Source organism: Eufriesea mexicana, unplaced genomic scaffold (assembly GCF_001483705.2).
Source record: "Eufriesea mexicana isolate 0111107269 unplaced genomic scaffold, ASM148370v2 scaffold1674, whole genome shotgun sequence".
NCBI classification, from domain to species: domain Eukaryota; kingdom Metazoa; phylum Arthropoda; class Insecta; order Hymenoptera; family Apidae; genus Eufriesea; species Eufriesea mexicana.
In genome coordinates, this window is record NW_016909769.1 from 128,709 (window position 1) to 197,389 (window position 68,681).

The following is a 68,681-nucleotide window of genomic DNA, read 5'->3' on the forward strand; positions in this document are numbered from 1 at the left end:
CAACGCCGTTCTAGCGGATTAAGTTTATAAAGGTAAAGCAAAGTTTAGGAATTTTACAAGTACCAGACGCGACAGATGGGACCCACGTGTGACAGACCCAACAAGCGACGGACGGACAGCACTTATAAATCACGTCATTGACCATCAAAAATCGGCTCCTTGACAGTTTCCTACTCCTTAGCCAAAGGTCCTTCCGTCACACTCTCTGTCCAATTAAAACTCCTTACTTTTCCACCACCAACGTTTATTTTGCCCAATCAGAACTAAACTGGAGAAAACACCGGACAGGACACGACGAGACACGACATAGATCAAATTCGAGAAATCAGTTCGTCTTTGACACCGATCCTTGAAACATCTTACTTGCACGTATAAACGCGTGTTCGAAACGGTACTCCGTTCAACGTCTCCGTTATAACTATTCTATACTTTTCTATAAATGAACACTCTCTTTTGACCACACACTCTGGATCCTTATTATTACAACTAGTCACGCAATATTAATTTGGCGCGTGATAAGCGTTCTAGGACATCGAAGGGATTCGATACGATAGGACGCTACAGTTCGTTAAGAGTTTCTGTAAAAGTCTTTTAAGAGCGAGTTTAGTAAGAGTTGTGCGTTATTAGTAGCAGTCTTTAAAAATTAGTTAGAGTTGGGATTAAGTTAGATCCAGTCCCTAGTCTGAGGAAATTTAGAGCCGAAGTAGTAGAGACTATGTGACTCTACATATACTATTAATCTAAGTCAATTTGGCACAATATAACGATAAACTAAATATATAATTAGGATAAAATTCACATTTATACCGAGATTCAAAAAATGGTCCCTTGATGTGTTAAAATAAAGTTCTTTTTAATTAGAAGTATGAAATTTCCAATTAAATACTCTGTATATATTTTTATTATACCGTGAAATTCACCAGTAATATTTTGTACAATTATCAATTAATTTTGATAAAATATTTGACCCACATTTTTCTTATCAATAATCAATCATATTGAATGAGTGAAAATAACTAACCAAATTAAAAATAAAATATTAACCTGCCCCACATTTTTGAAACAAATTTGTATTTAAAAAAATCATTTATTTAGATAAATTTATATAAATATATGTATAATTCTTATACGTTCCATATAATATTATACATGAATTTATTTATATTGAATATTATATATAATATTGTATATATGAATTTATCTATATTGAATATTATATATATAAATTACTTACTAATACTGTATATAATATTATATACATATATAAATATCATATAGAATCATATAATATTTCCTGGAAAAATAGAATATCGAAGTATCAAGATAATAAAGAAACATGTTTCATCCCCAATTTTTTCAGATTTTTTTCACCCTCTAAATACGTATGATCACCAATGAAAGAAAATATGGGACTGATATTTTTTTTGAAAATTATAATTATCGTAAATTTTATCAAAATCAGATATTTACACTGAAGAAATATCTCTTGTTGAAAAGGAAATGCGATTTCCCCATTTGCTTCGCAAGTTTACTTTAGATATCGACTTGTAAGGGTATACTACACATGCATCTATATGCAGTGTAAGAAAATCGATTTAGCTGAACGTAAATATATTGTACAACAGTTTGTAGTATGGTTTTGAAAATATATTTATGCTAGATTTTTCCATTATTAGAAATTATCACGAATTGAATGGTATATAAAATCCTATCTAAAATAAAAAAACGATGTTCAAAAATAAATTTTTATTTCATTTTATATTTACTCAATTTACTCGATATAACGTAATATATTTACTCAATTTTGCAAAAGTTTATGTAATATTGTATCTGCAATATTTATTTGATATCAGAAAATTTTAATAGTTAGTTAATATTTATCTCATATTTATTCAATATATTCATTTAATTTTGAATGTTGTGCACAATAATTACAAACCTATGTAATAGTAAAAATAACTCTATGTAAGTATGTCTGTTATAAAACTATGTTTATGCTTTTATAATGTGACAATATTTCATAGTAATTAAAATATTATATAAAATAATATAATTATATGTAACTTTGTAATGATAAAAAGCCTAATTATATATAATCACACATTATATACAAAATGAAAGAATTTTTGGGAAAGCAGAGAATAAGATAACTTACGAAATTATCTCATATTTATTATAAACCATAAATCCAAAAATTTTGCAGAAACAACGTAATCGATTTACTTTTAAAAATTTATCAACTTCGTTTGTAAAATTGTTGCAATAAAACTGCTCAGAGTACAAGTATTTCTACCTAAAACAAAATACACGTCTCTATCACTTTAGCTCTATATTCATTATTCAATTAATAAAGTTTCCCTGTTCGACCATGGCAGTACACCCCATGGACTCTGCTGCTATATCATATTATGTTAATTCGCGGAAAGTGTTTGAAAATTATTTAAATTTAACCGATAAATTCTCGAACGTTGCAAAATGTTATTTACGTAAGACTTTAACGACAAAGAAATTTTTGAGTTGACGACAAAATTTTCGAGAATTTCATACTACCCTTGGCAACAAATTTTCGATCAAACGCTATAATACGAAATTATCTGAAATTACTATAACTTCTTAAATATAAAATGCTACGATATAGGCATGAAACGGTGTTGAATCGATTTGTTATGCCATAAAAATGAATAACAGGAATAATTCATGCCTTTATTCATTATTGAGAGCAAAATAACGAGAGAATAAGTATCATTGAGTTTGATCAAAAGCTTTTTGCCAGAGTTAATAGTCCTTCGCGAAAACTAACACAATGTGACACACATTTGTCAAGTCCATAACTACGGTTCCAACTAATCAATTTCCATGAAAGTTCCACACGAGTATTAAACTGACTATATCAAAGCTTCCGTCAAACAACGTAACAATTACCCATCAGAAAAGACAAATTGTCGTGAATCAGGTCTACACGGTTCGATTGAACATTTTAAATTTGACGAGTGTGCAATGCACACGTGAGTACACTCATATGTGCATTGAATATTTGCTTGACCAGGTAACACGGTTTGTCACGATTTTATCCACCTTCAACGCTATAACGTGACTATAATAAAAGGGAATAGGACAGTTTGACGCGTTTAAAAAGTAACGATATTTTAAAAGACCAAAAAAGAAAAAGTAGATACTTGCTTTTGCGATTTATTTAAGCATATTATAAATTATTAAAAACAGTGTTATGTTTTTTAAAAAAGTCTTTGATGCAGCTTTGCGACGTCATAGTTCCGCATTACCGCTTTTTAAAATGGCCTAACGGTGTGCAGGACTCCAGCCAAATGAGGTTAGTCGCAAAGAAAAATCAAAAAGGACTTGAAATTACAGCATATTCTCTAAGTAATGACGTTTAAACATTATAATTTTTGTGAGGATTATCAAAATCGTAACTATTTATAGTTGACCTATCGAATTTTCACAAAAAGTTCCTACCTTTTCTGTTAATATTTTCCTTTACAAATCTGATATATTACAGAGACACACAATAATGAAATATACCAAAACATCATTACGAATCATTTCGTTCGCGTCTTCTAGAAATGGGATATCAGAAACAACTATCTCTATACGTCTTGGCTATCAACTTAGATCTTGACTTATATGGGGTCCATTTATTTACTTTTCCTACTTTCCTTATTTTAATTAAACGATGGATAATTATTGAATTATTTAATCTTCCAGCTTTATTTGAAAAGTAACAGCAGCTAAATAAAAATTTATAGTTCATATTGTAAGCGTTGGAGTAAAATACAAAACAATCGTAGAGCTGAAAGAAAATTTCCGGGAATATCCGATACAGGGTAGGCTACAATCAGCCAGCATTGGTAAAAGAAGCTTATGGGAGTAGGACAGATTGAAGCGTTTAAAGAGTGGCGACATTTTAAAGGACCAAGAAAGAAAAAGTAAACGCTTGATTGATATAAGCTTTTGTGATTTGCTTAAGCATATTATAAACTGTAGAAAACAGTGTTAAGTTTTTTAAAAAAGTCCTTGACGACGTCATCGTTCCGAATTGCCCTTTTTTAAAATGGCCTATCGATGTGCAGGATTCGAGCCAAACGAGGTTCCATCGCAGAGAAAAATCAAAAAGGTCTTGAAACTATAGTATATTCTCTAGACATTGCTGTTCAAACATTTCAATTTTTGTGAAAATTATCAAAATGGTAGCTGTAAGTCCTTAATTTTTCGCTAATCAGTCGTCCCTGCCTCGTACATATGACCATCTGCTTCGACTTTAGTCTATTGCTCGGTTGATAGACTGGATTCACGGGCCATTCGAATTTGTGTAGAGTTTTCAAACGATCGGCTATTTGCTGTTTCGTACCTTTCTTTGTCGAGTGTGACACATACTGCAGCAGCTATTGGTCCCATGATTATATCCATAGGGTTCATAATTAATAGGACACTAGTAAAGCCTTTACTAAAAATATTAACAGCAATATAAAAAAAAAATTCGAATTTTTCAAAATTTGTCTGTCTTAAACAAGTATTGTACTATTATATCACGAATAAAAGTATTGTACTATTATATCACGAATAAAAGAAATATCGCACTAATTTTACTGCTCGTTTTCTTCTTCCAATAATGGCATTTTTGTGATATATCTGTCTCCTTTTTTCTCATTTCATCGATTCTCTCTCTTTGTCAGTTGCATTGAACTTGGCTGAGCTCGAGACAATTTAACCGAGCAGATTGCACTAAATTTAACCTAGCATTACAGTATCATGTTCATAATATTTAGTACACAACAGCAATCGTGATGTATGCTTGTATTTTATGTATTTCTTACATTATATATAATATTTGTACCATATTTATATTCATTTTATTAAATAAAATAGTATCACTGTATGATTACTTTTTTAACATTGAAAGTTAGGTATAAGTAGAGCATAATAAAATTGGTTTATCGATAAAGCAGTTTTTGACGTCATTAGGCTACAGTGAAACACGATTCAATCTCCTTAATTTTAATAAGCACCAGTATTGCGATTAAATACCACAGGTAAGTCTTCCGAGGAAAGTTATAACGAAAGAAGTCAATTAATTCCTCATAAACTCATGTTTATTACCAAGATGAGTTTCTCCTTCGTTTTTCCTTGCTTTGTTATCATTATATACGTACTCGCTTTTAAATTCAGTTTTATGCCGTTTAACTTAGAACTATGAATCAATTGTTTGGAAAAGTGCATTTACTTTCGTAGGAATTAATTTGAAATTTGAAATACATCCGTTTAATCGCATACGATATTTATAGTACTTATAGCAGTATCGATTATAGCAGTAGATTGATCTCGTTAGTGACTGTCTTACATAGTCATCATTATGTGCAGATTATGAATATCGTCACTGCCAGATTACAATTTTTATAATCATCAATAATAATAATATGTAATTTATTTCTTATATAACTTCATTCATAACCCGTTAATTTAATGATTTATTAAATGATTTATTTATTTAATGATTTAATGATTTCTTGAAATCATCCATTGTTTGCATTTTGTTTTCATTTTTTCTATTTTTCTTTTGCATATTTCCTATGTTTTAATTAACATTTGATATTTTAATTAATTTTTTCCCCTATTTTTAGTTCTGTATTTACAATACTTATATATTAATGTATTGTTTAATTATTGACAATTTATTATCAATTGATTATTAATAATTAATTAATGTTAATATTATTAATTTATATTAATTTAGATATCTTAACATATTATTAAAAAATTAATTTGCCTCGAAAATTTTATTTCCAAGTACATTATATTATTTACTTTAATATCAATTTTAATTTCTTTATTTATTTTAATTCACATCCATTGCGATTCTTAAAGTTATATAAATCTATTACTTCAGGGAAATAATATTGAAATAACTTCCAATATTTCAGGTACTATGTAATATTGGACATTTTTCACATTTTAAGAGCAACATTTTAATCTTGTCGTTAAAATAAATGAAAAATTAGTTTTGGAAGGAACCCTGCACTGTAATTAATCTGTCTACAACAGGAAACCGTTGTACCAAATTGATTGATTAAAATATTTCTGATGATAAATTTCCATTGCTTTAACAGTTACAGAATAAAATACTTCGAATCGTGTATATATAAAAATTGCATTCTTCGTTAAATCCAAACACTGATAGTAAAACATTAAAATGAAATAAAATTGCCTGTGAGCTTCACAGGATGTTGTATCAGACTTGTACACGTGTATGTGTAAGATTAATTTGTATATAAAAAATATACCAAATGAGGAAGATTTTTCGCGACCAGAACACGAAAACTCAATTTAATCAATTAATCCATTCAAGCGATCCATTTATTTTTTCCCCAAACCTCAACCACAAAATGGTTGTGGTTTACAAACAAGTATAGAAAGGATCAATTCTGGCAGAGAACGTATTAAAATTTCATGAAAAATTTACTAGATTCGCTGAAATTTATATAATACGAAATAACAATGACATTTAAAAGAATAAAGTTAAAGAATAAAATTCGTATTGAAAAGTAAAATGGAAATTTATAAAATATATTTTATACAAAGATATTTATATTCAATAAAATACATAATATATTTGTATGAAATATACTTCAAAAATAAAAATAAATAAATTTATATATCTCGAAATTGGAATTAAATATATTTTATGTTAAGAATATATGTAAAATCTATTGTATATTATTATAATATATTTAAAATATATCTTATATCATATTTAAGTTATAATATATAATATAACATATTTTACATTTTAAATTTCAATTCTTAAATTCCCTTTGAAATATTTAATAACTGGTAAATCGTGCATTAAAAAGATAAATCTTATATTGCAGATAGGACAAAGGACAATTTTCCCTGACAAATTGCACGTGCAGTGCGTCATGAAGTTAGTTCATAGCTACTCTACGCCATGGAAACTAGTACTCGTGTCTCTTCGTAATATAAAATAGTTCCAACTTTAATCGCTTTTCTGACATATTTGCAGTTCATCTTAGTTACAGTTGTATCACGGGACACATATTACATATTGACAAGGTAAAAATATGTTAAATCGTAACAAAGTTAAATCCCTTCTATAAATTACATATATATACGTCGTTGTAATTTACTGTGATCTAATATTTATCTTTCTTTTCACCATAAAGGAGGCAAATTTCTTTTTCTAAAATTTCCAAAATAATGCTTAAATCTGCGACAATTTAGAACAATAAAAATAATAAAAAAAATATTACATTTATACTAAATATTATTTGATATATCTAACTATTTACAATTATTATTACATATCTTCCTTTTCTCCTTTTCTTTAATGTAGGTTAGGTTAGATTAGGTTAGGTCCTAATAATAAAAAAAAAATATTTTATTTGTACTAGATATTATTTGATATATCCAATTGTTTAGAATTATTGCTATATGTATATTTTGTATATCCCCTTCTTTTTAATGTAGGGTAATAATAATGAGGAAGTAGAATATAAATGCTATACTACCCGAAAATTCTCTTATCAGAACAGTCATGCCACTCTGTTAATCCTGATGCTGATAAGATTTCACCAAGTATACATGATCATTGGAGGGTGAATATCTTTAACGAATGAATATATAGAACGATGATCCCAGATATCTCTCATTTCAATAAATAATATAAGCTTGTATTGATTATATTACTAATAATAAAGAATCAAGAATAATAGATAGTTAATTGTATTAATTATAATAATAATAATAATAATATATAATAATTGTACGAATAATAATGATGCATAATAATTATATTAATAAAAATAATAAATAGTAATTGTGTGAATAATAATAATGAATAAGAATTGTATTAATAATAATAACCATAAAAAATAACTGTATTATTAATATAAATTATGTTCAATATATCAATAATATAAATATTAATCGTTTTCCTTCTCAAAGGGTAGAACTGAAATACGCATACTTTTCAAAAGAAACACAGGATACATACAGATATATCTATGTATATACTATAAAACTCGTGCAAAGCATCTGTGATAATAAGTAATAGTTATTAGACTGCGTAACACGCCCCATGCCTTTGATCCATTAAGAGTATTGCAATGTTTCATTGGGACTATCCTTGCGGATTTATAAGGGTAATTTGAAATACGATGTCACGGAAACATTAATACTATCATACCTTTATACGCAAGTAAATGAGACAAACGAAATTATTATTGTACGAATTAATTAATAAAAATTTTTTTTAAATGCTATTAGATTTGTAGAAAAATTCATTTTTCTTTACAATAACTATTTTTACTTTTATTATAATACTATTATATAAAACTGTTCATAATTATATTACATATTATTATATCACTATACTTTCATTCACAATTATCTTTAAATTCTCCAATATTCCCCATATTTGTTTTATACAATTTACTCAAAAATTATAACTTCTACGACATTATCATAGTTTTATGATCACAAATAATCATTAAGGAGACACATAGCCTCAAACTTTGAATTAAAAACAGAAAATGTCTTTTTAATCGCAATTATAAGAAAGTTTTTCAAATATTCATTACAACAAAGATGTTTTCCATGAGTATATTAAAAAATTTTAAATAACATCGTATGTTTAATAATTTCAAGAAATATTTGAAATGCTACTATTTTATAAATTAATAAAGAATTAATTGCAATCCTGTTTCCAATACTTGTTTTCCATATAATATTCCTACACACAAAAAATTCAATCGTATATAGATTATAGAAATCGATGAGATATTTTGGTCTAATGGGGGACTGCAAATAAAGATACTCTGTTTTGCGTCCAAATTGCGTAAACAATGTGTGACGCATGTGTCGTTCACGAGGGACAATATAATATCGTAGATAAGGGTAGCTCAAATGACTTTTCAAAAATATACTAACTAAAGGGAATATTCGCATTAACATTACTAGAATAAAAATTACTTTGACAAATAATCCATTATTTAATTACAAATATTTCACTATCAATTACATCCTTAGCTTCGATTTTTATTTATTTACTTATTATGATCATCTTTACTACTATTACAAAAGAAAAGAAAAATACTTGCAATATACAATAACTATTTCATGTTTGCAAAATTACAGTATACATATATGTTCGCATGTACTGTGAACAGTAAATATATATATATATGAGCCGTTCACTGCACAAATTGATTAACTCCATAAAACAAAAAGTGGAAAATGCAATGAAATAATGTATATTGTTTTTTAAAATTTCCTTTATAATTTAAATCGAAATAAATATTGTAGAATGCATAAATACAAATGTAACTTTCATCTAACGGTATATAAAATTTATAAGAAAAAATAGCCAAAAGGTAATCGTTAGTAATGTTACCATTTTTATGTTACTGGAAGAGTTAATCGATTTGGCAAGCGAAAAAAGTAATAAATTTAAATTTTACTAAATTTTACTTAAATTCTGATAAGACGGCACTAAAAAATTCACCGTTATCATTTCATGGCTTGCCAGTGCATTTGAGTTGCATTATTGCAACGATTTACATTAGAGTACGGAGTTAATCAAAGTGACCTCTGAAATAAATTATTTATTATTCAGTGGCCAAAAAATTTAATGGTGTTAATCTTAATTATCAGGGAAAGTTATTATAAATATAAAAAGTTATGACGATACCAAGTGCTTTGACACTTAAATTTAAGATTTTTCAAAAAGTGGAGTTAATCGATTTGTGCAGTGAACGGCATATATGTTCAGTAGATACCAACTATTTTCACGTTATTTCGTTTCTTAATTATTTCGGATGTATATTATGCAATAAATACGTATAGTATGACAAACATTTATCGACTTAATCGAATATCGATACGATCTGAACAAAATGCTGACGAACGGAATAAATTATCCTTCATTTAAAATACTTTGTCGGCATGTGTTATTCAAATTACGATCTTCGCCCTCTCTCCAGTTATTTCAGAAGCCTATGTGTTATATTAAAACTAACCAATGAATTTTTGCTAAACAATTTCTTACCCTATTTCTGCGTATTTTATTTTCAAAATTTTCCTATTCTTTTACAATTAATAAAATTGTGTGTATATGTATATTATAAGAATATCATTAGTTACCTTTAAATACAAATATGGTATGTATTGATATTTTTATATTTTAAATAAGTGAAAATAAAATTTAATAAGATTTAATTTAAAGAATAATAAGGTTATGACGATAGAACCTATAATTCAGATTGTCAAGTAATGAAATTAGGATTAACGTGAGATAAGATAATTGCTAATATATGTAATTAAAATCAACTTTTTAATTCAGAGTTTTCCAAACTGTTTTACTATATGATCGTGTACATTACGTGTTATCACATTTTATCATGGCACATGCGCACACCCATATGGCGACTAGATTATAAATAGGAAAAGTCGCACCCTTTTGCCACGAATTTCTTTTACAATACTAAATTACTTCATGCATATTTCAGAAATTTAATGACCATCTATACTAATAATATTCATAGTTGTTCTATAACTAAGTGTGTACATAATGAAATATTAATATAGTAAATAATTGTCATACTAATAATTAATAAAAAAATAAGAATTTCAATGTAAAATATTTATTTCTATACTAATAATATTAATAGTTATTCTACTACTAATAGTTTATATGAAAATATATTACTATAGCAAATAGATATAATACTATTAATTAATAAAAAAATAATTATCCAATATAAAATAACAAATATAAAACATCTATTTTTATTTAAACTTTTAGCAAGTTATGAAACTCGTATTAATAACTATTTGTTAACAAAAAATATATTAAAATGATGTTGATGCAAAAATTTCGTGCTTTTTACATAAATATGGAATATAATAATAAAGTGATGTAACAGATACACAATATAATAATAAGCATAACAGAACAGTAACATAAATTACGATAACAAAGCAGTAGTATAAACAATGAAAATTTCTTTCACTTTAACAGTAAAATAATTAGAAATTTAGTTTCAGAAATACTTAACAAAAGTATGGCAAATGATCGTGCAACGAGTACACATCTAATATTAACTACAAATATAAGTACTCTTTGTTTTTCACACCCTTTGCCTAAACCACGGTTAACTTTGATCAAAAATGTGAAAAATTCATATAGGCTTAAGGGTTAATTCTTTCCTACAGCAAGAAGATCGATTCATTATGAACGTCATCCACTGCTGAGCAACCTTTGCCATTTAAAAATACTTAAAATTCTTGGTCTTAATCTTACCTCCACTAAACTAATCTCGCATTAACACTTTTTATGACGACAATTTTCGAGGTAGTCACAATCTTTGAAAATCCTCTAAGTACTTCAGAATCGATACCCTCACACCAGTAAAAGTGATTTTATTATTTATATCCACACAAATATTACTGAATAGAATTTTAATCGATAAATATAAATTATTTGTGAACTATCTGCTGTATAAAATAATTATTCGGAATAAAAATTGATATTTTTAAGGGGTTCAAAAGCTGGTTTAATTAATATTTCTGTGGATGAACGAGTAAGGGTCATATGAGGGTCAGTTTTCTGTTTTTAAATGGGATTTTTATGGAATCTTTCAACCCCCTGTACTAATTTAATTATGAAAGACTGTGTAATGAAGAATCACTTAATTAGCCACGATATAATTATTTCGTTTGCAATAAACTTACAAAAGCTTTTAGGCTTTATACAAACTTTGTATTCATATGTTAATCCTAAGCTTGAATTCCTTTTTCACTATACAAGAGTAGCAATCCTATACTTTTTTACTATTAAATCAATGGCATTTTTAATAATAATATAGAAAAAAATATATAGGAATTAATAAATATATATATAGTCACATTATTTTTAATTCCATATCGATTATAAATCTTTAAAATGTTGCTGAATGGCACCGAAGCGTCGCTTCTCAAGTGCAAGGGATTAAAACATGTTATTTGAGTATAATCTTGGGTCATATGACGAATGTAGAACACTTCTACAAAGTTTGACATGAACAACTCAAGAGGTAGAACTGCCATTGCAGTGTAAGAGCTTAATGCATTAACCAATGCAACTCTACATCCTCTATAAAAGAGGATTAATTCATATTATTCGAAAAATTGCATTATTAAATATGCCAATGATTATTAAAGTGGTCTGAGTCTTATACAATATGTTTTGTTTCAAAATACTAAGAATTTTGCGTTTAGACTAATTTAAAAGTTATTTTAATTCAACTATGGACTCAATCTGAAGCTTCTATTTTCTAGTATTTTAAAAAAATAGCTTCATACTGTTGTGAAATAAATGAAAAATTCATTTCTCTCTAATTCTTAATTCAAACCACTTTTATAGGTTAGAAAATATTCTAATTTTAATTTTGCTATCTAACATTTCTTCATTAATTCTGTTCCTGTAGATAAAAATGATAAAAGAATTAATTACACCGTCTTATACCAACCTCAAAATAAAAAATTTTGAAGAATATTCAAAATTATTCTAGGAAAGAAACTACTCACTTCCAATCTGAACCATTTTCTCATACAACAAATAGCTTATACGTAATCTGTATCTGTTGATTACATTTAGATATCCTGTATATAAACTTTCAATAACTAAAAAAAATTTGTATGATTTTTTTCATAATTATTTCTATTTTGTATAATTATCTAAAAATAAAAAATTCGGTTATGCGTCTACATAAACCTAACCTTAACCTAAAAAGTTAACCTAAAAAGTTAAAAGAAAAGAAATAATATAAAAATGAGCGAAGATAATATAATATTACTTTTTTTTTATTTTTTTCTATTTTTAAACTTACCGCTGACGAATAGAAATCAATGGAGACACTTCCGCTAGTGGGATGCTTCCTGCGAAGATCGAATCGGGGATAACGGTCCAGAAGAACGAGAACCGATGTAGACGTACAGTATCGATCTCGTATCGAATCGTTCTTCAAGATAACTCTATTCACAAGAAACTATTCCGTGTAACCGTATTTCATTACTTCAGTCGCTAGCGTCTAACACCGAGGCTGACAAATTTGAGCCATCGAAGTTTCCAAGTTCCAACGAGTGCTAGAAACAAGCGAAATTTTGATAAATATCACTTAAACCACGTGACATCGGTGAGAAAAAATTCAATTATAAAATTAAAAATATCACGACGTCAAAAATCACGATAAAATTAAAATACGAATTAAATGTAAAAAGAAAAAAAGAAATAGGAAATTTAAAAAAAAGTTTTAATATTTTTCGTGTACCCAATAGACGAAGCGAACGAAAAGACAAATTGCGACTACAGCGCGATATAGCACGAGAAAAAGGAACTCGAAACGTTCAGCTGAGAGAAACTGAAGTGGGATGGTTGTTCTCTCTTTTGCATCGAATAGAGTACGTATCTGTTTTCTCGGCGTTGAAAAAACGCAAATCTGCTTTGTGGTGTACCTCGAATTCTTTGCACTTCAATTCGAATTCACGTTCAGTTGCGTTTAATTAAAATCAATCGTTCGCGAAAACTTTCTCAATTCGAAATGTTGAAAAATTTTTACGTAAACGATAAAGAAAAACTTCGAAAAATTTCAACGACGATGGTAAAGAAGAACTTCAAACTTGATGCACGATACGGTTAGCTCGAAAGTTGTTGAAAAACTGCACAGTCTACTGCGCAACGGTTACGGAATTTTTTTCTAACGAACATCGTCCCCCTTTGCGATTCGTGAAACTCGACGCGCTTAAAAAACACATACCATCACTCCGATCAACGTCTATTCTTAAACGAAGCATGGCAAACGAAATAATCGTACTAACGAGGACAAAAGATATGGAGAAACAATGGGATAGACAAGGATCGAAGCGCGTTCTTTTCTTCGATCGAATGCATCGAATATTTTGACGAAACGTGACAACATTGTAGATCTCACACATCGACGAAATTTAACCGCGAAGTGAGAGAAAAGGACAAAGATAGATTCTCACGAGTAACAAACATCAGTTGGACACTCATGCAGGTAACTGTCACTATGATATAAATGCCAAAAAACACACTTGTTTAATACGTCTTCGAACGTCAAATTCGTTACAGCTCGTATCTCAAATAAACATTACACGAGACCGTAGACAAAATGATGTATAGTGTGTTGAACTTACGTCGCAAACATCTCTTTCCCGAATACGGAACTTTACAAGCAAACTGTTGTTTCGCGAATAGACACAACGCGGACAAGCGTGGATCAAATAGAACACACGAAATCGCGAAGAGACGAACATTCGATTCGCGGAACAAGCTATACCGAGACCGTGGAAAGAGAACGAATATCAGTTGCAGTCGTAGCGACGAGAGAGACAGATGTAGAGACAGGGTTCTCGATGGTTCGAGATAAAAGACGCTACCGATTCGATGACACTTTCCGAAAGATAGAAAAGTATACACGAAGAACCTCGGACGGAATGTGAAGGTACGCGCGCGTAACGCCTGCTACGGAGGAAGCGGTACCACTGAACGCTAGGGGGTTGCCGCTTCATAGGCGCCCTCGACTCGCTAGGGACTGGTAATCGTGAGGCCAGCCAGGGTTGTCGGTGGTGGTGGTAGTGCTGCCGGTGGTGGTGGAATCGAGTATCGAGGAATCACACTGCACGGAGCCACCTGTCGAGGTATAATATTTAGCGAAGTTTCGCTTTTCGAAACGTTATCTGTTTACGGAAATTTCGTGATAGGAAATTGTTTAAAACAGTCTGTTGTTTTAAAAATATTCTTTATTAAATAGGTTATAGAAAAATTATTTAATATTTTTATTAAATAATAGGCATGTTCTAATACTGTGAGAAAATAGGTTAATGTTTGAAAACTTCTTGTCAACTGATCAAACTGAAATAAATTGTAGGATTATATCACGATGTTTTAAGAACAGTGGATAGTACAATGGATATATTTGATTGAATTAATGATATTGAAGTTAAAAAATTAGTAAATACAGAAAGATTTATTTTGAAAATATAAAAGAAGATTGTATACATAGTGTTCAATCTATGCAACGAAAATTTTGTAAAATATGAAAATTTATTTATGTTATATAGACATCTTAAAGCATTAGAATAGATTGCAATATATTTTTTAACTACAAGTACACACTTGTTTAAATTAAAAATAATTTACTAGTCTAAAATACTTATTGTAAATATATATTTATTATAAATATTTGAAATATTACAGCTGTCATTTTTTAAATATATAAATATTTATGCAAATATTATTAAATAAAATAATAAATAAAATATTGAGTATTTTTAATAAATACTAAGACAAATACTTGTATCATCATGCATAATTTCTGTTTTCAATAATATTAACTTTACACAACTACAGATTATTAGAAATTAAAATTATGAACATGGTCACTAAATATTTTTTGAAAACAACATTTATATTATAAAAGTTCATAAATTGCACAGTTCTATTTACAATTTCACAAGTAGACAATTTGAAATCCAGAAATTTTTACAAGTTATGTAAATTGTTTAGGACACTACAGATAACAGGTGGCATCCTCAACTTTGGTTAATCGAGGGAAATTAACCCTGGCTTATAAGCACTTTAGTCAACGCGCTCAATTGAACATCACACCCTCCAAATCTGAATCATAACTGAACCAAAATGATTCAAGAAATCTTCATGATCGATATTTTATTAAGGTGGGGACAATCCTCCAAAAATAATATCTAAGATTTTTATATACAAAAGAGAGAACTAAATACTGCATTTCTCAAAAACAGCTTCTTAGTCCTTTAACTCTTTATGCTATAATTTAATTAGGGAAATTGTGCATTACAAAAGTTTTTAATCTTAATTTTCTAATTTTATCGACATTGAATTTGTTAACTTACTTAATTTTAGTTGGACATTACATATCAATTTTGTTTATAATAAAATTATAAAAGTTTCTAGAACTTAAAGTAATATTATTTATATTGTACCTACGTTAACAAGTACAATTTTTCTTGTGCGATGGAGGTAGCTAATTTTTGTACCATTTAGTATGAAAAACTCATAATAAACTATATTCGCCATTATAGTACAAGTTATTAATTAATAACTTTTGTATTACAAATTTATATATGTACTTTAACTTTATATACAATATATTTATTATATATACAGTATATCCTATTTTAATATTTTTTTCAGTATTCAGTGCCCTACTTTTTTGTCTTTTTACTCTCAAATTTGTTAACTACCTTAATTGTCATCAAAAAATTGAATATTAATACAAACAAGTACGGTAATAACTTTATTATAAATTTAAATTAATACATACATAAATATAATAATTGGTGAATTTGTTTTAATATATTATCAAAAAAGAAAATCATATAATTCTCTGCAATATTATTTCACAAATTAAAAAAGTCATACATTCGAATATAACACTCTCAGGAATATAATAGTCCAATTACATATAAAATCGATACAATTTTAAAATAAGGAAGAAAATTATTTAAGTACAGGAAACATCGGTTCAGAGTGAGATAATGTTGATTACTTTCAAATTTTTAGCAATAATAAAATTTCTAAATTAATAGGATTAATTTAAAAAATTTGAGAAATTAGGAGTTCGAGAATCAAAAAATCAAACTGAAGTCAAGTCACGAAGTTTTGGAAACACTACAGAATGCTGCAATTGTGTAATTCGAGAATTCTGATAGAAGAACGACAAAGCAAAGTGCGCAATAAAATGGAGTACACGTTTCGAGTTTCAATACCTTTGTCGAAGAATACACTAAATATTGAAAGAAATGAAAAAAATAAAAGAAATAATAGATAGCAAAAAAAATAAAATGTGTTCACTTTGTATACGATGCTGTACGGAATTTTATAAAATTTTACAATTTTCAAAATTTCAAAAAATATGATATTTAATCTTCACATTTCAGGATTAGTGTAACAATTTTTTGTACTTTCCGAAATTTGTATTCCTTTGTATAACATCATATGGATCTACCACGTTTCAAAAATTGTAAAAATTCACCACACGTGATGAAATTTTTTAATCGCTTTTAGGAGCACTGACATTGAATATTTTTTATTCGAACAAGCGTGTCAGTTGTTACGGATTTAATATGAAATTTCGAAACGTCGAAATTTTAAATCCATTTATAGTTCGTGTAATATTAATCCCTTGCACTTGAAAGCTTCTCGATTATAAATTTTTTAATATTCAAATTTTTAAATTCAAAATTAACATAAGTAAAAATAATATGAATTGCAGAACAGATTTATTTTATTTAAATATTTCATATATTATTACATCACACACAAAAATTTAATTTGAATTAAAAAAAAGAAGATTGTATACATAGTGTTCAATCTATGCAACGAAAATTTTGTAAAATATGAAAATTTATTTATGTTATATAGACATCTTAAAGCATTAGAATAGATTGCAATATATTTTTTAACTACAAGTACACACTTGTTTAAATTAAAAATAATTTACTAGTCTAAAATACTTATTGTAAATATATATTTATTATAAATATTTGAAATATTACAGCTGTCATTTTTTAAATATATAAATATTTATGCAAATATTATTAAATAAAATAATAAATAAAATATTGAGTATTTTTAATAAATACTAAGACAAATACTTGTATCATCATGCATAATTTCTGTTTTCAATAATATTAACTTTACACAACTACAGATTATTAGAAATTAAAATTATGAACATGGTCACTAAATATTTTTTGAAAACAACATTTATATTATAAAAGTTCATAAATTGCACAGTTCTATTTACAATTTCACAAGTAGACAATTTGAAATCCAGAAATTTTTACAAGTTATGTAAATTGTTTAGGACACTACAGATAACAGGTGGCATCCTCAACTTTGGTTAATCGAGGGAAATTAACCCTGGCTTATAAGCACTTTAGTCAACGCGCTCAATTGAACATCACACCCTCCAAATCTGAATCATAACTGAACCAAAATGATTCAAGGAATCTTCATGATCGATATTTTATTAAGGTGGGAACAATCCTCCAAGGTGGGGACAATCCTCCAAAAATAATATCTAAGATTTTTATATACAAAAGAGAGAACTAAATACTGCATTTCTCAAAAACAGCTTCTTAGTCCTTTAACTCTTTATGCTATAATTTAATTAGGGAAATTGTGCATTACAAAAGTTTTTAATCTTAATTTTCTAATTTTATCGACATTGAATTTGTTAACTTACTTAATTTTAGTTGGACATTACATATCAATTTTGTTTATAATAAAATTATAAAAGTTTCTAGAACTTAAAGTAATATTATTTATATTGTACCTACGTTAACAAGTACAATTTTTCTTGTGCGATGGAGGTAGCTAATTTTTGTACCATTTAGTATGAAAAACTCATAATAAACTATATTCGCCATTATAGTACAAGTTATTAATTAATAACTTTTGTATTACAAATTTATATATGTACTTTAACTTTATATACAATATATTTATTATATATACAGTATATCCTATTTTAATATTTTTTTCAGTATTCAGTGCCCTACTTTTTTGTCTTTTTACTCTCAAATTTGTTAACTACCTTAATTGTCATCAAAAAATTGAATATTAATACAAACAAGTACGGTAATAACTTTATTATAAATTTAAATTAATACATACATAAATATAATAATTGGTGAATTTGTTTTAATATATTATCAAAAAAGAAAATCATATAATTCTCTGCAATATTATTTCACAAATTAAAAAAGTCATACATTCGAATATAACACTCTCAGGAATATAATAGTCCAATTACATATAAAATCGATACAATTTTAAAATAAGGAAGAAAATTATTTAAGTACAGGAAACATCGGTTCAGAGTGAGATAATGTTGATTACTTTCAAATTTTTAGCAATAATAAAATTTCTAAATTAATAGGATTAATTTAAAAAATTTGAGAAATTAGGAGTTCGAGAATCAAAAAATCAAACTGAAGTCAAGTCACGAAGTTTTGGAAACACTACAGAATGCTGCAATTGTGTAATTCGAGAATTCTGATAGAAGAACGACAAAGCAAAGTGCGCAATAAAATGGAGTACACGTTTCGAGTTTCAATACCTTTGTCGAAGAATACACTAAATATTGAAAGAAATGAAAAAAATAAAAGAAATAATAGATAGCAAAAAAAATAAAATGTGTTCACTTTGTATACGATGCTGTACGGAATTTTATAAAATTTTACAATTTTCAAAATTTCAAAAAATATGATATTTAATCTTCACATTTCAGGATTAGTGTAACAATTTTTTGTACTTTCCGAAATTTGTATTCCTTTGTATAACATCATATGGATCTACCACGTTTCAAAAATTGTAAAAATTCACCACACGTGATGAAATTTTTTAATCGCTTTTAGGAGCACTGACATTGAATATTTTTTATTCGAACAAGCGTGTCAGTTGTTACGGATTTAATATGAAATTTCGAAACGTCGAAATTTTAAATCCATTTATAGTTCGTGTAATATTAATCCCTTGCACTTGAAAGCTTCTCGATTATAAATTTTTTAATATTCAAATTTTTAAATTCAAAATTAACATAAGTAAAAATAATATGAATTGCAGAACAGATTTATTTTATTTAAATATTTCATATATTATTACATCACACACAAAAATTTAATTTGAATTAAAAAATATGAAATTGTACGTCGAAGTTTATAATAGTAATTATATTATATAATATAATTATAATAATAATCATATAATAAAAATATTATATAATTTTGTCTCGTGATATTCTACGAAACATTATATGATAAAAATATTATATTAGATTAATATAATAGTTTTCATTAATTATTAATTATTTTAATGAACATGTTACTATTAGTTATGAAAGAAAAGTAATATATTATTGTTAATTTTTCGAACTTTATTTTCTATATTATTATATACAATAATTCCATTTTTCATATAACACAGCCTATATTTCGATATTTAAGTATGTTATAGAAAAACACATTCAATATGAAATGAAGAATTGAGTTCGTCTAACATTATTCGAAAAATCATGATCGAAAAACTGATCGACTATATCTGTATGATCGATTAAATTCTGAGTACATACAAGTCTTTTTAGCAAGATTCTTCCATTAAATAATTTAATATAAATACTTATTCTACTTTGCTCTATAAAATTTTGTAATATTCTTTATTAATCGATTTTCGTACAATTAATTATATTTTCATGAATATACACATTTCCAAGCGAAAGCTTAATTGATATGATTTATCAATGATGGTTATCGGAATACGTATCTCGCTTTTTTAAAAGAAAATACACATATGACATCGTTAATGCTTCCACTTTGATGAAAGCAGTTGAACAGGAATAAATTGATTATTCGTTAACACGAACATATTAAACGAATTAAATCATAGAGTGAATACGATTTTCCAGTTTTAAGATACGGATATTTGCACAGTCCAAAAATTGAAACTCATAAATCATTATAAATCGATTATTTGACAATATAAATTTATCAAACAGATTATAAACCACGATTTTCATATTCTAAAGTATTGTACTAAAATGTATAATAGAAGTATTCATCATAGATCTTGATTAATATGTTTAAATAAAATATGTAATTGATATTTATTAAATTAAATAAACTATTTAAATAATTAAAATTAATTTCATATATTATACATTAAATTTAAATATAATATAATACACAATATATAGTACATAATATATATATGAAAGTTACTATATTTACTTATTATTGTATTATTATATATTAATAGTATATAATTATACATGGCATCAAGTAGTCTATTTATAACAATTATAGGTTGCTAATGTTGAATGTAATAACTTTTTTCTCAAAAATAAACAAATTTACAGTTAATATACTTTGTTTATTACCATAAATCTTGATTAATAAAATAATGTTTAAATAAAATATGGAATTGATATTTATTAAATTAAATAAACTATTTAAATAATTAAACCTTTTGCACTCGAGAGGCGCCTTTCAGTCGCCATTTAATAAAATTTCGAAACTCGATATTAATATATCAAATTTCAAATAACATAACGGTGTGCGAGATACCGAAATCAAATAATTCTATGTGTTAATTTATCATACGACCTCTTATTCACTGCTAAGAAAAATATCGTCAGCTTTGTAACAGAAAATCTTTGGATTCCTATTCTTCTTTAGCCAAAAATCGTCGAGTGCAAAGGCTTAATAAATACTAAAAGAGTTAGTAGTTATACAGTGTTCTATTTGGTTAACGTCATATGCAAAATTTCAAAGACCTGCCTTTACACACAATTCTAGGGTATCTCGTGTTACCCTTGCTCATCTTGTCAGTTATCTATCCACAAATACAAACGTACCATGCTTCGATGTGTCGACCATCGATAATTAAAATCCGTTACTCCAGATGTTCATTGTTGTCCACTTGTATATATACACGTTCAGTACTTCATTCTAAGAATAGGATTACAAAACGTCTATTGCTATTGAGCCAGAAAATACGGACACTTGAACATTTAATTAAATTAATTAAATCAAATTTTTACTTTTATACAAACAGTAAATGTGAATAACACGTTCAAATACTCTGAATATTCAAATTCTACAAATTCTATAAAATAATCTATCATAAACTTTAGATAATCAATTATCCTAAAAGAATATTCATTTTACGATAAAACATTTTCAGAAATTGTACGCGAGTAGTAAAATTATTTCTGCAAATTTAATAGAAAATTATAAAAATTCGTATTACTTTTTGAAAATAATTTTAAACGCGTTTTCAAACGGAAGATGGATTTTTTTTTATAATTAATTAAAGAATATTAAAATTAAATATCCATTCATAGAAGTATTTAACGTATAAAAATATATTGCAAACGCAGATATAACGAAGAGCTAATCGATTGGATTGACATTATCAAGATTGGATTAACGTTATCACTAATCAGATTAAAATTTTATATCGATAAATACATTTGTGGATTAATTATAATCAATTATTGAACTATTTCCTCACCCAATCCTGTTTCATTTTTAACTTCCTGTTTTTCCTATGCTCCCATCTTCTCTCTGATTATTTAAATTAATATTCCCATATCTTACCAAATCAACTAAAATTATTACTATTTTTATAATATTTCTGTCATGCATTTAATTTATTCGACGAATTTAATACATATCAACATAACCTCGAATCATTTCCTTTATTCCATTTTTCTTATCTGTCCTCTGTCTGCACTGTGATATGAAATTGCACTCGTAAAAAGCAAGGACAAAATATATATGTAAGCAATTACAATATTGAGAAATAACTGCAAATTCCCTTGTAATGTCATTTTGCAGTATTATATATTTCGGCATACATGTATAATCATATTTTCACAATTCAATGCGTATGTATAGAAACGTATTCTATGTATGACACTTTGTCTAAAATGTTAACAGACATCAGGTCCCTTTGGCGCAGAGGATAGCGCGTTGGACTTCTAATCCAAAGGTCGCGGGTTCGATCCCCGCAAGGGATGAAAATGAGTTTTTTAAATTCAGTAACATGAGAAAGCACATGTACTTCTCGGTTACGGATTAAAAATATATTTTTATAGTATAGCAAATATAATACCTTGAACAAAAATAAGAGGATATCTCGTCATTTTGTGTCGTTAATAAAACTTACAGGTATCTTAAAAATACTAGGTATTAATTAATAAATAAATAACTATTTACATACCTGTCAAAAAATTTGCAAAATAAATTAGACTATAATTACATTAGAATACTTGGAATATTAAATACTATCGAAATATCAAATTTAATCATTTAATTACCTTCGGCAAATTATAATAAACGAATAAGGAATAAACAATAATAAAATTACGAGTCTTTTGAAATTGAAATAATATTAATCCTGTTGATATAATTAAGAGGATATTTATATTCGGTCTTTTTGTGGAAATATAATAATTATTTTTAAATTCATTTAGTTCCATAAGCTCAACATCTTATCATTGAACTAACACGAGCAATGAACAAATTTCGACTTGGTTTTCAAACGGTGGCTATTATCGAGAGGAATTTGTGTTTCATCCCGAGAGGTTAATTTAAAAAGAGATTCAGAGCTCGATTTCCTATCCTTCGTGTTCTTCATACGACGCCAGCCAGTGGAATCGAAAGGGAAAATGTGTGGGTGAAAGAACTGGAGTAGAGGTTTTCAGGTCAGGTTAAGAAGTACTCGTTATTGGACCGAAATACATAAACGTATAAGAAAGGAATCGCATTTTATTTTTTCCAATAGCTGGATGAACCGCTGTTAAATGAGGACCCAAGCACGCATTCAATATGTATAGATGTCAAAACAACAACACTCGATATCGCTTCCTTAAATCCAAATATGATTTATACCCTTTTATTAACAGAAGAAAACAACTTTATTAAAGTATGACCGATGTGATAGAATAAAAATAAATAGATTTATAAAAGTAATTGAAGTAACTCCTAATTAAAGATTTCAGAAGCTACTAATTAAAGATTATTTTATTCCTTTTAGCTAAGGATGCTTAATCAAATTAACTTTTAATAAAGTTGTTATAATGTTAAGAATAACACAGAGTTAAAAGGTATTTTATATTTGATGACATATATGTTAAATCATCTTTTCCATAATTTCAGGTAAATTTATTTACTCCCTTTATTATGGAAATTATTATTTTATTTAAATCTAAATTATTAAATTTTTATTAATTTTTATTACCTCTTTCATAATTTTAAGTGAATTGATTTTTTTAATTGGGATTTGATTAAAAGTTAAATATATACTGTACCATATTTAAATACTGCTATACTAAATATACTATATTTTTATATAATATACTGTACAGTATATTAAAGTAAACTGTATGTACCTTAAATTTATTCGTTTAATATGTGTAATATTAAATAACTGTTTGTTAATGATATTTTATTAATAAAATAAATTTGTATTTTTTCCATATTTCATTGCTCTAATTTTTTTGTTTCTTGTAGGTTAATCTAAACCTAATTTTAAGTAGATGTAAATTTCAATGTAAATTTCAATGAGAGTTACAGAAAGTTAAAGAAACCTGACTTTTATAGAACATTTACTTCTTGTCAATTTATCCTGAACTTGAAAAATATATGAGAAAATTTCAAGGCTAGAGATGTCATTTTTAATAATAATTTAATATTGACTGTATTATTAAATATTATTTGATAATCATTTATTGTGATAATTGTAACAATTAAATGAGACTATGAAGTATTTCATAAATATTGAAATATAGTTAAAAATTAAAAATTCGAAACAAATTGTATTATATGGAAAAAATTTCTTCATTTTATGATCTCATTCGCTACTACCAAAGGATTTTAAGAACTGAAGAACTTTATTTAAGAATTGCTTAAGAAGAATGAGAGAAGAGTGTATAAATATTGCGAAACTTATGAAAGAGAAACGTAAAGCAAATAAATGTTCAAAAGGAGGATAAAAATGTAAGAAGTATAATATCAAATATTTGAGGAATCTTAATTTAAATTGTTAGAATATGAATGCTTTGCACGATATTAAATAAGTATTATGTATTTAGTGAGAAATAATTAAATGTTATATAATATTGTAAAAATTTTTTGTGAGGTTATCTTATACGTATCAAATGATGAAATCAATATTATAAATGCATGAATTCTGTTTCGACATTTGAACTTTGAAAAATGAAAATATTTCTTCTTTGGTATTCTTATTTTTATACATTATTGTCATCACGTTGTTTTCATTATTCTTAAAATTTAAATTTATTATTATTTAAAATTTAACTTCAAAAATTTGCATTTTTCTATGGTAATTACGTTGGCGTTGTTACCGATATTTTTATCAGACATGTCTATCAGTTCACTGATATCAACAGATATTAATATAACCTATGGAAAACCATTATATATATGTAATATCCTTCCTCTTTAAATCTTTATTCTATTTTTGAAACAAGAAGAAAAATTTTAATTCGAATGTTCATAATAATATATTAAATTATAATAAGAATAATAACATTTTTATTAAAATAGTAATTTCATAAAGCAACATGGGTAGCCATATTGTAGATAAATTTCATAATTATGGAATAATACAAAATAAATTATTTTTTAAATTCCAGTAAAATTTTTAAATTTTAAATTTTTCTTTATTAACGAATATTACCATGTACTCAACTATTTTTGATAAGGCGTCTTAGAAATCAGTGAATCAAAAAGTAGGTTGTAATTATCATAGTAATTATGCATATAGTAATTATCAATCTTCGAAACAAAACAATTAATCTGCTTGTAACAAATTAGAATTTCGTCAATATATTAGCAACCTGACATATTATCAAGCAGTGAAAAATTTTAAATTGTTATATAAAACATAATAAAATTTAATACGATATAATATAATATAGAATATAAAATTATAAAAATAATAAATACTTAAAATATATACAATAATAATGTAAAACTCACAATATATGGAATAATAATATTGAAAATGGATTATACAGAATAATAATACAAAACATAGAATATATACAATAATAGCATAGAATGTACAGTGTGTAGGATAAATAATATAAAATGATATCAAATAAATATTATTTAACATTAAACATTATTTTGTAAAATAATAATATAAATAATATAAAAATATTGCATATCATATATTATAATATAACACTCATAGCTATACATTAATCGTTTATCAAAATTAGAATTTTCTCGAATTGTAAGACAATCGATATGTGAAATCAATGTGCATACAGGCCAATTATCTGCTATAATAAAACCATGCATCAGCTGGCCGGATAAGAAAGTTGTACTTTTACAAAAGATTCGCAATAGCGGTTACATTCATTTCCATGCTTCAAAGAATTCTCACAACACCTGTTCGTTTACAGAATCTCTAAGTTTAACAAAGAAAGCATATTCCAGGTGCACCGAAGGTTACTGAAATCTATTGGGACATTTCAGTCCGGTAATACTAATACATGATAGTAGGGAGGAAATCAGCAGATGAAAAATGACAATCCGACCCCATGTATATTTCCTCGATGTAAATCTTTTCCGTAACAATGTGCAGAGGATTACATGGAAAATCGACAAATCTAATTTAACATCTTGCATAAGCTTACTACAAATTGCGTGTAATGAATAATTTTTTAGTATAAAGTATATTTTTTATGAGAGCTATAGATTTATTTATACCTATTCGTCTCTTATTTACAAGTAAATGCCCTTACTTACAAAGAAAATATTTAAATTAAAAGATAATAATTGAATTATATGAAATACACTTAAAAAATAACATTTTGTAATAATTACAAAAATAAACATGTAGCTTACATCAATTTTTGGAAAATCTGGTACATATTTATTTTACATTTCCTTTTTTTGGAAAATTAAATGGTCATTTTACAATCTGTAGTGTAATAAAATTTTTTTAATGACAATTAACTACAAAATAACTCGTGTGAAGTTTACTTAATAAAACAGTGTCTGTTTCAGTCATACTTATTAATTTTCTAAATCAGTATATGCATATAGATATAGATATAAAGAACGATATATAAAGATATAGATATAGTTATCAATATAAAAGATACGGAAATAAATATAGAGGAAATGTTTAACTACGTTTGCAGTTAATTGTTAAATAAAGAAAATAAATATTTTCCTATGTGTTTAGAATTATGGAAAATGAAAAACAACAAGATTTATAATTAATATGATTCAAAATAAATTTTTAAATTCATTTGTCTAAGATAAGCATACTTATGTGTATATTATTTGTATAATCTCAAATCTGAATTTACATATCTTAATCAAATATTTAAAAAGACACTCGAAATGTTTATAATTGCACAGATTAAAGTTTAGAAACATTGTGAAACATATATTTTTTAATTTCTTTTAAACTTGTAAAATAACCTTAAGTTCGTAAAATAATATTTTTTAACAAGTAAATAATAAATTCTTTTGTAAAGTTAATTAAGATGGTTTTCGACTAACAAGGGAAAAGCACAAGAATTCAATAACTTGTATTAATTGTTAAAAAAGTTGCAGTCCAAGCATTAGAAATTAAATTAAATACGAATATATATTTTTTAGACAGAACGTTTGAATCGCAATATTATTTTGCTAATACTAAAAACTAATAGGAAAAAATAGAACAAATATAAGTTTTTACGTATACAAGACTTGTAATTCACAGAAAATAGATGACTTGCCATGTAATCTCGAACAAAAAAGGTTTAGAAATGCTGTTAGATCTCATCAATTATGTTTCTTGAGAAATATAAATTGTAGTTACTTTTTGCATTGATAGTAACTTATTATTACGGCCGTAAGAAACTAGATTATCATTAGTTTTTAGAAAAACTGAAAAATAATCAATCATATTCTAATACACTCTCACTATGTGAAAGATTTAAACCACGATAATTTTACAAAAATTGAAAAATTTTATAAAAATTATAAAAATAAAAAAATAAATATTTTCTTCAATTTTCAATATCAAATAAAAATATCGATAACATAAAAATTTGTTACACAGGAATCGCTCAGAAGCTAATGCAGTTAAGTTGATTTTTTGATATTTTCTGATTTTTCTAAATTTTAATGGAATAAATAATATTCTTCTTAATTATTTAATTTAGAATTATGGAAAATGAAAAACAACAAGATTTATAATTAATATGATTCAAAATAAATTTTTAAATTCATTTGTCTAAGATAAGCATACTTATGTGTATATTATTTGTATAATCTCAAATCTGAATTTACATATCTTAATCAAATATTTAAAAAGACACTCGAAATGTTTATAATTGCACAGATTAAAGTTTAGAAACATTGTGAAACATATATTTTTTAATTTCTTTTAAACTTGTAAAATAACCTTAAGTTCGTAAAATAATATTTTTTAACAAGTAAATAATAAATTCTTTTGTAAAGTTAATTAAGATGGTTTTCGACTAACAAGGGAAAAGCACAAGAATTCAATAACTTGTATTAATTGTTAAAAAAGTTGCAGTCCAAGCATTAGAAATTAAATTAAATACGAATATATATTTTTTAGACAGAACGTTTGAATCGCAATATTATTTTGTTAATACTAAAAACTAATAGGAAAAAATAGAACAAATATAAGTTTTTACGTATACAAGACTTGTAATTCACAGAAAATAGATGACTTGCCATGTAATCTCGAACAAAAAAGGTTTAGAAATGCTGTTAGATCTCATCAATTATGTTTCTTGAGAAATATAAATTGTAGTTACTTTTTGCATTGATAGTAACTTATTATTACGGCCGTAAGAAACTAGATTATCATTAGTTTTTAGAAAAACTGAAAAATAATCAATCATATTCTAATACACTCTCACTATGTGAAAGATTTAAACCACGATAATTTTACAAAAATTGAAAAATTTTATAAAAATTATAAAAATAAAAAAATAAATATTTTCTTCAATTTTCAATATCAAATAAAAATATCGATAACATAAAAATTTGTTACACAGGAATCGCTCAGAAGCTAATGCAGTTAAGTTGATTTTTTGATATTTTCTGATTTTTCTAAATTTTAATGGAATAAATAATATTCTTCTTAATTATTTATTCGTTATCTCCTTTTTCCTAGGTCAAATAATTATTCTTTAAAGAAGAAGGCGTTTATATTAAAGCGTTTTACGTATTAAAAAACATTAATTTTCTCAATTTCTGTTTTCTGGACTTAACCACATTGGCTTCTGAGCGACTCATAAATATATAATTAATATAAAATTAAGAAACTAAAATTGAATTCTAATTTCCAATTTCAAAATCGATAAGAATAAGATAAAGATTCGTATATTTCATTACAATTACGATTTATAACAAATACCTTCCCTCTTTTAATGATTTTTCTAAATGAATCTTCTCTTATTTATAGACCGAAACAATTTTCCTTCTTGTTTCCACGTTTCTTTCTCACACTTTTGTATCGTTCATACTTTATGTGCTGCAGCCAATCAATTACTATACATAAACATGTTAGGTAATTGCGTAATGTCATTTTGCTCGCATACCATTTGTAACATGAACTTACCCTGCATGTGGTTGCAGAAACTACTTGCGAGGACGTGTAATCCAGATATCCAAGGATGGCTCGTGATTCGAAGTCGTGTAGCTATCAGATATCAGAAGATGGATCTGAAGATGCGTGAGAGAATTTTGAAATGCCAGGGCACCCGACGTTCCCCTATTCTAAAAAATAGGAAAATTATTATTAGCCAATCGAATATTATTATACTACATTATTATTAACCGAGCGAAGAAAACAAAAATATCTTCTGGTCAGAGGATTGAGAAGAATAACTTGATATAAAATCTCAAATCCATACGTGTATAATAATAGGTCTACCGGAAAATTCTGTCCGTTAATGTCACCTGAAGTTTTGTCGAATTTACTATACCTCCCAGACTTAATACCTAATTCGATTACCATCCGTTTCTTTTCCTCCAAAATTTTTTCAAGGGAAAAAGTTTGGAAAATGAAGCAGGTGTCAAGCAAACATTGCTCGAATTCTTCGCCTCTGAAAATGAGGCCTTTCAAGAAAATGGAATTCACAAACTTCCATCATCCTGGGAAGTGGTCATAAGTAACGATGAAAATGATATTGTTAGATAAATGTAAATAAATTTGTTGAAAATGTATTATTTTCTTTTACTTCAAAAACGGACAGAACTTTTCGATAGACCTAATATAATCTAGATTTTTATAATTACTGATTATATTTACTGATTATTTTATAATTACTGATTATATTTACTGATTATTTTATAATTACTGAATCTATTTAGATTAACCGTTTGCATCCGCGAGGCAACTCTCAGTCTACTCTCAGTCGCCATTTTGTTTAAATACCGTAACTTAAACGATGAATAAGACGCAATAACTATATTACAAATAACCATACATGAAATATTGAAATAAAATAATTCCATTCGTTCATCTCTGAAGCAGACCTTATGAAAATACAAGGAAAGCTTCGTATTGCTATTTCTTTACAGAGGAAAAATCTTAGAGCGCAAAGATTAAATTATAGTTATAGCAGAATTCTTGGTACCTGCAGTGTTTATCTATTTAGTTTTACCCATTCCCAGCTGTGTAGTTGCACGACGAACAAAACAAAGATATTGTAGGTCACGACATTACTCATTAGAAATGAATGAAATCCCGCGAAACACAGTGTATTTGAATTAGCACACACCGTGTCGTGGTTTTTCCGACACGATTGCAAGTTTAAAGCAATCTCCAACTAAGAAAACATGGAAAATATGAAAATATCTATTTCTTCAAGATTTTAAAAACTCGAAGCCATCAAACATTCGAAATAAAATCATCTTTATTAGTTTATTAGTTACGAAACATATATATATATATATATATATATATGAAATTTATGAATCGTAAAATATAAAATTTTTTAATTTACATAGTAAAATTACTCTTATCGCTTAGTAATTTATGAAGCATGTAATTCAAATTTATTATTTGTGAAAGTATAGTGTTATACAAAAGTACATTATGTAATAAATATATGCGTTATAATTTAAAAGTATGGTATAAAAATTTGTGCTGTAAAAATATGGTCAAAAATTTTAAAATTAATTTAAAAAGATCCTTCTTTCATAAGTAAGCAAATTTGGTATTTTTTGAATTAATAAAAATTGTTAATTTCGTGCGTCAGTATTTTTCATCAATTTTTTAATCTAAAAGAACGGCGACTAAAATCCCTTTTCACTCGAGAAAAAGGAATATATACTTTAACACCATAAAAATCCCTGACATCGGGTTACAAAAATGGCCGAGTCGGTGTGAAACGACCAATAACTTTTCTTTTTACTTCCTAGTTATTATCAAGTATTAAACTGGTTTCCTCGCGTCAACAGCTTCTCATAATACATTTCCAAATAACAAAATTGATATACGATAGCCATATACATCGAATTACAGAGCGTATAAAAAAAATTTTCAAAATACCACTTAAAAAATAATGAAGAAATAATTTTCATCGAGCGATATATCCCGAACGAAGTGCGAGAAATCGTATACCCGTAGTGAAAGTGAGGTACAAAATGTGAAGATTTTAACCGTTTGCTTCGAGAAGCGACGTGGGAGAGGAAGAGAGAGACAGAGCACGGTGGAACGGTTCGCAACGGTTCGCAAAACGGTCCGAAAATGACTATACAGTTCGATCGACGAAAGATGAAAAAATGCGCAACGTTGTCGGTACGAGGCAGGAAATTTCATGTGGAACGGCGAGAAGTAACGCAATCGCAAGCATACGCGCCTCCAGGTTCGAAGGCAGGGTCGTAGGAACTTACCTGGTGGGTTCCGCACGAGCCTATCAGAGGGATGGGTTTAAAGAGGCCGCGCAGCATAGCTTCGGCTAGCGTGTGCCTTGACGCGGAAAGCCGGTTAGTCGGTCTCAATCCTGTGTGTCGGTCGCATTTACCGAAACGTTCCACTCCGCTTCGAAGTGTAACCGTGCCTTTTTCCGAACTTTCGCCGAATATCCTTTCGATTGGCTCGTGAAAAATCGTCGTGCGTGATACGAGAATTCTTTTCGGTCGAGAAAAAACCTAACCTATATCTCGTTCTTCGTCAAACGTTTGTCACGAAGAAATTCGATTGTGTGAACTTCCCTGCGAGCCCAGTGCACGTGGACAGGATTTATAGCTATTACGCGTCTTCGAGCCTGCGCGTCAGAGGGTATGTTGCTTTTGTTTTCACGCTAATTCTAGACAGCGCACGCGCGTGATCGACAGTGTAATAGACGTTACGGTTTCGTCTCGTGAACGCTCGTCACGTGTGAATAGCACGGACGCTGCGTGCGTAGTAGCGTTGTTTCCCTCGTTCGTTCGGCGTTTTGCTTTCGAATCTTCGTTTCCAATATCGGAGAGGTTTCTTGTCTGTTGAATTTGTAACTGTACGAAGCAGCTCGCGACTCATACGTGATTCTAAACGTCGCTTTTCGTAACTCTATGGAAATTCGTACGTTCGTTGTGTATTCGTCAAATTAACCAAGTTCGCGAGTAGGGTCAGCCATAATGTAAGTTGATTTTCGAGGCGTAGAACGATGAATAATCTTCGCTCGAGTGAAATATTAAATATAAGTGTACGAAATAAATTCTGCGCAAGTGTAATGTAACACTGGATTGTATTATCCACCACGGTATCAGGAACGTCATATACACATGATACTGGCTTGTACGTACGCACAATGCACGTATCGTTTTTGTTATTTATGAATTTAAAGAATGGTTCATTAAAGACGTGCGTTATTAAATTGATAGTGCTAGTGGGGAAGTGATATCGAAGCTGCAATAAATGTAGCAAGTTTATTGGAATATTTTATTTAGCGTTTATTGCGTTACGCGTAACATAGTTATATTTTCGGTACTCCATGTTGGAATATGAAACCGCAAACTTCGAGGCCACAGTATCGCGGACTTTGATTGCAGCTCGCTGAATTTCTTTAATAGTAAGACAAATATTACTTTCTGATGGCATGAACGAATGTATTATGTTCTAAATAAGAGATAGCAGTTATGACCTCTTGACTGGCCGAGCGTCTGTTTTGAATAGAAGTGACTCAGAGTGATGTACAAATATTTTGAGAGGATATTAAATTCAATTTTGGAGACGGGATTTTTTTAAATCTGACTGATTCTGATTTATTCGCGAGTTTTTAACGTTTACTTCTATGTAGGTAAAGTTTCATATATATTCGTGCAAGATCATATAAAGTTATGTAAAGATATATAATAAATGCTACTATATAAAAATTAAAAATAATATAAAATACTATATGAAAATTACTAAAAAATAATATAAACTACAAAATTTTATTCTAATACTGTAACACAAAAATTGTATTTAAAAATAAGGTAAAACTTTATCCAAAAATTATATAAAAATTATATTAAAGAATAATATAAAATGTATAACTATATTCTAATAGAGTAACACGAAAATTATATTTAAAAATGACTTAAAATTTTATATGAAAGTTACATTAATCCAGAATGTAAATTATAAATAAAAATTATATAAACCATATAAATATGTTATAATATATAGTAATACAAACTATATTTAAAAATAAGGTAAAGCTTTATCCAAAAATTACATTAAAATATAATAATTATTATATAAAAATTATATTAAAGAATAATATAAAATGTATAACTATATTCTAATAGAGTAACACGAAAATTATATTTAAAAATGACTTAAAATTTTATATGAAAGTTACATTAATCCAGAATGTAAATTATAAATAAAAATTATATAAACCATATAAATATGTTATAATATATAGTAATACAAACTATATTTAAAAATAAGGTAAAGCTTTATCCAAAAATTACATTAAAATATAATAATTATTATATAAAAATTATATTAAAGAATAATATAAAATGTATAACTATATTCTAATAGAGTAACACGAAAATTATATTTAAAAATGACTTAAAATTTTATATGAAAGTTACATTATTCCAGAATGTAAATTATAAATAAAAATTATATAAACCATATAAATATATTATAATATAATACAGGCTATATTTAAAATATAGTAAATAAGATAGTAAATAAAAATTATATTGAAACTATATTGAAATAGTTATTATTTAGTATATTAAACTATATTGAAATAATTTATAATATAAATTATTGTATTACAATTAATATTAAAAAGATGCATTTAATTTTATTATAGCCACAAGATATCATTAATAACTTTTCACAGTATTACTCCCAATAGTTTGATTTTAGTATCATTACGTTTAGCAAAATGTAAGTTCAGCCTTCTATTTGAGATAGTTTAACAATAGGCGTCTCGCACGATTACACGGATAAGTTACATCTCATGGCGTCTGAAAGAGCAGCTGTTTTCTGGGAACAAGCAAATCGTAATTGTGAAACGTATACATCAAAGTCAAAGCACGTACTGCGTGAGTTAGATCTCACACCTTCTCACAATACGTGTACAATAGCCAGTTTATGTATACGTAATTATTTCACCGAACTCAAAATCTTCTCGTTGATATTATCGGGCCTGAACTATCTATTTACAATTGATCTCTAAATGATTAGCTTACAATGCTAATGACTCTCATTACAGTTGTACATGTTATACATTAAGTAATATAATTAAAATTTATCACAGCATCTTTCAAGTGAAGAATGTTTTCTGATTATTAGTACCACATCCAGCCATACCGTGTTAAATCGTACAGAATTTGATACTGTTCTTGCCGATTTTAATTAGTCATTGAACTCGCCGAGATTTCTGAGTTTTCCTTGCAATCAATTTTAGGATATTATTAAATAATAATATTAAATAAAATTAAATCCTAACCAAATTCTATTAATTATCTATTATCTATTATTCCAAATAATTATATGAAAGAAATTAATAGATAATAAGAAAATTATATTATTAATAAAATATCAAAATATTATTAAAATATAAATATATTATTAAATAATAATATTAAATAAAATTAAATCCTAACCAAATTCTATTAATTATCTATTATCTATTATTCCAAATAATTATATGAAAGAAATTAATAGATAATAAGAAAATTATATTATTAATAAAATATCAAAATATTATTAAAATATAAATTATATTTTTGAAATATACGTTGCTGGTATTGGTATTTATGTTTGTATCTAAATTACAACAATTATAGGCAACAACAATCAATTGTTATTAAAATTTTCATTAAAATTGGAATATTTGAAATAGTTTTAAAGGTGACGGCTTATTTATTTAAATTTTGTTTCGTAAAACAAATATTTGCAGAAGCTAGGAATTTTAATGATATTATAGAATAATAAAAAATGAAATCAACCGATCGTGGGAGCTATATTAATTAGCCATCCGATACGTATTTTTTCTCACACTGTACGGAATGCACTAATAATAGTAATCTCGATTTCCATGTATCTTCGAATTTTTTATACTTTCAACCTACTGTTGCAATCTAATATTAAAATATTCAATATGCAACATAAATATTCGAAGATTCAAATAATTATTCAAAATTTCAAATGAAGTAATCAATATATTACTTAATATAATATAATTTTTATTGTTTCAAACGAAACGATTACCATTTCATACTATAAATAGATAAATTATTATATGGCCAACCGAATATTATAAATTAGGAAAAAAACACGCAGAGTGATATTATATTTTAATTAAAAGATTAATATGGCGTTGAATATGATAAATAAATTTAATTATACGTTAAATTATTATTATTTCGATCGAAAGAATACAAATTGTATTAAGTAATATACTGATTATTTTGTTTAAAACAAACAAAATTTTATTAGGTAAAGTTTCGACTATTTTGATTAATAATATACAATTCCAATTAAAAATATTCGACATCAGAAATATTATTTTGTATCTGTTTAAAAAAATGGCACTATCTATACCAAAATATGACACTGCTTATAGGTCAAATATTTATTAAGGGAAATACATTCCACCGGGGCAAAGGAAAAATATACAGTGACTCATTAATATTCGGACTCCACGTTATTCGACAAATAATTGCATTTTTAATATAATGTAATATAATATAAAAATATAACAAAATATCTATCACAGATAGCAGAGACATAACTATTGTTTATTTATTGTAAATAATTTTTTGTATAATAAATAACAATTTATGTCAAAATTTAATCTCACAATAATATTCGAGCACTTAATAAATCTAAGTAAAAATAATTAAAATAGTAATATTTGTAAAAATTAAGTACTGGATTTGATAGATCTTTGCTTCATTAATATATTAAATAATATTTATTAATAATAACCATAAGTCTTATTTTTATTTTGTATTTTATTATTTATTTTTCCCCCCCGTTGGGTAGCCTAAGTTTTTGCATAGGTATGACCATAAAACTGTGTCAAACTCATTACCTTAATTTAATAATTAAAATTTTTAATGTATCTGAGTATTTTTCCAAATTAAAAATTTTCTTTTCTCTGATTTGTTTCGTTATGCTAACAATTTGTCAAACTAACGAATTCGGTACTTTTTTAATTTTGTAATTATAATTGTAATATTACGTATATGCAATACACTATTATCTAGCATTGCATACAGGTACGGAGAAGTAAAACAATCTGGCATTTGAATATCGATGAGAGTGACTGTAGTCCATCTTCATAGAGTCAATTTAGCCATGAATTAATGGCGGTGATTTAGCGTAGGGTAGCTGAGCCGTGTGAGTAAATTTGGACTGACCGAAATTGCCGTGTGAAGGTTCCCAAAGTGTAATCAAGTCCCGTAAGGAAAAGCGAATTGAACATACCGTTAATCCAACATTAATTTTATTCTAAGTACCTGCGTGTTACACACGTCGTATGCAAAATGCAAATGTTCCTTGCGACTGTGTTCAGCTTTGCACACCGTGAACTTTTTGTTGCAGAAATCACTAGCTGTTACACGCTAAGCAACGTAATCCATTACATTGTGCAATAATAGATCGATCGACACGTTAATTAGGTACTATACCGATTACACGATCAGCGGAAAAAGCAGTTCGATGGAATTGCGATTAGCCGAGCGGTGCTTAAATCAATAAGACGTTCGAAATTGATCTGATTAAAAAATTGAATCCCGCTATTTAGCGATGACTTATCTCGGAGAAATTATTTAAATTAGGCTCTATCCGAGCATCGAAGGCAAATCTGATCGCGGGCCTGTTGGTACCTGAAACGTTTCAGTGTAGTCAGTAGTACAAAGATAATTACGCTGCGTGTAAGTAAAGCAACTGGATATTTTTCTCTATCCTTCGCTGTGACAAATTTTATAAATTAATTTTTTATAAATCATTCGGGTAATAATTCAAATTTTGTTAGTTGATGAATATGTTGGTTAATTGCTTGGAAAATAATTTTGGCGATCTTTAATTTTGGTTCTGGTGATTTTTATAAATATATTATAAGAGTTAATGTTTTGAACAAATTTTTGGGATATATGTGACCAACAAATTTTCTTAGTTTTCGAGATATTCGTAAGTAATTGACGATTATGTTGAATTGTACCTATAGCAGATGATAAAATGAAAATTCGGTCTATGTTTCCAGAGTTTCTTCAAAGTTATGTAATATATACAAATTTTAATTTTCTTTTAATAATATGAAGGAAGATTAATTTTTATATTTATATTTTTTCTATAAAATTTACCCGTTTATGTGAAAAATGGTTGCTTCTAAATAATGACACAAGTATGGAAAAAATAGATAAGGTTTAAAATCGCTGTTATATTAGATTGAGAAAACCAATGAATTGGAAATATCGACTATTGCTGCATTTTCGAAAATATTTCAAAAATAATTCTTCTTTTTTTTATTGTCAATAGTATCATGTAGTATTGACATTCCCGTTAAAAATCAAAATTGATTTATAATATTTTTTGATCATTTTTTGATGTGATATACCACTTTGAAGATACTTGAAAAATACTGAAAATCATAAAATTTGCCATTATTTTGTCGCGTTCCGTATATGTATATTCGTAACAGTGTGTGCATCAATATCGATTGCTTTATAGGTGAATTAGTTAATTTAAAATTAACCCCTTTCTTTTGTTTATATGGTCCAACCTTTTTTAAATGATATAAGTTCATTTATTTATAAATTGAAATATTTAAAGCTTCAAATTCAAATGTATATAATATATATATATAACTTGTTAAATTTTATCGTATAATAATACAATTATTATCAGTATAAAATTATTATAAGAAAATAAAAGATTCTTTTAGATAAAAATCAGCTTATACGGCTTTTAATAATAACAAATTGCGAAAAACATGAACAGCACCAATTCTAAATTTATATTTTAATCGAAGTTGGTTTTTCACAGTGTATTTTTGTAATATAAAAAATAATAATTAAAATATAGATATATAAGTAAATGTAAAATTGGCTTTATTAAGGAATATTTTCTGTTATATTATAAAAGAATTTATAATAAAACAACTGTGAATATAAAGAAGAAAATAAGAATGGAAATATTCCTGCGAAAAAATTAATTACTCTTATATAAAAAATCAACATCATTGTCAAACCAAATTCAGATGTCATTGTCTCTTTTATAGCCATTACTATTCATTGTAATAAGCCTGTGAAATACGAATTGCCTAAACCTAATTGATGCTATGATTTAATAACAACGATATCAAATAGTGCCCGCGTTAGAACCTGTTATTTAAATAAACACAAGTTAACCACTTGAGACTTGAGAAGCAAAAATAAACGGAATAAAAGGCATGAGACTTCTCATCGCTTCATTTAAACGATAACACCGTTAGCTTGTTTATAATGTTGTTTTAAAGACGTTAGCTACTTGCTACTGCAAAGACTTTAAGACTGGAACACAAAAAATTTGTAGGAATTAATAATTAACGCGATTAGAAAGTTGTTTTAATTATTGATTATTACGAAAAGATTTATGCTACTTTTAAACAAAACATTTTTGCAACTTTTAAACAAAACATTTTTGCAATTACAGTTATACTTCTTTTAATTAATTTATGAGGGTATTGCACAGCATTAACTGTGTTATTATAACATAAATATGGGAAAAAGATCCCTATGCTTAATTAAAATTGGCATTAACTAATTTTTCTTTTTTTTTTTTTTTAATTGGACTTATATCTTAAAGAAAAAAAATGACTCATATATAGTTTAGTGATTTGTTATAGATACACACATATTTTTTTTTTTTTCATATTCTCTCATTAAGCTTGCAATTTATTTTGCAACATTCGGCAAGCTTGTTTATATTTGGGTGTGAGGTAATAACACGTATTTTCCCAGTGATTTATACTATTTACTATCGCGTTAGATCCGTAGGATGCTTTTTGTTCAGTCTTCTCCGAATAGGAGATACACAAAATTTGATGTTGGTCTTAATAACAACTTTTTGAGAATATTTTGAAAGCCAATAATTAAAAAATTGTTCAAGATAATTCCTACTAATACTTACTACTATTACCACTATTATCGTTACAATTATTGTTTTATTACTATGTTTATGTTCGTATTTTCTCTGTTTCACTATATTCTCTTCTATTCTGTATATAGCAAAGGGTACCTCCCGTTTAAACAAATATATAATTATTATTATTAAAATGTTGATTGCTATAAGATATTTAAAAATTATCGAAATTTAAATGTGTAATTACCAAATTTCAAAATAATTACTAAATACTGTACTATTTCATAAAGAAAGATAATATACGAAGTGCAAAAGATTCTTTTAGGAATAAAGATTTGCGACTAGTTCTGTAAATAAGATAAATATAGTGATTTCTGGAATGCAAATTTGGAAGGTAAATCTGAATCAAAAATATTTCTAAAATTTATATTGTCGATAATTGCTACGAAATTTCCGAAGCTACTATACTGGGAAGATGACTCTTAATTGCGACTGAACAAAATTATAAAAATCGTTAGACAATATTAAATATAAAATGACATAAGAATATGTCAAATATTGAAATAAAGTATTTAGTTTCATGAACCTCAACTTTTGACACGAGGCTCAGTGAACTCTACATGATACATTTTCTTACACAATTGACATCTTTTTTTCATTTTATATATAACAATTAATATAACAATAATTCGTTGATTTTTAAATTCAAGTCATCTCTTATTCAAAAATTCTATTCGTCGTTATTCTCATATTTACAGAAATTGACTCCGAGGTAACTAAATCAAAAAGTGAGAGAGAGAGAAAGACAGAAAACCAGAATCAAAACTACCAAAATATCGAAAACTGATTAAATTTTACAAAATTAAAATATTCGAATTATTTAAAATTTTTAATCATAGTCATTTAATTCACCGTGGCAATCTTCCAATTACACAAGGTGCGAAAACAAGTTTATAATTTCTAGGACAGTAGTGCTACCTAAATGCAGCAACACGTGTCAAAAAATTAATATTTACAAAGTTGCATGCCATGTTTTATTTTCACTCCAGCGAGTAACTTGTTAACCTCAGAGGCAACTGGTTCGTATGGAAACAATAAATTACCTGCCAGGAAACACCGTAACAATATCTAAGTACGTGTGCAAATGGAAGGTTACGTGGAAAACCATTTGTAACCAGAAAAGGAACAAGTGATAAGGTCTTTGGTTCTTTCCACCAAACTACAAACAAGTTACTCGCGTGAACAGAGAGAAAAATTATTTATCAATCGTTAATAATATTTATAAATCGTTAATGAGACCCTTCTGTCCCATTTCCTGGGCATTATTTACCCCAGAAGGCGTAAACTTCTTTCTCCACGCTGCATAATAACCCAATAATAAAACTATCTTCTAATCCCTAATCTAACAAACCCAATATCCACACGAGTTATGAAACATTGACACTGAGTATCAATAATTGAGTGTAATAATTTCCAATTTTTCCGTATGTTATTGCAAAAGTCGTCCTCGAATGAGTAATTTTGCAATTTATTTTAATTTTTGTACATTATTGTAAGAAATATGGTGGATCTTGTAACAGAAAGTCTTCGAGTCACTGCTTCCGGACGTAAGAGAAGGAAGCTAGGAGTGCAAAGGATCGAGATTCTGAGACAAAGGACTTAGGACAGCGAGAGCTAACCGGAGGAAGCATGGAGGAGGGATCAAAGGAGGAAGAGTGGCAGGTAGACGCAATAAAAGCAAGCGATTTCATCGCGAAACTAAGACGAAGTAGACGGAATCGAGAATCGTACGACGAGATCGCGGAACTAGAAGCGGAATTGCGACGGGCTTACATGGCGAAGGAGCTGCGCGTGCAGCTGATAGAAAGGGAGACCGAGCGTTACATCGCGAATGTACGAAAACAACACGCGGCACAAGTGATGCGAGAGGAGCAGCAGGCGGTCCTCGAGGACGATCTTCAGCAAAGATCGATGAGCCGTAAGGAGTCGGAGGATTACAGGAAGGAGCTGACGTCTCAGATAAAACGGAAAGAAGAGGAGAAAAGTTTGATGATGGAGGAAGCTCGCCGCGAAAGGGAAATCCTGACGGAAATCGATAGGATAAGAGAGCACTGCGAGAGATTTAGGACGCAAGAGATGAAGAACGAAGTGGCTGAAAGCATGAAGCGAGAACGTTTAATCTTTCAGGAAATGAGGGAAATCCGCGAACAGGAGGACAGAGAGGCAGAGGCAAAGAAGCGTTTCGAGGACGAGCTGTATTTGAAGGAGATCGATGAGAGGGCAGAGAAGGTTCAGAGGCTTCGTGACGAGCGGTTGCAGGAAAGGGAACGTACAATGGCCGAGATTGCTAATATACTGATAAACATAGAGACCAGGAACAGGGCGAGAGAGGAGATGATAGCCGATTTAATAATCGAAGACATAAAGAGCGAGTTGCTGATCAGCGAGGAGGAAGAGGATACGGCGAGGAAGAGGATGAAGGAGCAGCTGGCGGCTGATTTGAAAGAGCAAATTGTTTTCACGGAAGAGTGTAAACTGCGCTTTGTCGAGCAAGATAGGGCGTTCGCAGAAGGAATTATGAGAAAGATTACAGAGGACGAGAAAACTGCCAGACTCACCGCCGAGGCTAGACGCAGAATGCGAGTGCAGTATCGCGAGGATCTGGCTCGCTTGATCGAAACACGCCGTAAGATTCGAGAGGAGGAAATTCTCAGCATGGAGCTCGCTGCTAAAGAAGAAAATGGACGAGAAAAGGTTAAGCTAGACCGTATTAAAGAAGATAGGAAACGATTGTTGGGGGAGCATGTGCCGAACGTTGCTGGTTTTGTCGATATAAATTCTCTCTCCGAGGAGGAGCGACAAATTGTCCAACAGTTTAAATAATTTCACCGTCCTTCCATTTTTAATTAGTCTACCGAAACTGTCAGAGAGACACGATGCGCTTGTACGATCATATAATAAATTCACAGGATAGGAAATATATCAAACCATGTTCTCTCTGTCGAATTTCTCAGAATATGCTAGAATATTGTATTATTAAAAATTGAAATATAAAAATATGAGATTCGACAGAAAATTTTTTAATTACATTGGCGAATTTATTTAACGAGAATGATTAACTGGAAATTCAACGTGGATTATGAAAATTATAAGAATATTAAAATTGAGCCGTATACTGTAATAAAATTAAGATTATACGAATGATGAATGATGAATTATATATTTGCGAGGAAGAAATGATTAAAGTCAGGTGTAAAAATAAATTGTCATAGCATAAATAAATGTTATCAATTTGCAATGTATTTTTCTCAATTATTTTAGCTATAAGAATTTTTATATTTCGTTCAATTATTTCTTCTTGTATTTTCAAAATCGTTTTGAAGAATAATGATTTTGTAAATTTATTACGTATTCGTGTATTGACCGTGAGTTTCTGTTTCCACTCGTGTTTGTATTTATAAATGTATGATGTTATTATATGGTTCCTGTCATTGTTGCTATTATTGCCATCGATTTGCATTATTAATTTTCTCTGTCTATTTTTGAATACATAAATCAAGAATACATGGACATAATCGTTGCTTGAAGAAATACTAATCTTCTCCTTATTTATGATTCGATTTAAATATAGAACGGAAGAAAATAATTTTAAATAGGGACAGTAGTAGGAAGCAAACTATGATATTATCCAAGTTTAATAATACAAACACGAGCAAAAATAAAAATTCTACTAGTCGAAAGTCACGATTAGTATATCTATACCTGAGGAATTTTCAAAATTATTCTTTTCGAAAACGAAGCCTTAGTTTAAAAATATTATTTTATATTCTCTACTCATTTTTGCATCTAAAGTTATTTTAGAGCAGAATTAGTACAGTTATTAGTCGGTAACACCAGAATTTTGGGAACACCCTGTATAAAGCCTATTAATTATTTAATGATACTTCGTAGACACTGGCAAATTAATCACATTATCACCGGGAAACTTTGGTCCCTAATACTTTTTGGGTTCTTCATAGAGGATAGAACGAACGTACCCCTCTACACCTGTCGACAGGTGTTGCCAATTATTAAAACGCTTCGCTTCCTTTGCGAGGGTCTGAAGAAGTCAGTTGCTTAGTCGCCTGAATTTGAAACTGTCATATCTTCGAGTAGTTGGTTCATACGAATTATTGCAACAGTTTCATTAAACGTTATTGCCTCTGTACAATGACATATGAAATTGCAGTGGTTATTGAACTAAATTAAAAAATTGCGAGTCGTATCGTCAAGTTTGAATGGGAATAAAATTATGAAGAAATATTACAGTTAATATTACAATTAATTAATAAACCAGTATGCAATTTTTTCAATAAAAATTTTATAAAGAAAGCAATTCTGATTTGGATAAAATTTTGAAACTAATAAAGAGTCTAAAATTGTTTGAGCTATTTTTATCGTAAATATACAATTAGTTAAAATATTTAAGAATATATATCTACTCGTGAGATAAAATTATCAAAGGAGGAAATAAATATGCAGATATACAAATAATATACAATTTTTTTAAACAAAATTGAGGTAAATTTGTTTAAATTTTCGTGTAATGTACATTCTCGAATATTTGATCAATTTTCTATACTTTGAAATTGATTCAACTGAATTCCAACACTATATTTCTTGAATGGTCCTTTAAAATGCATTAAAATATTCAAATATTTTCTTTCATACCTTCTTATTGCATATATCACATTCTCGTGCATGATACTTATCGTGTATATTATAATACTAGTATGTATTATTTATAACTACGAAATTTATAAATCATTTGTAACGTAAATTAAATTTTTCTTAACGAAGTATGCAAAGAGACTTGCAATAATTGAATTAAATAAAATTTTCTCTGCTAATATATGTAAAAAGAGTTGCAAAAATTGTAACATTTAATAAAAGTTCAATGTGATGAAATTTTATCATTTTAATTTGTAATGTAAATTCAATAAATTCAATAAATTCAATAATCATTTGTAATGTAAATTCAATTTTTCTTAATGAAGTATGCAAAGAAACCTGCAGTAATTGAATTAAATAAAATTTTCTCTATTAACGTATTTAAAAAATATTGCAAAAATTGTAACATTTAATATAAGTCCAATATGATGAAAATTTTTCATTTTAATTGTTCCTCTGATAAATGTCATCTATTAAAATGTGATAAAAGTATGATAAAAATGGATATTTAAATATTTTTCTAAAAAAAAAGAAATAAAGAAGAAAATAAATTTTTCTATGATATGAAACATTTACGTTTTACAAAATATTTTTATCTTTACAATAGATATTATCCATGACGATGCAACACATTTAATAAAAACTTAGGGAGAGAAACTTGTATACTTTTATGTATGTTTTTATATACCTTTTGGTATATAGAAAAGACAAAGTTGGGGTTAACTGCGAAAGTTAAATTGGAACAGTGTAAACGGAAACAAGTGTTTCAGTCCCTCGTGGATTTCAGCATCATGGACCCCAAACATCGACGCCAGCTACTCGAGCCCACGGCTTATTTCAAAAACTTTCATCCTATAAGTGAATAAATTTGACATTTCTAGCCCAAATTTGACATAAATGTCTGAAATATCTCAAACCACCTACTGATAAAAATTTTGTTTAAATTTCTGGTGAAAAGAATTCATCTCACTATGATAGAATCACCTTCCTTAATATATTTACATAAAAATTATCATTATTGACCGAAATCTACAGTAGTTAAATGCAAGTGTAGATTGGATACAAAATGAAGCAAACGAAATACATTTTAATGGAAAATATTTAAATATTTAAATATTTAAAGGCGAGTGCATTTCCTTCTGCATTTTCAACGTGCATCGCGGATGAATCATGCACGCTGGATATGAAAGACGAAGGCTGGAGTATGTATACCAATTTAATAGTTGGATTCTTTTTGTTAGTTTTTAACAAGTCACCGACAAAATACCGAGTACCTCGAAACAATGTTACCTAAATAGCCGTTCTCTTGTCCCTGGACGAGTTTAGGCTTCTTACCACGGATGAGTCATGCATCCTGTTCATCAAAAGTAAAGCTAGTTTGCCTACTTTACTCGTTGGTCACTTTGGATGTTCACTTTGAACACGTGGAATTCACATGAAAACAATCTTCGTACCTTTCACTCTGCGAATCATCCACGATGCATATCCAAATTGTGAACTGTACAGTTGCCTTGAAATAACACAAAAAGATCGAGTTAGTATCTTAGCTATTAGCCATCTCGGTATGCATAACACTCTCACGCTGCTTCGATATCTTTCTTCATCGTTTCTTTGTCACCCGGTATACTCGTAGACTTGGTCGACATAGTCAGTGATAAAAATGCGTGTAAATAAAAACGTTACTATTAATCTATAGTCAGTCAGAGAGGCAAACCGTCGAGTCATCTCTGCGCGGTATCTTCCACCTAAACGTCCAGATTTCTGTTCGCATCAACGTCCACTGGTACTCACAAAAATTCCTAGAACTGGACTCATGGAAAATCATCAACGCGAACACGTGATATACTGCTATCGTGTATCAGTATTTTTCTCATACTCGTCTTTTTCTCTGTCATCAAATTCTCAGAAGTCATCTCGTAGATAAGCCGTCCAGATATTGTCCCGTACTACAGGTTCTAAAACTGGCACTACTGTACCGCGAAGAATCTAAAGTAAGGGTTTGAGAAGTATCAAAGGTGAAGCCAGGCGGAGCAAACAGGTACCCCTCTCGCTCCTATGCGTCTCGTCAGCCATCTCATCTCTGCACAGTTCACCAACATGATTCGAATAGTTTTCGATTCTTTCTGCACAGTTATCCTGCCTACTATAGCTAAACCAAACTTAGAGGAACATTTTTGTGCTTCCATTTAGTTTTATTAGTTCGGAGATGTTACAAGCCCACTTCGAGGAAGTTAGGTGTCCTGAACAGTGGTAAAGTGAGGTAAAACTATAGTAGATCTACGATCTCAACGTGTCAATTGACCCCCGAAGAATGTTGACGATGATGAGTCGAGATATAATTCCTACGAGACTCGGCTGATACCCGGAAGCCTGAAACTGTAACAGAACTATGTAAACCCAGGTCGCGGAGGCCTAAAGTTCTTGCGCGTTGCTTTTGTTTTAAGGTGTTACGTAGACTCTCACCGTGTAATAGGTCCGCGTTTCTTGCGCCTGCCGTCGATGCAGAGGCGCAATGTTACTTGAAAGATTTCTGATTTGATTAATAAGGCTAACGTTGCCTCGCGTTTGACTCCTAACGAGCGGAATGCAACGGCTTAAGTAACGACAGAAGCCGGTACATCAAGCGTAGACTATTACGGTCCCCGTCTCTCCGTTCTCTGATTAATTCCCCCGATAAATCTTAAACGCGGCTGTAACTAAATTAAACCAGCTAGAGAACAGGCCGGTTTAAAGGTAATAGCAACGTCAATCGGTTTACCAATCTGTTCGACACCAATTTCCTTCGAACTCAGACTTGACCAGGTCAAGTTCAGCGTTGCTTCGTCAGCGTGCATGGGTTTTCAAATTGTATTCTGAAATTAGTCCTGAGAAATTCCATTTCGACGATTTTATTTGATATAATGTCTTCTCAGTGTTGGAAGTGTTCGTTTCATTCAAGTCAGAAGTGATCTCAGGAAATTTCATTTTGGGAACAAGGTTAGGTGTAATCTCAAGATATTTATGGGTCTATTATGTGCAAAGAAATTTAATTTCAAGAATTTTTTGGCATATATCTGCTTTTATTTTATTCAGGATTTTATTCGAGACATTTATTTTGAGGATTTCTTTGGTATACTTACTGGTACACGAAAGTATTCGAACGCTTATGTTTCCTGCGTTTTATAAGTAAAATGTAAATATTAACGCAAAGTATTTAAAACAAAATGGCGTATACAAGGAGAAGAAGTCGTAGGATTGTAATAATAAAATTAGAAAATGATTTAACTGCGTAGACAGCATTTATAGTGCGTTTATTGTAGATACGAGCCATGGTGGCGCTAGTGTGCATAATAGAAAATCATCTTAGAACTAATATACCTATAAACCATTGATACTTTGATATTATTTGATACATTGATTACATTGGATTACATTGATACTTTAATTCTATATAATACGTTCTATTCGAATATTCTTATGATCTACCAATGATGTGTGTTTGTAATAAATATACTGTAAATGTTGTACAGAGGGTGTCCCTGATAATTTGGACCATCCTAAGTATTTGATAAAAAATAATAAAATGGAGAAAAAGATTGTAGTATATTTTACTAACAATTATTATTTTGAAAATGCTAAATTTATTTCTTTTATTCCTGACCTTATATCAGCTTGAAAACTAGTTTATACTATTATTTATATTGTGTTGCATATGATATAAAAATTATACAATATTCTATTTAAAAAAATTCAAGATTAGTTTCCTTATTAGAAAAATTTTGCAAATATAAAAATTGCAGTTTCTTCAAATATTTATTATTTACGAAAAGAATGCAAAATCCATATATTGCGTTAAATTATTTTTTAATTTTACTGATTTAACGATTTAAGATCCTTTTCTTGTTATATATCTTCCGGTAATTATGAAAATGACTTAAATCAAAAATTAACAAAAAATTTTGAGTTGCACTCATTTACGTTACAATGAAATAAAATTGTTTTTGACGAAATAATAAAGATTGTAAATAATAGAAATAAAGAAATAATAATGGAACTATTGAACTATTAGATTACATTTGTAAATTTGACATAATTTGTTCATTTACAATGCATTTAAATCCCAAAATTTAAATATTTCGAAGAAATATTTACACGAATATGGCTTAGGCCACTTTCATAATCATCGCCACATATACATACCGTTATATATTGTATCAGGTACTTCGGTTCAACCTCCATGTTTGAATTGTGAAAAGAAGGAAATATAAACGTTTAAATATTTTTCCATACAAATGTATATTTTCCTCTTGTAAATCTTTATTTTGTCAAGGTCATGTGTAATTTTTAAAAATTCCATTTGAATGATTTCCTTTAACACATATTTTTTCTCCTCTTAAGTGTTCACTTTATTTAGATTATGTATAGTATTAACAAATCTGTTTTTAAAGATTTTATTTAGGATGTATACATATCTTCTAATTATAAATGTTGCGTATCATATCGTGTTGGATTCTTAGATTCTGACCGTTTTATCTTGTGAATTATTGCTTCATTGTTTTATTATTTCGTTCAGAAGCATGGTAAAAATTATACTTTTCCACAGGAAGTTATTAGATTTTTATTATCACTCGAATAAATAATTTGTTATCTTAGAGGAAACGTCACTTAGTATAGTGATATTCACCCTCTAAATTTATGTTTATCGTAAATCGCGGTGAAACGGATAAATACACTTTCCTTAATTCTATTTAATGATGTGTTTATAATGCGAAAAATGTAATTTATATTGTGAACGATTGTAATATAATTGAAGAAAAATAATCGCTTCTTTCATGTTTCATATGAACGAAATGATGCAATGCACTTAAATGATATTATGCGATAACTGGTTACTCGAGTTGCCTTGTAAGTCATCCCTCTTGTAATTTAATAAAGTGATATCCGAAACGCGAAAAAATGAAGGAAAATTAAGATACATATTGAATCTAAACGAAAAATGTTAATACTAATTTATTATTTACTTTATTATCATAAGAATTCGAAAATTATTTAGCTTTTAGTTGAGGTAGCGATTATGCTAATAAAACGTTTCATAATTTACTGTACGACTTGCTGAGGTACAAGAATTGAGGTAATTAAAAATTTGGAAGTAGACCAAAAAGAAGCATTTTTTTAAAATGCAGTTTAATTGAAGTCATTAATATGTGTACGTGAAAATAATAAGGTTCAATTTGTAAAGACACGTGTTTGTGTTAAAATTTCTCAGGAAATTTCTATCTTTAAAAATGAATGCTTATATGGAAAGTTTTATTTTTACAAAATATATATTTATATATTTATATCGTTATTTAAAGGGAGAGAGAGGAATTAATTTTGTTATTTAATAATTAAACAATAATATTATAAATTAATTAAATAAAATACAATACAATAAAATAAACGAAAATAATAAATGAAAAATTTTTACTAACTTAATTTTAATTGATCTTATAGTGTTTTCGAATCTTATTTTTTGTCTCAATTTCTAGTATCTTTTAATAATTTATGGTAATATCTCCTAAAATATTTCGCTGTAATAAATTACTTTTACTTATTACTTAAATATAGTACAATGTATGATCAATATATATGATTAATCAAATTTTACAATAGTATTTCAGTGTACAGTGTCTCATTGGCCACAGAAAACTGAAATTTTTTTGCTTTCTCTTCATTTTTTAATAATTATTATTTACGAGAAAAATGCTTGCGTAGTGATGAATAATAAAGTGAAAAAAATAATAAACATTCTCACAGTACTAATGTAATAGTTCAACTAAACAAGAATTGAACGTGTTAAATTATAGGTTAGGAATTGCTTTACTTGCTCCTCGTAATACGTGTTTGCGTAACCCGATGACAGATGTCACTCAACGAAACCTAACCTCGTTATACAGAACTGGATTATATCCTACGCAATAGCGAAACGAAATAATCGACGAAGGAACAAATATTGAACTAATGTTTGGATAAGGAAGAAAAACGTATTTTTCAGTTGTCCTTCATTTAAAAGGGAAATGAAACACTTTCAATGTTAAACCAAGGAACGATTATTCGATGCTTGCTCGTAATGGTACACTGTTATTTCAATTTATTGCACGTTAGGTGTACCTTGGTTCTCTTCTTGCACGGTGTAGAAGCATCAGGTTTCTCGATCGTTAAAACGAATGGTGAATATCTGCTTAACGCTCCTTTTTTGCTTTATCGTCGAATTATGTAAGTTCATAAATTGTTTATAATTTCTTTATTTGTTCAGGAGGAGAGAAATAAAAATGGACACCGATATTTGCCACGTGATACACATCTCGTATTGCTTATCTCGAGTGATCATTTTTATGCTCTGATTAGTACACCGCGGACAAGTTCTTAACTGCAGTTTCAATTTTATGTTCATATCCGGAATTATTTCTTTTTCTTCGGAAAATTTAACTCGCGTAAGTATAAAATCGCTTGTAATTGCTGACAAATGAAATGGCACGTTAATGACGTACAACTGGATGTTATATTCGATATTTTAATAATAGAGCAGGTGAATATTTTAGTAGAACATCGCAGAAATAATAAAGCATCATGAATTAAATGAAGAATTATTATATCAATAATTGTCATTAATTATCGTAATTAAGTAGTTTCGTATAATTACTATTATATCGAAGAAATAAATTATTTATCAGAAAATTATTATAATTTGCTATAGTAGAAAATGAAATTAAATATAATTATTATTAAATTTAAAATTTAATTTGAAGAGAACTTTAAATTAATGTATATTAATAAATTCGTTTAAAAATTTGGTATTGAATAGCTTAAGGATATTAAAAATGAAAAATTTAATTAATGTAATAATTAATAATTGTTAACCTCTGAAGCTTCAAACGTGAATAATTTTTAATATAATATAAATTATTATATCGTACTAAATATTCTTAGGAAAAGGAGTAATTCATGAACTATTCGCAGACAAAATTCTTGTATACTTGTCTGAGCATACTTGACAGTCTTAAACAACGAATATCATCCATTAAACATTCTTAACATTTCCTCGCACTGCAGATGATATTATAACTATTTTGTAATAAAATTGTCAAATAAATATTAAAATCTTTTTTATACTATTAATTTAATCTGAAAAAACAACATATTCGAAGAATATAAATTGTTAAATAAAAATATTTCTAAGTTATTAAAAATATTATGTATTAAATTATGTATTAAAAATAGAAGAATTTCGTTTATAATTATCTGTTAAAAATAAATAAACTTAATGAACTAGTAAACTTAATAAACCTGGTAAATGAACTTAATAAATAAATAAACTTAATTAATAAACCTAGTAAATAAACTTAATGAACTAGTAAACTTAATTAATAAATCTAGTAAGTAAACTTAATAAATAAATAAATTTGATAAACTAGTAAACTTAATTAATAAACCTAGTAAATAAACTTAAGGAACTAGTAAACTTAATTAATAAATCTAGTAAATAAAATAATAAATAAATAAATTTGATAAACTAGTGAACTTAATTAATAAATCTGGTAAATAAATTTAATGAACTAGTAAACTTGATTAATAAACTTAGTAAATAAACTTAATAAATAAATAAATTTGATAAACTAGTGAACTTAATTAATAAATCTGGTAAATAAATTTAATGAACTAGTAAACTTGATTAATTCTTATGTAATAAATTATTAATAAATAAATAAATTTGATAAACTAGTAAACTTAATTTAATGAACTAGTAAACTTGATTAATAAACTTAGTAAATAAACTGAATAAATAAATAAATTTGATAAACTAGTGAACTTAATTAATAAATCTGGTAAATAAATGTAATGAACTAGTAAACTTGATTAATAAACCTAGTAAATAAGTTCAATAAATAAATAAACTGATTGAGAATTTGAAAGTTTTATAAGAAACTTTAAAGGAAGTCTATACCTAGGTGTACCATAAATTGATACATGTACATAATAGGAACGGGTTAGGGTGGTGAAGAAACGGATGTTGGGATGGTACGATGTATCGTTGATAATTTACTTCATGAATATAGTCGACTTGTGGTAAAATATCTGTGAAAATAGTGAATCGTTTCCATATAGTTACAATGAATTTGCGAAATGATTATACTCTGTTTACATAGTGTTTTGAATATATTTAAATATCAATTACAATTACACGCTGTAAAAAATGATTTCTAATAATAAAATTTTTATTCGATCTATGTGAACTTTTCAAGGTTATCACAAGGTCCAGTAAATGATAAAATATACAATTTTTATTTGAAATACTTCTTCCCGTTCTTTGTTTCTTTTCTTAAAATACATATTTGTCCTGAAAACGTAAAATAGGACAACCTGTACATAAAGTACGACAAAACAACTCTTTCTACTTCTTTTGTTCTCTCGGAACGTTCGTAATATTACGATAGAAGAACAAACCTGTGGTCAGAAAAGATATTTGTCGTATAATATAAAATTTAAATTCTTAAATAGTAAATAAATTTTGTTACCAAATACATTATACCAAAAATTCATTTTAATCATTTCAGTTAAAATATTATAAAATATATTTTATATATATATCATTGAAGATATTAATCTAATAATATTAATATTAATATTATTATTATTAAAAATTACTACTAAGAATTACTATTAATATTAATATCAATAGTAATCTAAAAATTTTAATTTCTAAAAAGTAAATAAATTTTGTTACCAAAAACATTATACAAACTATTAATTTTAAGTTGAAATATTATAAAATAAATTTTATATATATATTTATCATTGAAAATATTTATAGATATTTATCAATAAATCATCATATGGTATTATACACATTTTCTGACGAAAGCTGAGGAACAAAATAGCCATTTACGAATTTTTTTAATTCATAGTAGAAAATTAAAACTAGGATGAAGAGATGTGCTCGATGAGATGAAAAAAATATTTCAAAAATTCGCAAATTATCACTTTCTTTCTGTCAATGACTATATAATAAGTATTTCTGAATCGTTAAAAAAGATAGATAAGATGTAAACGTTTTAACGAAAAAGAGACATCACGATAATTTCTATAATTCCATTCATATGAGTTGTTTAATTAAATTTTTTCTTATTATTTAAGTACATAACAAGACGTTAAAATAATTTCAATAATTCCATTAATGACTTGTTTAATTACACTATTTTCATAGGTTAAGTGCATAACGAGTATTATTAAATTCTTAAAAAAAGTACATTAGGTGTAAAAATTATAAGAAAAACAGAAACACCAGGATAATTTCAATAATTCCATTAATATGAGTTACTTAATTATACTACTTCTCTTATTTGCAATTTTATATATTCCGTGAATTTTAATACGTTATTCCCTCACAATTTCGTACTCCCAGAATTTGTATCATTAAAACATTACTTTGCACGTATTCTGCAATTTCAGTATTACACAACAATCGTAAATAATTGAGAACGTGTCAGGAGAATTGCAAGCAGACTCGTATAATTCCAAGATCGGTATAACTTATCGAATTATGGAAAGGAAACTTCACGATCCTAGGGAGAAAAAGTACAGGAAGAACTTCCTCGGAACGTATCCTAGTGACACCAGCGTGCTCGGCTTGCACGCATATACCGATGGATATAACATCATAATCGTTGGGAGGACAAAATTATGCGTAGAACAATTACATAAATCAACTGTCGGAAAAATGGCTAAATATCAAGTTATTTATTTTAGATTATTCCAACGACTTCTACGTATGGGCATAGCAGTCTGACCGGTTCGTAAATATCACGTTAAAGCAGCCTGAAGTTGCAATATATAGAAATATTTAATTTCGCTTTTCCGTTGGCAAAGGTTATATTGTTGCGTGCGCTGACAGTAATAGTATATGACCGGGAAATATTCAGGAATACAGGAATAGCGAAAATAAAATAAAATCGAAGCTTATGCATATTACCAACATCTTTTCCATGACTAAACACATCGAAGATGCTGAAGATGCTGAAGAATGCTAATTAAATCCTAGACTTTGTATAATAATTTTAAGGATCATACTTTTTTAATACTCGCAAGTTATTATTTTTAAATTTTCGTTTAGAGTTTGAAATAAGAAACGATTTATTTTTAATACCTTTTTTAAAAATACGTAATTTAGAAAATATTTATATGTCAATGGATATTGTTGGATTTGCAAAATTATCTTCACAATTGTCGAATGTTGTATCTTTAATGTTTTTTTTGGTATTCTTTATAATTAAATTTTCGTTTAGAGTTTGAAATAAGAATCGATTTATTTTTAATACCTTTTTTAAAAATACGTAATTTAGAAAATATTTATATGTCAATGGATATTGTTGGATTTGCAAAATTATCTTCACAATTGTCGAATGTTGTATCTTTAATGTTTTTTTTGGTATTCTTTATAATTAAATTTTCGTTTAGAGTTTGAAATAAGAATCGATTTATTTTTAATATCTTTTTTAAAAATACGTAATTTAGAAAATATTTATATGTCAATGGATATTGTTGGATTTGCAAAATTATCTTCACAATTGTCGAATGTTGTATCTTCAATGTTTTTTTTGGTATTCTTTATAATTAAATTTTCGTTTAGAGTTTGAAATAAGAATCGATTTATTTTTAATATCTTTTTTAAAAATACGTAATTTAGAAAATATTTATATGTCAATGGATATTGTTGGATTTGCAAAATTATCTTCACAATTGTCGAATGTTGTATCTTCAATGTTTTTTTTGGTATTCTTTATAATTAAATTTTCGTTTAGAGTTTGAAATAAGAATCGATTTATTTTTAATATCTTTTTTAAAAATACGTAATTTAGAAAATATTTATATGTCAATGGATATTGTTGGATTTGCAAAATTATCTTCACAATTGTCGAATGTTGTATCTTTAATGTTTTTTTTGGTATTCTTTATAATTAAATTTTCGTTTAGAGTTTGAAATAAGAATCGATTTATTTTTAATACCTTTTTTAAAAATACGTAATTTAGAAAATATTTATATGTCAATGGATATTGTTGGATTTGCAAAATTATCTTCACAATTGTCGAATGTTGTATCTTTAATGTTTTTTTTGGTATTCTTTATAATTAAATTTTCGTTTAGAGTTTGAAATAAGAATCGATTTATTTTTAATACCTTTTTTAAAAATACGTAATTTAGAAAATATTTATATGTCAATGGATATTGTTGGATTTGCAAAATTATCTTCACAATTGTCGAATGTTGTATCTTTAATGTTTTTTTTGGTATTCTTTATAATTAAATTTTCGTTTAGAGTTTGAAATAAGAATCGATTTATTTTTAATACCTTTTTTAAAAATACGTAATTTAGAAAATATTTATATGTCAATGGATATTGTTGGATTTGCAAAATTATCTTCACAATTGTCGAATGTTGTATCTTTAATGTTTTTTTTGGTATTCTTTATAATTAAATTTTCGTTTAGAGTTTGAAATAAGAATCGATTTATTTTTAATACCTTTTTTAAAAATACGTAATTTAGAAAATATTTATATGTCAATGGATATTGTTGGATTTGCAAAATTATCTTCACAATTGTCGAATGTTGTATCTTTAATGTTTTTTTTGGTATTCTTTATAATTAAATTTTCGTTTAGAGTTTGAAATAAGAATCGATTTATTTTTAATACCTTTTTTAAAAATACGTAATTTAGAAAATATTTATATGTCAATGGATATTGTTGGATTTGCAAAATTATCTTCACAATTGTCGAATGTTGTATCTTTAATGTTTTTTTTGGTATTCTTTATAATTAAATTTTCGTTTAGAGTTTGAAATAAGAATCGATTTATTTTTAATACCTTTTTTAAAAATACGTAATTTAGAAAATATTTATATGTCAATGGATATTGTTGGATTTGCAAAATTATCTTCACAATTGTCGAATGTTGTATCTTTAATGTTTTTTTTGGTATTCTTTATAATTAAATTTTCGTTTAGAGTTTGAAATAAGAATCGATTTATTTTTAATACCTTTTTTAAAAATACGTAATTTAGAAAATATTTATATGTCAATGGATATTGTTGGATTTGCAAAATTATCTTCACAATTGTCGAATGTTGTATCTTTAATGTTTTTTTTGGTATTCTTTATAATTAAATTTTCGTTTAGAGTTTGAAATAAGAATCGATTTATTTTTAATACCTTTTTTAAAAATACGTAATTTAGAAAATATTTATATGTCAATGGATATTGTTGGATTTGCAAAATTATCTTCACAATTGTCGAATGTTGTATCTTTAATGTTTTTTTTGGTATTCTTTATAATTAAATTTTCGTTTAGAGTTTGAAATAAGAATCGATTTATTTTTAATACCTTTTTTAAAAATACGTAATTTAGAAAATATTTATATGTCAATGGATATTGTTGGATTTGCAAAATTATCTTCACAATTGTCGAATGTTGTATCTTTAATGTTTTTTTTGGTATTCTTTATAATTAAATTTTCGTTTAGAGTTTGAAATAAGAATCGATTTATTTTTAATACCTTTTTTAAAAATACGTAATTTAGAAAATATTTATATGTCAATGGATATTGTTGGATTTGCAAAATTATCTTCACAATTGTCGAATGTTGTATCTTTAATGTTTTTTTTGGTATTCTTTATAATTAAATTTTCGTTTAGAGTTTGAAATAAGAATCGATTTATTTTTAATACCTTTTTTAAAAATACGTAATTTAGAAAATATTTATATGTCAATGGATATTGTTGGATTTGCAAAATTATCTTCACAATTGTCGAATGTTGTATCTTTAATGTTTTTTTTGGTATTCTTTATAATTAAATTTTCGTTTAGAGTTTGAAATAAGAATCGATTTATTTTTAATACCTTTTTTAAAAATACGTAATTTAGAAAATATTTATATGTCAATGGATATTGTTGGATTTGCAAAATTATCTTCACAATTGTCGAATGTTGTATCTTTAATGTTTTTTTTGGTATTCTTTATAATTAAATTTTCGTTTAGAGTTTGAAATAAGAATCGATTTATTTTTAATACCTTTTTTAAAAATACGTAATTTAGAAAATATTTATATGTCAATGGATATTGTTGGATTTGCAAAATTATCTTCACAATTGTCGAATGTTGTATCTTTAATGTTTTTTTTGGTATTCTTTATAATTAAATTTTCGTTTAGAGTTTGAAATAAGAATCGATTTATTTTTAATACCTTTTTTAAAAATACGTAATTTAGAAAATATTTATATGTCAATGGATATTGTTGGATTTGCAAAATTATCTTCACAATTGTCGAATGTTGTATCTTTAATGTTTTTTTTGGTATTCTTTATAATTAAATTTTCGTTTAGAGTTTGAAATAAGAATCGATTTATTTTTAATACCTTTTTTAAAAATACGTAATTTAGAAAATATTTATATGTCAATGGATATTGTTGGATTTGCAAAATTATCTTCACAATTGTCGAATGTTGTATCTTCAATTTCTTTCTTCCTTTTTTTTTTTTTTTTTTTTTGGTATTCTTCATAATTTCCTTTTTGGTGATTTACAAAGTACGTAAAAGTGATGTTACTTTTGTGGAAATTAGTGGACTTGGTTTTAAAATTACAAATATGACGTGTACTTGTGGTCTTGGACTAGCAGATAAAGTATAAGTATATATTTACACATAAGTGTATACAAAAATGTTTATTTTCTGTGAACCATATTTTTCAAAATTGTTGCCATGACAATCTCGAATTTTAGTTGACAGTTGACAACAAATTTGGAAGAAGTCTGCGACATATATGCCGAACTAAAATTTTCAAAGTTCAATTTCTCTTACTATTTTTTTGACTAATTAAATGCGAAGAAAAGGGCAAAAATCCGATTTCTCCTCTTCGAGATGCTACAAAATTTTTAATTTTTAATATTTCTGCACGATCCTAGTTACGATTATAGTCACGTCCATACCGAATAAAATACTTTTTGTCTTTTTCATTTCTGATGAACGGAACAGTCAGAATCAAAAATTGCAAACATGGAGACACAATTCTTTTAGAGACTACTTTATTAATTCTAACTTTTATAATTTTTAATATTTTTTAATGCAGAAAATTGTGGATACTCCCTAAATATAGAGATAAAAATGTGTTCAAATTCGGTACAAAGAATATTTACCCTTTTCTAATACGAATTGTCAATAAACGATAAGAAAATTGGGGTTCAAACAAGAATATCCACTTAAAATCATTTCAATATTAAATTATACAATATTGAATTTTAGATATTATATTACGTTATTGTATTAATATCTTGTTAAATAAAGGGGAGGGAAAAGAACATATGCAAAGTAACCTTGAAGTTGGCAAATAAGATGTATTGAATCAGTTAATGCAATATAAACATCCTGTAGAAAAAGTCTTATATACCAGGAAACTTGGTGTCGAGTTAGGTTATGTTAGGTTATGTTTAACTACTTTGCGTGACAGCTAATGGCAGTCTTTACGTTTTTAACGAACTTAATAGGAGTATCGTTTTTGTTGTCATTAACTTTTAGTGTATCACAGTATCGGCAATTTTTTAAACATTACCTACTTTTGCAACATCGTGTGACTATAATATTTACAACCATTTTTGAGGGATAAGAAATGGTTATCGATCATAGTATCGTTCTACCAAATTTCTGAAATATGGATTGGAAATTTTTTGGACATATATTTATTATTTCTTTCTTGTAGTATATTATTATTATTATTTTGTTGTTGTATAATAAACCAAAATAGAAAAGTGTGAATATATAACAAAATTTGCAGTTTAATTTAATTTTTTAATAGCTACAAGCATTTGTACGTTTACAATTGCAATATATATTTCAGTCTACCTATATAATGATAAAAAGCATATTTTTGTAACTTTTTTTTAGTACTATACTTACGTTATTATTTTTGATTATCGAAAAACTATAATATGAAAATATAAATCTATCAACAAACTTTCTCTTTAACTTAAATTATTGTTTTTATTTTTTTTTTCTTATGTAATAAATTAGAAAACAGAAGTATGAATATTTCAACAAATTTTCACTTTGATGTAAATTATTTTTTTTACATAATAAGCTAGCATATGAGAACATGAATATTTCAACAAATTTTCACTTTAATTTAAATTACTTTGTTTATATAATAAACCAGAATTTGCGATTACGAATGTCTTAACAAATTTTCAATTTAATTGAACTTTTTTCTTATATTATACTACTGACAAATCAGTTTTTGGCTTAACTCTATTATTTTCTCCTTGACTGTAATCTTTGTGGTTATTGATACTTATAGAAATTGCATAGTATAAATTTATTATAATTAGTATAAATAGATAATTTATTGTGAAGAGAAATACAATAAGTGAAGGAGATTATAGTGTCGAGGAGATTATAAACAAAAACAGGATGTCAATAAAACAAGGGAACACAAAATAAATGGCAGATAGACCACTGAATCACAATTAGCAATTACTTCATTACCAAGATTGACAGTAAACGGAAGTCTAAATTATTCTTTTTTGGTGTTATTTCATATAAAATCGATTTAACATTCTGTTTTATGCTTATATTATATCATTCTATATCCAAAAAGTTAATTACAGAATATTTCATATTATTGTGTGTAACCAAAAATTTGTTGTCAAATAATTTTAATCATAACTTATAGGAATTGAAATGGCTATAGCAATCCAATAGGTTCTGATCCCTTCATTTATACAAAAATATTAACTCGCCACGATATTAGTCGAAAATGTCAATGAAATTGACAATTTTAATCAAAAACCTATAGAATTGAAATAGCTATAGCAATCCAATAGGTTCTGATTCCTTAATTTATGCAAAAATATTAGTTCACCACGATATTAGTCGAAAATGTCAATACAGTTGGCAATTTTAATCAAAAACATATAAGAATTAAGATGGCTATAGCAATTCAATAGGTTCTGATTCCTTTATTTATACAAAAATATTAGCTCACCACGATATTAGTCGAAAATGTCAATAATGTAGTATAATAAATAACAAAATTATGCGTATATCAAAAATTTCTCTTCAATCTAATATTTTTGATAATTATAAGCATTTGCAGTATTAACATAGCATGACTGTTAACATACAAATGCTTATAATTATCAAAAATGTTAGATTGAAGACAAATTTTTGATATATGCATAATTCTATATTATTTATTATACGAAATTATTTATTATACTAAGTGAAAGAACCAGTATAATTCTTCATAACAAATTATACGTTATAAAAGTGCTGTAAACAGTGTTTTCTTGTATCTAAACGCTTGACTCATTTAAGATTTTAAAAAGGTATACAAAATCTAGGAAAATTTCAGTTTTATATCAACACTAATAAATAAAACTGAAATTTTCCTAGATTTTGTATACCTTTTCAAAATAGCAAATCAGTTAAGCGTTTAAATACAGGAAAACACTGTTTGCAGCACTTTTCTAACGTATAATTTGTTATGAAGAATTATGCTCGTTCTTCCACTTATCAACAAGGATCGTGGGACAAGTACAAATTCAACGCGTTTCCAACAATTGACCGTTTTATGACCTTGTATTGAGAATAACCCTCGTTACAGCGCTGCTTCTTACGTTGGATAACTTCGTTTAGTTCTCTGGAAATAAATTGCCCTGGAACTGGAACGTAAGAACCGAGAAGTCAGAGGTGTCTCGCCTTTTTGCACAACGTAACTGTTGCTCTGGATAAAACAATGGAAAAACGGAACCGTTTTTCGTATCATACCTTCCCAATTATCACTTGTACTTCAATTGTATCAGTAAGCCAGGAAAAGAGAAAACGTTTAATAGTAAGAAAGTGTTCAAAATTTCCTACATAATCCCATTTATTATACATCCCAGTTATTTCATAGTAATCGATCGGTTTATTGCATTATAAATAATTAATAGCACGATAAATGAGATCAATCGATATTAACATATTATAAAATCATTTAACAATAAAAACCTTTTCCAAAATATTTATTTTATTTTAAATTTAAAAAAAAAAAATTTTTTAAAACATTAAGATCGATCAACGTTGTTTATAAATAGTTTTATGATTAATAATTTTTTTGAGAACATTATTAGTTTATTAAAAAATATGGTATTTTATATTTCGAAAATTATTTCCAATCTTTTCTATCTCACAGCACGCATAATTTAATAATTAAAATTTTACTACGTACTAGAAAATATATTTTTGGTTGATATGACAAAAGGAGAATAGGTGTAATTTTGATTCGTGACAAATAACAGTTGTCTCGAATATTATCCTTTTTTTTTTTTTTGTTTAAGACGAAAGGGATTTGTACTTCCCGGTACATAATTAGGTATTGCGTGTTTTAAACATTCTCACGGGATACTTAGAAGATATTACGACCACTGGTGAAAAATGACTGTTCCAAAGAATAAGTATCTCATTGTTTGAATCACACATTTAACCAGAATGAGAAAGTCTATATTTAATTGTTTTCATATACCTTAATAAGACTTTAATGATAATACGCTTGGCAAAATTAAATAGCAATTCAACGATAATACACATGGGTTGAGAATTGTGAAGAGAATCACGGTGGAGAAAGAAAATGAAGGAGGAAAAGAAGGAGAATAAAAAATCCAAAATATTTCCTATTAAAAAATTAGTATTCTTCACGGTTTCAGAATTTAATTCGTATTTTTTTATTTTATTATTCTGTTTTATTATTTTATGTCGTATCTGAAAGAAATGGAACTTAATTAGCAATACATTGAAATGTAAAAAAAATACGCTACCCTGCACGCGGGAATTTAACTGCTGACCATGGTTAAATTTAACCAAGCACTGTTGTGTGTGTGAAAAACACAGCTTTCTATTTAAAGGAATTAAATTAGTTTTGAAATTTTCCCCACCATATTAAGAACGAAAAAATATTCTGCGTACTTCTGTTTGGTAATATCATTTTCTACGAAAATTTTTCGCTATAATTTTTATTTATATATAAAATGTTTTGTATATAAAATTCTTCACTGTATTAGATATATATACAAGTTGCCTGTTTTAAGTAAATACAGTGAAGAATTTTCAGAGAAAATATTTCTTCTTTATAATTTCTTAGAAATTAGAATATTGTTAGAAGCAAAAATATTGTTTCTTTTTTAATATTATGGGAGAAATTTCGAAAGTAATTTAATGTGTGTGTGTGTTTACATACATATCGTATTTTTATATCGCAGACATATTATTATATGTCATTGTTATACCATAATACGTAGTATTATACGTCATAATGCATATTCCTACGTATTAATTACTATATTCTAATAAAATTATACATAAATTAAATTACTATATACCAAATGCTATATATTAACATTTCTCAACTTTTCTTCTTGTATAGCACTAACCAATAGGTCGTGTCATGATTAAGCCATGTACTACTTTGTACATAGTATCTATTCGGTACAGTACATTCCAGTATCCATGACTTTTAAATTTCATATAATTTGGTTCAGATCATGTATCACCTGGGAATATTCAACATTCGTATGTAACCTAAATGGTACATATACTCCGAGTTGAGAATCGCTGCTGTATATAATATGTAATATTGTATTATATAATATATGACATAGAATACAATATTAGTATTGATATGTATATAATATAATATTAACATTAATATTTATACAATATAGTGCTAATATTATTATAGTACATTATCAGTAGTTGCTATAGTACATTAGTATTACTATAGTATATTATTATAGTACAATATTACGAATAATATACAATAAATTTCTCTTTTCCTTTCGTACATGCCCAGATACAACTACAAATATGGATAATTGCATTTGAAACTACAGGGTGTCCCAAAAAAACGTATACACACATTAATACCTTATTCTTTCTAATTTATTTTTTCTTTTCTAGATACAGCCCATTTAAAATAATAGCAATCAATTTGAACATTTGCACTGACTAAACAAATTCTACATCTGTCTTCTTTAAGCTATACTCTTAACCTTCAATCCATCTAAATATATACTCTTTTTATAATCACGCAAAGTGTGCATAAATTTTTTTGAGACACCCTGTATACATAAAAACCGGAAGCCATCCACAGCTGAAAAACAAAAATTATAAACAGGTAAAACAAAATTATAGTAATGGTTACATAGATTTTTAAACATATATGTATTGGAATGAGAGGAACAAGTATGCATGGGATAGAAATATTTAATGAATTCAGATTATTATGATAAATGAATATGCGTGTAATGATTGAGGTGTGTGTGAATTGTGTATATTAATGTAATATAAAAAAAAAAAAAAGGAGAGTGATTTGGCATACGTCAGTTGCAATTGAGTATTAATAGTGAGAAGACGTATAAGCATGTGATTGTGATAAATTAATTATATTCCAACTCAATATTTGTGTTTCATAATATTTCTAATTAAATAAATAATTGTTCTTATCGTTATTAAATTTCATCCACCATTAACAAAAATAACGATACAGTTCAGTAGATTCGATTTAATAATAATCAGTCTTATTTAAATATTAAAACTCTTCTGAAAATATGTATCTGTAATTCCCTCTTGACTCCGGACTCTTCACAAATGCGTTCACGTTTATTTCCTTTATGTCAGCGGCCATGATTCAGAAGGACCGGGAACCGTTGGCTAACGCTACTGGCACGCCATATTTTGATCGTTAGAACAAAATGTTATACGGCACGCTTTGCCGGTTAAACCGGTGCTGAAATGGTTATGGAATAGAAGCGACATTAAAGCACGATATATCATTGCCAACGCAAATCACGGGCAGCGAGGGTTCAATTTATATAAGAGGGGTCCGCGCTGAATGGAACCTCTGATAGGTCAGATTGTTTCGAGCCTCGTCCGTTTTCTCACTGGCAATTTTATCAAGTCAAGGGTCCTGTCCTTTTATAGGCTGCTCACCTTCGCTAACAATTTCACGTGTAATCAAATTTAAATCTCGCGATAAATTCTATCAACGTATTTACGAGTCTCTTTTAATCAAGTTTCTCTCGTTCAGTGTGCTGTTAAGAGGGTTTCGAAATTTTCACTTTACGTAATTCTTCCTGTGTGTGTTTCGCCTAGATACGGTATTTATTTCTATTTTCTTCGTGCGTTCTGAGTTTGGACAAGAATAAACATAAGCTGTATCAAATTTTGAAAATACTTTAACACTTAATTCTTGCAATTTCCATCGTGAAAGAGAAAAATTATGGATATCGATTTAGAAACGTTAATTATTTTTATTGGTAAGAAATAATTTATTGAAACATAATTTTGGAAATTTATTTGGGGTAGTGTCTTTCGTTTAAAAATAGCGAAAGCTAAAATAGTCCGAAAATAGCATTCTTCAAATTTTCTTACAAATTTTTCATTTTTGAGAAGAACGCAGAAAATAAATAACATAAGTATCTTATATGTTTTTTTATCTTTGTATATAAACGAATTTACAGCACGAGATACACGCATATTCTGTACTGAAAAATAAATACAAAAAAATAGAAAATATATTAAAACTGAAACTACCAAATCAGATAAGAATTAACTAATTTTAAACTTTCTATTTTTGCAATGATTTTTGAAAATATTCGGTATACACAACTTTCACAAAACTTTTGTTAAAATCTTTATTCATGCCTGTTATTATTCCATATATTTTTATAATTGGAAACTAATTGCAAAATATTTTTATGTTGTTTATACGGAAATATAATTATTTGCAATATTTAAGAGTTAATCGTGTTGGAGAGTTCTAATCTCCCGCTCCATGTTGCTCGGTGCTTCTAGCGACATCTGGTATTTGTTTGACAACTCCATATATTTTTATAATCATAATTGCAAAATAATTGCAAAATAATTGCAAAATATTTTTATATTGTTTATACGGAAATATAATTATTTGCAATATTTAAGAGTTAATCGTGTTGGAGAGTTCTAATCTCCCGCTTCATTTTGCTAGACGCTCCTAGCGACATCTGGTATTTGTTTGGCAATTCAAATATAACCTAACGGTGGAAGTCACTTGCTTCCAAGTTATTCTGTTTATGAGACATTAAAACATATCCCATTCTCTGTATTTCACCAGAAATCAAATTGTAATATATTTCTTCAATTACAATTATTGTTATACGTGTAAATTAAAAATTCCGATTACTTATAAATACTATATTTAGATAAATATTGCAGACCGAAATTTTAATACTAGACAAGTATTGCCATCACAGAATAGTAGCACATATTTAAATTGTTACGAATAAACGACTCTACTTACGTCTATCATATTCAACAATTAAAGCAAATATTATACATGACAAAGAAAGTAGTATCGAAAGTAAACTTTTTCCCAGATAATTATTCAAACGATTTTTAACCTATTAGTTGCCACGATCCCCGTTTGGGGATTTTGGAATTTTACGTACACCACTCGGCGCTAAAAATACATTTGGTACACCTGACAGTTTAGTTTTATTCTATATATATTAGTCAATATTGTATGTAGCGAAAAGTGTGTATTCTGTGCTTCGTTTCTATACAACAAGCGAACAAATTTGAAATTCGCGTGTAAGTTGAACGGAACAGAATTGTCATATTTGAAGCATTATATTTTTCATTTGGTTTTTATATTATAATGAAATACCGTACATAAATATGTAATTTAGAGGTTATAGTAACGATTTGTTACTTACTCAGTCTTTTGTTTTTTATTGAAATGATTTTATCGATCATTTTATAACGATACCCATTTTGGGACTTTTTCAGAAATATCAAATATTTTCAAAACGAAACATAATTTGAATATAATTATATTGTTACGCAACCTTTTGTGCATATATATAACTTATCCGGCCAAAAATTTCAAAAAATGAAATTTGGCAGTTAATGGGTTAATCTCCACAATATATTTTCTGGCAATAGTATTTATAAAAGTATACATATCTGACAGCGATAGAAAAAGTCATTTTGGTGTCTAAGCAACGCGTTATGCAGCGTACCGTGTTACGGAGAACTTAATCGGATAAAGCAAGCAAAAAGACGTTGAACTTGCTTCTTAAACTTGTAATCTTCAGTCGTATAAATTCTACTTTGAGATAAGCACGGCGGGGATATGCGCTTCTATAACGAGCAAACTGACTATACCTATATATATAAACGGTGCGACGTTTTATTCGTCTAATCTTTTTATTCCGTAATAAAAATCACGCTTTAAATATTGTCGTGATACCTGACTACAATTGAAAAGGACAGTATTGGAAGGTCGAAAAAGCGATAAAGGTATTATTTAAAATAAAGAAAACGCTGAAATAAAATGGACAATCTAAACACTTAAAGAAAATCTAAGTTAAGAATTTTATTTCTGTCAATTTTGAATTTTTGTGTTGTGCTTTTATTTATTTTATATTTCATTTCATATTGTGTTTTATTTAACTTAGGTAATAGATATCTGTGTTTACCGCTTTTTGAACTTTCCAATATTACCATTTTTAAGTTTTAGAAATGAAATGTAAATTTGGAATTTATTAACAAATTTCTTATTCCAAATTTGATTTTTTCCAGTTCTACATTTTTGTATTGTATTTTTATTTATTCTGTACTTCATTACTGTGTTTCTTTTCGCTTGAATAATATCTGCTTTCGTCGATTTTTGAATACTCTAATATTAGCATTTTTAAGTTTAGTTAATGAAATACAGATTTGGAATTTATCAAAAAAATTTTATTCTAAATTTGATTTCTTCCTATGTTGTGTTTCCATGTATTTTGCATTTTATTATTGTCTTTCCAAATGATACCTTTATTTAATACATTTTTAAATATGAAAACATGGCTTTTTATAATTTAAAAAATTTTTCAGTATTATAAGCTTATAATTTTACAATTTTTATAATATTACAATAGTATTTTACATTTTATTATTGTCTTCCCAAATGATACCTATATTTAATAAATTTTTAAATATAAAAACATGGCTTTTTATAACTTTAAAAATTTTTCAATGTTATAAGCTTACAATTTTTCAATTTTAATCAAGTAAAACAATAAGTGAAATTAAAATATAAAGTGTATTTCGTTCCATGTTATTTACAAGGAATTTCTCCGATTTTTAATAAATTTTTTGACATTATGACATGACCACGAGTAATAATTTAGGCTATAGGGTACACTGGAAAGGAATATGTGGATCTATACGTGTGTATAATACCACGTGTGAGCAATCGCTATTTGTAAGGTGTTTAAGCAAATCTGCTTATCAGATTTAGAAAAGCGTGCCTTTTAAGTCTGAATATATGGTTGTCCGAATGGATCAGTTTTAAGGCCAACGGATTTTTGTGCGATGGTAACAGCATTAGATAGCGTTTGTCGTAGTTTCAAATTTTTCCTTTGACTGCAGGTATTTCAGGATCACCGTATATTATGCTGTTGAGGATATACCATGGTAGATATTTCTTAGAATTTTCGACTGAAATCTTTGTTGTATTTTAGTACTAGAGTTGCCATCATAGAATACCATCTATATAATTTGAATAAATACAAACATATATTTACAGAAAGTAAATTTAATATTTACATCTTGTACCAATTTTTACTTTGCCATGGTATAATATTGATTATAACAATATATTTTCTAATACTTTGTTCATAGCAGTATATTTTGTTGTATTTTATTTATAATAGTATAATTTGTTACATATTATTATATAATGTCTAGTTAACAAAGATATGAAAATTATTGTTTAATTATTTTAAACTGAATTTATAATTTCATTCTTCGATAATTTTATCAAATTTATATTTCTATTTATCAATAATTTTATGAAATTTATATTCCTATTTATCGATAATTTTATTAAATTTATATTTATTTTTTAATCATTTTATTAAGCTCACGTTCGTTACATAAATTATAATTTATAGCATTTATTGCATAAGATTAATGAAGGAGGACCATAAATTTTCACCACGTATTTTTTTTATATTTTACACTTTGACGGCCGTATATTTTCCCCATCATTTTCAAGTTACCACCGGTGCGTGTCGCCGCCGGACGATATTTACGCAATCGTCCGTAGCGTAACTAGTAATTAAAGTGTATTTATTGATAAAAAAAAAGAAGAGAAAAGGAACGATTAAAACCACTGTTACTTAAACGTCAGCCGATAATTGCTGAAAAAAGGAAGTCGCGCGTACGTGACAGTAGTTAACAAAATGTTAAGCGTTTTTAATGTTTATAAACAATTAATTTTATCTTCTTATCTTAAAGTGTATAGTAGCACATTACGTAATTTTTACCTTAAGGTGTATAATAATATATTATATAAGTTTTGTCTTAAGCTATATAATAGTGTATTAAATAATTTTTATCTTGAAATATATAATTATATATTATATAATTTTTACTTTAAAGCATGTAATTGTATATTATATAATTCTTATCTTGAAGTATATATTAAATAGTATTTACCTGTTTACCTTATATGAATATATATAATCAAACATATCAGAGTATAGTTGAAACAACATATAATAATATAGATTATGATATTTAGGGTTGTGCTGTAAGAGTTATGGTTATGAATAGAATTAAAAAAAAAATAAATTAAATGTGTGGTATAATATCTTTGTAAGTATTATATATATATTTATAATTTTAATATA

The 68,681-nt window shown here is 27.2% G+C and overlaps 1 protein-coding gene and 1 non-coding gene across 3 annotated transcripts; both read left to right on the top strand.

The window, feature by feature from the left end:
- The first annotated feature begins 22,579 nt into the window (after positions 1 to 22,579).
- Positions 22,580 to 22,652, top strand: TRNAR-UCU (transfer RNA arginine (anticodon UCU)). The gene has a single exon. It is a non-coding gene; the product is annotated as a tRNA-Arg (tRNA).
- Positions 22,653 to 32,067: 9,415 nt separating this feature from the next.
- Positions 32,068 to 42,147, top strand: LOC108548564 (vicilin-like seed storage protein At2g18540). 2 transcript variants are annotated; one of them, XM_017901576.1, is made up of 2 exons: positions 32,068 to 32,270; positions 40,792 to 42,147. In XM_017901576.1, exon 2 carries the CDS (start codon positions 40,901 to 40,903, stop codon positions 42,092 to 42,094), a length of 1,194 nt encoding a protein of 397 aa, XP_017757065.1. In that variant the 5' UTR covers positions 32,068 to 32,270; positions 40,792 to 40,900; the 3' UTR covers positions 42,095 to 42,147. The 2 variants fall into 2 exon arrangements, with proteins under 2 accessions (XP_017757065.1, XP_017757066.1); XM_017901577.1 differs by lacking the exon at positions 32,068 to 32,270 and adding an exon at positions 32,642 to 32,702.
- The last annotated feature ends 26,534 nt before the right edge of the window (positions 42,148 to 68,681 follow it).

Excerpts from the sequence above, each read along its gene's own strand:
- LOC108548564 (XM_017901576.1), top strand. The coding sequence starts at position 40,901 with ATGGAGGAGGGATCAAAGGAGGAAGAGTGGCAGGTAGACGCAATAAAA.